We start from the raw sequence: 70,307 nt of genomic DNA on the forward strand, positions 1-70,307 counted from the left end.
TGCCCTGGCACACATATGAAGGTCAGAGGACAATTAGCATGAGTCAGTTCTCTCCTTCCATCCTGTGGGGCCCAAGAATTTAACTCAGGTTGTCAGGTCTGGCCACAAGCCCCTCTAAGCCATCCCACTGGCCCCTCTTTTGTCTTCTTACTATGCTATAATTTTTGTTTTTATATAAATAGGGTTTCCTTGTATAGCCCAGCTTACCCTCTGCTTTAATTTTACAAGTGGTAAGACTATAGGTGTGTGCCACCACATTTGACCACCCTACCAAAAATGTCTTGGGAATTCTTTCATTCGTGACCTATGTGGTAAGTCTCAGTTTCTGTCTGGAAATGTTTCAATTACACCTACAAACTCATGCTATTTTAGCTGGGTTTATCTATATTCTCTCATTACTTTGAGATGGTATTCCTTCCTGCTGTTCACTGAGGAAGACAAGAAGTCTCTCTGTTTGTACTGCCATGTCTTTGTAACTAATCTGCTCACTTTAGCTTCACATTGATACGTTTAGTCACAGAAATTTGTCATCTGGGACTCAGTGAACTACATCTTCAGGTTAATTTCTTCTTAAAGTCTCAATTTCTAAAATGGCTCGTCAGGCTAGGGAATGGGCTCAGGAATAAGAATGCCCAGGTCTCTGTACAAAAGAAGAAGAAGAAGGGGGGGGGAGGAGGAGAGGAAGACGGAAAGGGGGAGGGGGAGGGGAGGGGGAGGAGGAGGAAAATAAACCACTCATCTTTCGGGCCTCTGAACCTCTCTACAATAGGAAAACGGTTCCTGTTTACTGAGGTTCTCGTCTGTGTCTCCTGCTGTTTGTATTTCCATTGCCTTAATTGCAATGTATTTTCTCTCTTGCAGTTAGCTCATCCTTCATCCTCTTCAAATTCTGCTCCCTTTTCTTACATATTCACTTCACTAAATCCTATTCACCAATATTCATTTCAAAACTTCTAATTAAATGTTCTCTAAAATCAACTTGCTTTGGCGGCTGCAGGAATGGCTCGGGGGTTAAGAGCTTCTCTTCCAGGTCCACTCTTAGCACCTACATATCATCTCACTATCTGTAACTCCAGTTCCAAAGGATTCAGTGCCCTTTTTGGACACTGGGCATACATGTTGTGCAGTGACATGCATACAGTCAAAACAACAACAACATACACACAAACTCACACACATATACACTCAGTTTCAGGTACCACAAAAGGCCAACTTCCAATGTTCACACAATAGTGATGATGGGATAGAATATCTATATTTCTATACCACATTAATCAACAATCAAGAAAATGTCCCCATACATATGCCCAAAGATCAATTGAGGTCCTCCCCCCTTGTGTCAAGCTGACAAAAACTAACCATTTACAACAGCTCAGTTGACTTAACTGATCTCCAGGAATTAATCTCAGTCTCTGAGGCAGTCTGCTCCCATTACTAATCACGATCTACAGAACCTGCCTTATATTCTAAACCAAGTCTGGATGCCCAGTTCTAAAGCACCCACTGTGTTGGCTTGAGGCCTTTGTTCCAGTTGCCTCCCAGGTCAACTCTTCCATCTCCCACTCATATTTCTGTGTGTAAATCTCCATATCAAAGTCTTCACACACTGACTGAAGACAGATATTGCCAAGGGTTGTCATGTAATAGAGTCACTAAGATGTGTTCACAGTGTTAAATCATGCCACTTGTGTCGTATGTGGCACGCTACAGCAACACAAAAGATGTTCGTGGATGCTCTTACTGAGAAACAAATTCAAGGAACATACCTGGCAGTGTCTTGACCATTTGAGAAACTGGAACACAGAGTAGTTACATGAGGCATAACTTTCCCACACATAGTGGTTATTACTTACAAATCCAGCACTTAGAATGTTGAGGCAGAGTGGCCAGGAATTCAAGGACACCAAAGGTGACATAGTAAGTCCAAGGACACACTCAGGCTACATGGGGGAAAACATATAGTTACAAACTGTGGAACTGAATGCCGGCTTCTGGGACTGTATATCTGATAAAGAGAAGGAAACTGGTTACTTAATGATAATAATCTAATACGGTATCCAAACAACCAGTCTGATAGTATCCAAACTGTTGTTGTCGCCTAGAACTAAAGGTGGAGGGAAACTGAATACCTGGCTAAAAATTTACTGTAGGGATGGAAGAGTAAGGTGAACATTTCCATGCAAACTAGGTGCATCTACAACAACAATTTCATGGCACTGATCAGACACTTAAATATTGGATGAAAATACCGGGCACACCTTGAAATCCCAGGCCCCTCTTCATTTTCTTTGCCTGCAAAAATAGCCTGTTCCTCCCTGCTACAATTTGGCATTCTGTCTCTACTTTGAATTGACACAGATGACTCAGCTTGCCAAGGAAACACACTTCATCAAGATCTACTCTTGCCTCCTCTCCATCACAAGTAACCACATCTAACACAATGTAACCCAGTCAGAGAAATGCTAAGAGTATAAGTAATGAAGGAAACTATGTACACTACGAGAGCTGTAGGTCTCACCCAACATTAAACAATAAGAGGTTAGGTGTAGGACAGAGGTGATAGAGGAAAACGAGGAAGAGTTTATCTACTTAGAAGCATCCTTCCATGATATAGGACTTAGTACATGGACCCTCTAAGACAGCGCTAACATTCTGCTCTAGGAAGCCCTGGATATCCAACTCTCAGTTAAGTAAAAACGTTGTGAATGTATAGACAGATAGCAGAAGAGATCCAAAAGTTAGAGGGACATAGTCAGGATACTATGGATCTACGCAGGGCTGTAATACATCAGACATTATATCATACAGAGGAGCCTCCATGGAGACCACAGAACAAAACAGTAAGGAGTGTACAGAGGTCATGATTTCATCAAGAAGCTCAGAAGAGAGCTGGGCAGAGCCGGGTACTGCTGGTGCACAATTATCGAACCCTGGAGGAAGAGGCAGGCAGATCTCTGTGAGTTTGAGGCCAGTCTGGTCTACAGAGTTAAGTTCCAGGATGGCCAGGGCTACACAGAGAAACCTGAACTCGGAAAACAAACAAGCAAGCAAACAAACAAGAAAAAGCTCGGAAAAGGCCCAGGTGATGGAAGCATGTGACATTGTAAAGGCAGATCTTTCGTTAGCCTTTACAGGACAAAAGCATGTGAAAAACTAAAGTTATAAACAAGTAATGGTAGATCTTACATGGCAATACAACTCAAACCCACAACCTCTCCAGCCACAGTTCCAGAAGTTGAACCATTGTCTCTGCTATAACTGACGCCAAATTGATCATAATTTGGTCAATAGCTGTAGATTTCCTAATATCCTCTCTCAGTGACTACACATGATCAACTGGAGAAGGCCATTCCCAAGAGAATCACAAGCTGTACCGATCATATAGGATGTGCCGCTGCAAATCAACCCACTCCCAACTACCTCGCACTACCAGATTCCCAGCATACTTGCTGACTTCTCGGTTTTCACGACAAACATTTCTCATTTTCTTTACCATCGAATGCAAGCGATGGGCTAATGTCTCCACGGCAGAACACTCTGCAGCCTCTGTGTTTTCTCACTGGCTAGATCTCCTTTAGTTTTTCTGACGGTCCTCATAGCCCAGTGTGAACCTCAAGCATGTAGTCTGAACTCTTTGAGTTCTTTGAATATTTATTCTAGGGTTTTATTATCACTTTGATCTGATCACCATCCTTGGTGGAATCCTTTTCTTTCTTTTTTTTTTTTTTGTTTGTTTTTGTTTTTTTATTGTTGTTGTTTTTTGTTTTTTGAGACAGGGTTTCTCTGTGTAGCCCTGGCTGTCCTGGAACTCAGAAATCTGCCTGCCTCTGCCTCCCAAGTGCTGGGATTAAAGGCGTGTGCCACCACTGGGAATCCTTTTCTTTCATCTTTTGCTCCTTCTCATGTTTCATTTTGTTGTACTATCTAAAAGTGTGTCCAAAGAAAGAAAAGCACAGGGTTTTGAACTTGCAGACCCTCCCTTGTATGTCCACTGTCTAAGCCAGTCTCACAGTCGGACAATTTGACAGTTTACACCAGGTACACCATCCACATGGATCACCAAGTGGGTCACCAATAAAACCAGATGAATTTCCTGCTTCCATTTCCGTTTCGGCTTCTATTCCATTGAGTGCCCTTCCTGGTATTCTAAAGGCAAACTATTCATATCAGAGGCCACCGCCTGTCCTGGGCCTCTAATACACTTTACTGCCATTGCTAGCCATTATAAAGTCCCTTGTTCCAACAAGCTCTCCTCTTTCAGGAACAGTGCCTGCTGCCCATCCATATTCTCACTGCATTCGTGATCTTGGGTCCCTTTCTGAATGGCGAAGCTTCACCAAGAATAATGTGGGCTCTTGGGGGTTGCGGTTTAGAGCTCTGAGCTTTGAAAATCTTGGGTAAGTGCCTTAGAAAAGGATGGGAATGAGCCTTTACAGGTTCAAAGGTGGCCATTTTAGATTGAGTACTCACAGGCCTCCAAAAGTTTCTGAATCAAAAACATCTTCAAAGGCACAAGCCTTTAATCCCAGCACTCAGGAGGCAGAGGTAGGTGGATCTCTGAGTTCAAAGCCAACCTGAGAAACCATGTCTCAAAAAAAAAAAAAAAAAATGAGAGAGAGTGGGGGGAGAGAGAGAGAGAGAGAGAGAGAGAGAGAGAGAGAGAGAGAGAGAACAAAATAAAAAACCTCCATTAAAAGAGATTCTAGGCAAAGACAATAACAAACTTGTCCAGATTCTCTAATAAGGTTCCCATCCTTGCTCTCCCTCCAGCAGATTTCCCTCACCTGTTATACTTGCAGTCTCTCCTTCCACACCTTATCAACTCTCCCTTCTCTGTCTTCTCTTTGTCTGGACCTTGAACCACTTATCACCAAACTCTCCCAGGGATCTTAAATGTCTGCAGCCTCTGGAGACTCCCTGACCCCATGAGTCAGGAAAGTGTGCAGTTTATTCTTTGTACTTGAGCTAAATTTAAAACTAAACTTTCCTAAGCACAGACCAAATGGCCAATATTCATAGCAGGGTTTTCTTAATCTGGGATGGTCTTGTACTTGGCATGCATATTTAATTACTAAAACATTCCCTGCCTTCAGTTCCAAAGTGCTACATACTGCAAACATGTGCTACCATATCGCAATAAGAGTTTACCCTTTTTTTTAATTGGGGGAGGGGCCACAAATGAGCCAGTGCTGTGATGCCTCTCTCAGTGAAGTGAAGATCAGCTGAGACATGAGATCAATGAAGAGTTGCGCAGCTCACTATGCAAGCGCCCCATCACTGTCCATTGAGTGCCACTTACACTCTCTCCAAACATCATGTGTCCTCTCACAAGTCTTGCCTCAGCAAAATACCTCATGAGTCTACATCACATGACACAACCAGAAACTTCCATTTCACCTCTTTGCTGGAGGAAAAAAAAAAACTGTACAGGTGTAAGACAGTCCAAATAATTCACATATTTTCCCCAATGTCTCAGTTTTTTACTCTATACCCTGCTCCCTTGACAGATAATACTCCTCAAGCTCTGTGATGGACTCCTAAGATTTTAAAAGGGGGCAGCCAAGTTGCATATAGACTTGAATGCTTAAGTGTACGTTATGCTAGGCGTAGTAGCTCACACCTGTAATCCCAGATGTAGGCAGCTGAGAAGAGGAGGATTGCACATTGGAGGCCAACCTCAGCTATAGAGGGAGACACTAACTCAAAAAACTGTCATTCTCAGTCTATTTCTAAGCCAGAATAGGCACTATCCTTTTACCTTTACCCAGGGAGGGTAGTTATGTCTCTAAGGAGGTCACTGGTACCCCCTCAAATTTTCCAAGTTCCCTGAACAAGGCTTAAACGAGTCAAAATTCGCCTTGTGATTAGATCATTGTGGGCAATCTAAATGATTGATCTCCTACCATGTTCACAGAATGAGAAGCTGATAGACAGAACCTGATTTACTTATTCCCAGCCCCTAAAAGAGACCATAAAGTTTCAAAAGATGCTACAATTCCTTCAAATCACAGTTCCACCATGGTTATTATTTACAATGTAACAGGTTTCTTTGTAGTATTTTCAAGCATAGCAACTTGTGGTTGGCCTTCTCCCAAGGCCTCCTCTCCCTCCTCTCCCTGCTCCAGTCATGGTTTAAAAGCATCTAAGCACCCAAAGCATTCCCTCTCCGGTTTTTGTATCCTATGTGTTCTGTTACCCTCCCTCCCGGCCCTCTTTTTCTTATTTCTCCTCCCATGGGTCCCTTTCTTGTTCTATGACCTCCATACAACTTACTTCCGAAAAATATGCATGTAAAATTTAGAAGCTAAGATCTCCATATGAGAAAGAACATGGGTTGCTTGTTTATAAGCCTAGGTTAGCTCACTTAATGTGGATATTTTCTTAGTTTTGTAAATTTTCTTCAAATTTCATAACTTCATTTTTCTTTATGACTGAATAAAATTCCACTGTGTATATATGCCGCATCTGGACTCTCCATTCATCAGTTAGCGGACCTCGCAATGGTTGGTGTCAACTGTCAACCTGATGAGATCCAGAATCACCTGAAAAAGGCATGTCTGAACATGCCTGTGGGAGACCACCTTGATTATGTTAAGTGGGAAGATGTGGCCACCTTAGGTGGTGCCATTTCTTAGGATGAAATTCCTAAGACACATTGAAAAAAAAAAAAAAAAAAAGGAGAAAGTAAGCTGGGCACTAGCACATGGCTCTCTTCTTTCTGATTGGATGCAGTGTAATTGGCAGCTTCAAGCACCAGTGGCCTCACTATTCCCACAATTCACCATTGATCTGTGAGCCAGAATAAACCTTTTCTCCCTTAAATTGCTTTTGTCAGGGTATTTGATCACAGAGACAGAAAAGTACAGACCACTGTATTTTTGTTGATTTCATTTTGTTTTCTAACATTTTTTTATTCCATTCCCTTGCTATTATTAGGAATAAATAAGCAGTAAACATAGCTGTGCAAGTGTCTTAAACCGTAGCCTATTATTTAGAGTATGGCCTACACTGGGACTGAAAAAACTCCCCCCTCTATAGTGTAAAGACCACCCCAAAATAGTCCAGACTCTTTGCCAAAGATAAATGAAAGTAACTGAATATTTTTCCACTTAAGACTGAAATGTCTTTTCTGAATAAAATCCTCACACTGTTAAGAGATTCTATCCTCAAGAAAGCAAATGGCAGCGTGGACAGGCCAGTGATTGCAACAACTAACTACTCATGGGATCAAACTCTCAGGTAGAGAAGGAGTAAAGAGCTGGTGGTATCATTGTTAATGAAAAGAAATGGGAAAACCACAAGCTACTCATGGTCGGTCTGTCACAGAGCGTGAAACACTGGTGATAGACCTCTTACATTTAAGAAACTGAGTTGGGAACTTATAAGAGCATACTCTGAGACTAAGATGTTTGAAACTGTGATTATGGAAGAATTTCAAGTTGGGATAATACCAGAGTCGACAGCCAATGAAGAAGGAGGGGGATAACACTGATGAGAGCCAAGGAGGCCTGGTGGCGGAGTCCTGTAATAGCGGCTGCCCGGGAAGCTGAGGCCAGAGACTCACAAGACCAATCTTTCTACAGAGCAATTTCAAGGCCGGCCCGATCATTTATCTGGACCTTGTCTCAAAAGGAAAAGCTTTTTAAAGGGGAATGGAGCTGAAGGTACAGCAGTGAAATGGAAACATACGCAGCCGGCAAGGGTGTTAACTGGAAAAAAAAAAAAACTATTTGAAAAGTGGGGTAAAGAGGCTGGAGATGTGGCTCAGTGGTAGATCAGTTGTCTGGGATGTGAAAGGCTGTAAGTTTGATCCCTGGTACTGAATAAGAGAGGCAAAGGAGAAAGAAGGGAAGAGAAGATGGGGGAGACATTTGGAAGGCACACAAAATGCCAGTGAGCACCACACAGGAGTTTATCAGATGTACATAATGTGTCTTTAGATTAAATGAATATTATATGTTCTAATTATATTCCCACAGTAACTAAAACTAGATATTTAACTTTGAATTTCTTTTCGCCATTCAGAGCTTTAGGTATTTTGAGGATTGAAATGTATATTTAAAAAACAAAAGCTTCAGTTAGGGATGGAGATTTACTTTAGCTGTAGAACACTCGCCTAGCCTACAATAAACTCTAGGTTCACTCACCAGTACAAAGGAAACTGGATAGGTTGGGACACCCCTGTGATCCCAACACTCTAGAGGTAGAGGCAGGAGGATTAGAAGTTCAAGGCCATTCTCCTCCACATACCCAATTTGGTAAAATTCTGCTTCAAAAGCAAACAAACAGACAAACAAATAATAAATAGAAATAAAAATAGAATGTAGAACATATAGAATATTAAAATTTTACTAATATTGTTTCCATTTTTAATGCTCTCAGTGATAATCTCTTCTTTCTTTCTTTTTGTTGTTTGGTTGTTGTTTTGAGACAGGGTCTTTCTGTGTAGTCCTGGAACGAACTGTTTCAGCCAGGCTTACCTCAGATTCACAGACATGCTCTTGCTTCTGCTTTTCAAGTGTTGGGATTAAAAGCATTTGGGGCATTCGACACCACCACATGGCTTCTTCTTCTTCTTCTTCTTTTAATTTTTTTCATGTGCATCAATATTTTGCCTGTATGTTGTCTGTGTGAGGGGGTTGGATCACCTGGAACCAGAGTTTCAGACAGTTGTGAACTGCCATGTGGGTCCCGGAAAGTGAATTAACGTCCTCTGGAAGAGCAGCCAGGCTCTTAACCATGGAGCCATCTCTCCAGCTCCCTTTTTCTTTTATTTTTTCTTTCTTTCTTTCTTTCTTTCTTTTTTTTTAATAAACAGAACCTCATTCAACTCAGACTGACCTCTAGCTCTCTGTGGAAGCAAGGCAGGATGAGACCCCTGCCTGTACCTCCACAGTGCTGGGATTACTGGTGATCATCCCTACACTAGGCCTAAGTTTTAATTCAGCCCTAAATCTTCAGAAAATGTCTACCTGCATGTTTCACTCTGGCATCTTAAATGCAGAATTCCTAGAACTGGAGAAAAACCCTGTGCATTTCACTATCCTTGGAGCAGAAGATGTGTTTGAGGTGATGTTTAGAACCCATGCAAGAAGTACTGGGTTCAATCCACAGCAAGCTCTAAGTAGAGTCTAGGGGTATACTCATGAAATTCGAGTGCTCAGAAAATTACTTCATCACTTATTCATTTTGGTTGGGTTTTTTTAAGGGTTTATTTTTTATTTTATATGTATGGATTTTTACCTGCATGTATGACTACTTGCCGGTTGCCAGTAGAGCAATCTGTCCAGCCCATGCTTGCTTGTTATTTAAAATGGTGTCTCACTACGTGACCCAAGCTTGACTGAAACTTGAGATTCGCCTCCATTACCTCTCATAATGCTGGGATCCCGTTTGTCCTGTCGCCGCAAGGATACATGTACACAGTGACATTATCTCCTTGCTTTGGTGATCTTTCGAATCTTGAAAACAGAAATTCTAAGATCTAAAGTTCCGCCATCTTCAAATTCCTAGTCTATCATTAAAAAACAAAACATGGAAGTTATTCTGCCCCCTATAGGCCAAAGAAGTGTTTCTCAAGCATAGCCTGGGCTATTGGGAAGCCTAGTCCGCCACTCCTGGGTGGAGCCTCCGAAATGGAGGCGAGAGGGGCGGAGCTTAGTGTGACATTTCACGACTTTACTTTCCGGTGCATCTCTTGAAGTCTAATTGACGTCCAGGGTGTATCCGGCGTGAGGAAAGCGCGGGGCTCCAGAGCACGAGACTGCAGCCGCTCCGCCCGCGCCGTCGCACCTGCCCGCGCTGCACCCCGCATCCGCGCCTCTCCAGCCCCGCAGCGCCGTCCACATGATGCGCCTAAGGCCCCGCAGCCCCAGCGCCGACCCCGCGCCCTCCTGGTCACCGCAGCCACCACCAGCACCCAGCCCTGCCAAGCGCCGCCGCCTCCACCAGGAGCCCGCGCGCCCCGAGCCCCTGGCTCAGCCCGAGCTGGAAGCTCCCGGCGAACCCGCCAGCAGCGCGCTCACCTCCGTGGTGTTCCTGGCCCCGGGCAGCGCCCTTCAGCTGCCCCTGGACGGCGTCGACCTGCTGCTCGAGCCAGAGCCCTCCTCGGTCCTGCAAGTGTCGCTCCAAGGACACACCATTCTCCTGGTCCCCGAGGGACTCCTGACAGGACCCCAGCCCGGACAATCTGGATTCGTGGCCTCCAGCCCGCAGGGAGCCGGTACCCCGGACATGCCCCAGGATCACCTCGATGGCCTGCAGCAAGAAACCTTCTGTGAGTACTTCTACCAAGAGGATGTCTGTGATGAAGATGCAGACTTGGACTTCCTAGCGCCCTGGGATAGGCCTCCAGAGGGTCAGGCCTCTGAGAGCCTTTCCTCCATCACAGGGTTGCCCAGCCCTAGGTCTCAGGACCGTGTCCTAGAGCCATATCTTCTGGTGCCTTCCACTGGAGCAGAGCGATATTCTCCGAGGTCCATTTATGAACTGGACAGCAACCTGCTGGGACCTTTCCCTAGCTCACCACTGCAGCCTCTGCCTCCATCTCCTCCGCGGAGTCCCCAAGAGGAGCATCCGCCACGCCCTCCATGCTCTCCAAGGGCCCCTTGCAAGGCCCGGAAGCGACTGTTCTGTGAATGAACTGCCCTGCACAAATCCTTGATGCCCTGAACAGAACTGTTTCCCAAAGCCGTTGTGTGTCTTTACAGAGCCTACAAGGTTAAGATGGCTCTCGTGGTTTTGAAGTGGGCAGAATGCAGAATATTGGATCGGTGGTTGGCTAGAAGAACGTCTGAATGAAAAATCATGGCCATGCTGTTTTCAAACATGCTGTTTGAAAATCACCTACTTTTGGTCTTTGAATTGACCGCATATGGTCTTTTCTATACAGAAGTCACTGTCCCGTAACTGCACATCCCAAATAGTGCCTCAAATTTTAGCTCCAACAATTTTCCTTAAAACTTCACCCTTCCGTTCATCCCTCTGAGATTAATTAGCTATATCAATGTGCAGCGTGTGGCCGTAATCTTCCTGCTTTGTGCCTGTCCTTGTCCTAGAGAGCGTTTCCTTATCAAGGCTCTAACTCACTTGAGCTGACTCTAGTTGATAGGTTTACCATATGAATTTTGGGTTTGGTTTGGTTTGGTTTGGGGTTTTTTGTTTGTTTTGTTTTGTTTTGTTTTGTTTGCTTTTATAAAGTGCTGTCCTTTTTTCTATTAATTGTTAAGTGATTAAATAACTTATATTTTCACCATTTTGTGGTTTGGGAGCTTGCTTTTGTTTTCAATTTTGATGGTGGTGATCGTAGTTGGTTTTGTTTTCTTTTGTTTTGTTGGGGGTACTGGTGTTCCATAAGAACCAAGTATTTAATTGGTTTAAGGGTTTCATTTCTTTTAGTATGTCTTTAATGTCCCGTTTATTTTTATGTCATGTGTGCGAGTTTCTGCCTGCATGTGTGTTTGCTGCTCCTATCTGTGTTTGGTGCCCTACAGAGGAAGAAAAAAAAAAAAAAAAAGTCAGATTCTGCATAGACAGAGATCTGTGATCCTCCGTGTTGGCACTGAGAGCCAAACTCCAGGGGAAAACAGCAAGTGCTTTTAACTGCTGAGCCATCTCTCTAGCCTTCTTGAATATTTTTTAATTTATCATATTGTGAAGAATTGTATACTTCTCAGGCTATGATAACTGTAAGATTAGTATATTTTATAGGAATAATTACAATATCTTGATTTATTTTGTTTATTGTTCCTAATGTATAAAATAGTTCATATTTTATCTGACATCCAACAAAATATTAATTTCTTTAATAATCTCTGCCTGGGTTTTTCCATAGTCGATGATACTTCTAATGAGGAAACTGGCACAGGCCAGTTCTGAGAAGCTTAATTCTCCTTAATGATCTGCATTAGATATGTCCAGGCAGAGCCAAGTGTTTGGGAAGGGCAGCCCTGTCTTAAGAGATCTGATAAGTTATGGTTGGCCAGTAGTCCTTTTCCTGTTTAAGAAGTTACTTGCTGATGTTTCTTATCATAAAAGGGGGTTTCTGTGTCGGTTTGGTTGCATAACTAAAAAGACTTCACCAAACTAATTAAAATATTTGACTTGAGCTGCAGAGATGGCTCAACGGTGAAGAGTACTGGCTGCTCTTCCAGAGGTCCTGAGTTCAGTTCCCAGAAACCACGTGGTGGCTCACAACCATCTAAAATGTGATCCAATGCCCTCTTCTGGCACACAGGTGTCCATGCAGATAGAGCACTCATACATAAAATAAATAAATCTTAAAAAAAAAAAAAAGTCTGACTTAATAAATGAACTAACATTTTAAACTTAATTATTTAGATGTCTTCACATGAGAGCTCTGTGGAACCCTGAGCCACTGATGTTATTACAAAACTAGGAAGATATAACAAATGAAAGCAGGGTTGAGGCTTCTGGCCTTTGTAAATTTTACATGGTCTTCCGGAGAGTCGGAAGCAGATGGGTGGGAGGAGAAAATGAGTAAAGAGGCAGTTTGAGGCTTTAAATATTAAATTTTACATGTATTTTCTGTGTGCGAGGCTTTCTATGATGTCTTTTTCTGGGTGTTTTATTTTGTTTGATTTTTCTTTTTTAAAGATTGATTTATTTATGTGAGTACTGTTGCTGTCTTCAGACATACCAGAAGAGGGCATCAGATCTCATCACAGATGGTTGTGAGCCACCATGTGGTTGCTGGGAATTGAACTCAGGACCTCTGAAAGAGCAGCCAGTGCTCTTAATCTCTGAGCCATCTCTGTAGCCCTAGGTTTTATTTTTATTTTATGTGTGTGAGTGTTTGCCTGAAGTTTATGTACCACATGTGTATAGTGTCTATGGAGTCCAGAAGACAGTATCAGATCCCTTAAAACTACATACGGTTGTAAGCTACCATGTGTGTGGTGAAAATTGAACAGAGGTCCTCTGGCAAAAGAGCCAGTGCTCTTAACTGCTGAGCCATATCTCCAGAACCTGTGCTGTCTTTTTTCTGTAGTGACTTTCAGTGGCAAGACTAAGGTTCTTTACATTTCTGCTATTCCAAAGGATTTTTTTCTGTAATTCCATACAAGACTGTTCCGTCCTGTAGTGTTTTTGTAGGGAGGGGCTGTGTATTATTTGGGGTTGGTTTTTCTTTATTTGTTTGCTGTTTGGATTTATTTTACTCCTAATGTTTAAATGTCTATTGTTGACAGGTTTGCCTATGTTTTTATAATGAAATAAATCGTTATTGCTAAAGCTAAAAATCAACAAGATGCTAGCCTTTTTTTCCCCTGTTGAACATTAATATTTATTACTTAAATCTGAACATGCTTTGCCAGTTTCTCTCCTGGTTTTCATCCCTGCTCTCCATTCTACCATCCTGTCCATCCTCGGGTGGCTTCTTGCTGTAGTACAATCTTCTTTTTCTTTTCTGTTTTCTTGGCAGGCTTGCTTTAAACTTGCAGTCCTCCTGTATTATTAGCTTCCTGAGTATTTCTGTTATAACCAGGCTTTACCTATCACCTGGAGCCCACAGTACTTCCTAAGGATCCTTCCCTCCGTGACCTCTATGGTGCAATCAGTCTTAAGTTTGTGTCTGGAAATGTCTCAGTTACATCTACACCTGTGTGTGCTTTAGCTGGGATTATCATTATGAAATAACGTCTGCACCTCTCACTTCATTCAAAGTGTTATTTGTCATACAGTTCATGGCTGCAGATGAGAAGCCTGCTCCCAGGCTGCACAGGCATTCATTTGTACTGAATGGGGCTCCTCATTTGGGTATTTTTATTGCCTTTGACAACCTATATCTTCAGGTTGGTATGTTTAATCATAGGAGATGTATCTGTTACATCCCACTGAATTAAGGTATAATTAATTAAATTAATATTTTCTCAAAGTTTCAGTTTTTAAAAATGAGTCATTGGGCTTGGTATATAGTTCAGTAGTAAAAAGTGTTCTCCTAGCACGTATGAGGTTGGCCCAATCCACAGAAAATATCATTTAAAAAAAAAAAAGAGTGGGTTTCTCTTGGATCTTTGGATTCCTCCTCAGTCTCTGTAACACCTGACAGGAAAATGTTGAGCCTCTGTCATCAGTGCTTTCTACTGATTTCTTTCTGAACAAAAAAAAAAAAAAAAAAAAAAAAAAAAAAAAAAAAAACCTGGGGCTTAAAGGAAGATTAGCTTTCTGCTCCATATGTGAATTTTACATTTACCCCTTCCTGGTTTCCAAAGATCCAAACACAAGTAAGAGCCAAACTGTAGGGAATACATACTGTCTGACACTCAGGACATACTTCTAATATTCAAACTTCACAAGTGGTCCAATTCCAGGACTGATACAACAGGGATGCTGGGATGCAATGTCCATATCCCTGTCCTCTTTGATGGATGGGAGAATTAACAACTAAACCTGCTGCTCTCCAGGAATTGTCCCCAGGGTTCTATGGTTACTCTGTTCCAATTACTATTCAAGTAAAGTATATGTTAATTTCTTTTTACTTTTTTAATACAATATATTTTGATCATATCCTTTCCCCTCCACAATCTCCATATATATGTGACTGAATATATAAACCCAATGTGCCCAGTCTTTTTAGTGTTACTTGTATATGTCTGACCTCAGGGTTGATCACTTGGTATTGGATAACCAGTTAAGTGGCTCATCCACAGAGAAGACTTTCTCCCACTCTCAGCATTCCTTGGTTGCTCTAATTTTTGTTGCCTACGGATGGGAGACCTTATTCCATGTTAGCGTACCCACTGGCAGCAAGCTTCTAGTGTACCCATTGGCAGCGTGCTTCTTCCGGTCTTGTTTAGGCAGCCATGTTGTGGCGGTATCACAGCTGCGGCTTCCCTGTGATTGCTAGGAGACTCGTTCTCACAGCAGGTTTCCTGGTCCTCTGACTGTTACAATCTTTCCACCTCCTGCTGTAGGTGCAGGAGCTGGGTGGGTTGTAGATGTATCCTTTGTGTGGGCTCCTCAGGATTACTCCTCTGCTTTTTGTGTGGCTTTGTTTTTCTGTAACAATCTCCATCAGTTGCCAAGAGAAGTTTCTTTGTTGAGTGGCTGCACTTATCTGTGAGTATAAGGGTAAATATTTAGAATGCAGTTAGGAATTGCACTGGTTTAGTAGAGTGGAGGCAGTCGGTTCTCGGTTCTCTAAGAGCCATGACCTCACTACCCTCCCCCACCCCATCATTCCTCCCTTCAGTTCTCTGTGTCCTGCCTTTCCCCCAACAATTCTGCCAGGGATCTAACTACGGTGTCAATTGCCTCTAAAGATGCCTAGACCCCATAGAGTCCAGGCAATCAGGAAACTGGAATTTAAACTTTTGACTTAAGCTACATTAAAAACTAAATTTTCTCTAACCAAAGACAAGACCAATCAATATTCATAAAATTTTCTTAGCTTACACTGGCCTTAGAGTTGATAGTCTAATAACTGTCTAATAAATCTTCTGCCAACGGCCTTCCACCTGCTGGGATTCTAGGTGTGAGCTACTAATTGGCTAAGAATTTACATTTCTTTGGGTCTGAATGAGCAGTCTCATGCACGTATTGGTCAGAATATCCTAAATCCTGAATAGCAAAAATTGATCAAATCAGGCCAGAAGAAGACCTACAGATAGCCATAGACTAACCCCAGCACCAAGCATAGGAAACCTCCCTTCATATTGTTGATGAGGGGAATGGAGGACACTTTTTTTTTTTTTTTTTTTTTTTTTTTTTTGGTTTTTCGAGACATGGTTTCTCTGTGTGTTTCTGTCCTGGAACTCACTTTGTAGACCAGGCTGGCCTCGAACTCAGAAATCCGCCTGCCTCTGCCTCCCAAGTGCTGGGATTAAAGGTGTGGGCCACCACTGCCGGGCGAGGACACTCTCAAAATAACAAAGGTTATTGCTCCTGCCCTGGGTTACCTCCCAGAACCTGAAGGTGAGATGTGATTGCTAAAAAAGGCCCACACACTTTAGACATAGGAATCAAGCTGGAACTCACCTGGAAATGTCCTCCTTAAGGACTGGATTTCATAGCAGCCAAAAGTGCTGTGCAAGATGCCAATGCAAGACAGCAGTCAGTAGTTCTAACCAGCCGTAAAGCTTATGAGCCATAACGAAGACCAATATGGCAAGGTAGCCCCAGTGGGTATAATAATGGCATTTGTATCTTGGGAGCAATCAACAGCGGTCTAATTGCACTTAAAACATGCTTGATGTGAGGAAATTCAGGCCCAGTATTGTAAACCTTACCAACTAACCATGGCTAACAGACCCAGGAAGACAGCCTAGAGGACAGTCACTTTCCTCAAGCAGTACAGCTTCTGGCTGCATTCTAAATATGTACCCTTTAACCCACAGATAAATGTAGCTCTCACCCCTCATCAAAGAAGCATCTTGCAGCAGAGATACACAGCACAACTCCTACAACAAAAGCTCAGGGGACACCAGGGAAGAGGGTACAGAAAGATTCTAAGAGCGGGGTGGATCTGGTGGTCCATACTTTAATCCCAGCACTGTGGATTCAGAGGTAGACAGATCTCTGTGGGTGGCTGCTGTGGCTCTGTGGATGCTGAGGCCAGACAGAATGATCTATAGAATGAGTTCCAGGCCAGCCAGTAATACATGGCGAAACGCTGCCTAGCCTAAAATAAACAGATAGATAGATAGATAGATAGATAGATAGATAGATAGATAAGAATGAGCCAGAGAACTGGGTCATCTGCTACGAGATAGTGTCTTCTATTATTGACTCTACACCAATGAAATCTCAAAAAAATATGGTCACCTAAACAAAGCCTGCACAGTGAAAACACCAGTTGCCATGCCAATGTGGGTGAGAGATGAAAGGGATGAAGAACTGTAGGCAAGAACTAGCTGGTGAGAGAGAATCAGTCTTCAGGTATGAGCCCCATAGGTAGTTTATCTAAACACAAGGGGTCAGCCCTAAACAAATAAGCATAGAAGCAACACTAAATAGAATCGGCAGACTGCATTTATACATACATATAAAGATACATCTGCAACAATTAAAGAAGAGGTCATAAATTTGAGAAAGACAAGGGAGAAAGGGGGTAGAAATGATGCAAAAAAATTCACACACACACACGCACACACAAATAATAATAATACAGTTTTTAAAGGGGGAAGGAGGGAGGCTGGAGAGACGCCTCAGCCATGAAGAGTACTTGTTGATATTTCAGCCGACTCAGGTTTGATTCCCAACACCCTCACCTTGGCTCACAACTATCTATAGCTTCAGTTGCAGGGGATCCATAAGCAGAGCATGCAAGTGGTACAAGAAAGTCCGGCTGCATTCAAGTCTAAAGTATGGCGTAATTTGTGGTGCATGACTACGATCTCAGTACTGGGAGTCCCGAGGCAGAAGGTTAAAAGTTCAAAGTCACAGTGTTCTAGATAAGAAGTCGAGGAAGCATAGCATACAAAAGACAGAGCATGCAAGTGGTACAAGAAAGTCCGGCTGCATTCAAGTCTAAAGTATGGCGTAATTTGTGGTGCATGACTACGATCTCAGTACTGGGAGTCCCGAGGCAGAAGGTTAAAAGTTCAAAGTCACAGTGTTCTAGATAAGAAGTCGAGGAAGCATAGCATACAAAAGACCCTTTCTCCCACCCCCCCCCCCCAAAAAGGTATTTTTTGGTTTTGATTTTTTTTTTAATTTTTATTACACTTATATTCTATGTGAATGCGTGTGCCACAGCATGTCACCATGTAAGACTGAGATCGAACTCAGTTCATCAGGCTAGGCAATGAGAGTTCTGTTGAGCCCTCTCTGGACCAGATTTGTTTTGTTTTTGAGCCCATGTGTCACTTTGCAGCTCATCTTTGCCTCAAACACAGATTTCCTTTACCTACGCCTCCAGCTCCAGTGATTTATTGGCGGGACAAAGATAATTTCAGCTGTGAGTACTTCACATCTCACATCCGCCCCGGCTACCAGAGTAACCCATTCTTTAAACGGCGGTAAAGCAATTTCACGTGGCATTTAACTAAGAGGGGTTTGGTGGGATGGGAGCAAGTTTCTTAGTGATTTTTTTAGAATGCCCGAAACCATAGAAGTTCTAATCTTGAGCCATCTTGAAATTCTATTCCGGGTGAGACTAACTGCGCAACCAGTTCTGCCTCCTATAGGTCAAAAAATGTATTTCCCAACTACAACCAAGTCTATTGGTCAGCCTGACACTCCTGGGCGGAGCCTCCAGGACTCAGGCTTCCAAAGGTGCAGCCTAGCCTGACCTTTTCCGTCTTAACTTGGGTTCCGGTTCATCTTTTGAAAATTGATTGGCATCTAGTGAGTAACCCACCGTGCGTGCGCAATATCCACTAGGCCAAGCGCCGGGCTCCAGAGCACGAGACTGCAGCCTCTCCGCCCGCGCCGTCGCACCTGCCCGCGCTGCACCCCGCATCCGCGCCTCTCCAGCCCCGCAGCGCCGTCCACATGATGCGCCTAAGGCCCCGCAGCCCCAGCGCCGACCCCGCGCCCTCCTGGTCACCGCAGCCACCAGCACCCAGCCCTGCCAAGCGCCGCCGCCTCCACCAGGAGCCCGCGCGCCCCGAGCCCCTGGCTCAGCCCGAGCTGGAAGCGCCCGGCGAACCCGCCAGCAGCGCGCTCACCTCCGTGGTGTTCCTGGCCCCGGGCAGCGCCCTGCAGCTGCCCCTGGACGGCGTCGACCTGCTGCTCGAGCCAGAGCCCTCCTCGGTCCTGCAAGTGTCGCTCCAAGGACACACCATTCTCCTGGTCCCCGAGGGACTCCAAGCCTCCACCCATTTTGGACAATCTGGATTCGTGGCCTCCAGCCCGCAGGGAGCCGGTACCCCGGACATGCCCCAGGATCACCTCGATGGCCTGCAGCAAGAAACCTTCTGTGAGTACTTCTACCAAGAGGATGTCTGTGATGAAGATGCAGACTTGGACTTCCTGGCGCCCTGGGATAGGCCTCCAGAGGGTCAGGCCTCTGAGAGCCTTTCCTCCATCACAGGGGTGCCCAGTCCTTGGTCTCAGGACCGCGTCCCAGAGCCATATCTTCTGGTACCTTCCACTGGAGCAGAGCGATATTCTCCGAGGTCCATTTATGAACTGGACAGCAACCTGCTGGGACCTTTCCCTAGCTCACCACTGCAGCCTCTGCCTCCATCTCCTCCGCGGAGTCCCCAAGAGGAGCATCCGCCACGCCCTCCATGCTCTCCAAGGGCCCCTTGCAAGGCCCGGAAGCGACTGTTCTATGAATGAACTGCCCTGCACAAATCCTTAATGTCCTAGGAGTGAGGGGCTTCTCTACCACTAAATGCAAGGCACTTAGTCGCCTGTTGTCGGAATAAAGTCTTGCTGACCTAAAGGACTCTTCCCGAGGGCCCTAAAGATTCCTAGAAATCCAAGTGGTAAATTCTCGACACCCTCTGTTTCGTCTATAACCAAGAAATTAGTAGGTGTCCTATGCTCTTGGTGTCCTTGAGTGTTTTCCCATGATTTTTTAAGAATTTGGACACGACTTATCTACCTCCTTGTTGTTTTGGGCTACTCTCCTGGAAAACTACCCAATACCATGACGAACTATAACGGTTCACTTGAATGTACAGGGTTCAAAGCCATCTCCAAAGCTACTGGAATAGTCTTATATTCAGTGCCTTCTTATATTATAAATGAGATTTATGGTGAATTTTACCGGCTGTTTTCAGCATGCATTGGGATATGCATTTGTTTTGTTTTGTTTGTTTTTTTTTTATCTTTGTTTTGTTTGTTTTTAATCAAGATCTCCTTATAAATCTATGGCTTTCTTAGAACTATGTAGTAGAGGCTGGGCTTGAACTCACAGAGATCTACCTGCCTCTGCCTCCCAAGTGCTGGAATCAAATGCTTGTGCCACTCTGCCACGCTTGGGTTTCTCTTTTATATCAAGGTTTCACCTAAACTGGTGGAAAAGGTTTACATTACTATTATTCCACGGTTTTTTGTTTTGTTTTGTTTTGTTTTAAATTCTGAGCCGATTTTTTTCTCTTATAAACCTAATTTGTAATGTTTTGTATGCAATTGTCATATTTATCTCGTTTTACAAATAAAATGTCACTGGTAAAGGTGAGTCAAAAGTCATGGCTGTTCAGATTTACCAACTTACTTTACCAAATTCCCTCTTTGTTCTCGGGCTAACCTCAATTTTTATCTTGCTAGAGGCCACTTATCTGCTTTTAATTTCTTTGTTGCATTAATGCAGATTTAACCTAGGGTCTCACACTTACTGGGCAAGCCCTCCCTCTAATCCAAATACATCCCTAGCTCTCCCCTTCCTCTTTATTTTGAGACAGGGTCTCACTAAGTTACCCGGGCTAGCTTTAAACTCTTTCTGTAGCCCAGACCTACCTTGAAAATGAAATCCTCCTCATGAACTACCCTAGGAGCTAAGGTTATTGGCCAGAGTGTAGCTCTTACATACAGCTTCCTTTTAATTGTTTAATTTATCATTGATGTATATTTGAGTGAGTGTGTGTGAGTTGAGTGTGAGCATAGGACTTTGTGTGCCATCGAGTGTCTGCCACAACACACCTGTGAAAAATCACAGGACAACTTGGGGAGTCAGTTCTCTCCCTTTACCACAGACTCAGGGGATCAATTCTGGATCAGGCTTGTACAGTGAATACGTCTACCTGATGATCCCACCCCACCTGCCCCAGAAATACACTTTAACAGTTATATCTCCATTATGTCTGTCCTGCCTTGGTTCTGTAAGCCCGAACATTCTTAGGAATTTATGCTTGAAAATGTTTCATTTTATATTCATTACCTGAAATAGGAATGACTGAGTGGAAATCAATAGACAATAAACCACTGTATAATTCTTAAATGTACAGTAGACTCCAACACAGTGTTGCATTCCAGGTACTGGTGGAAGAAGAAAAAAAAAGAAAGAAAAAAGACTGGGAATCCAGAAATTTAAAGAAAAGCAGGCTGAATGGAAGGTCATCAGTATATAGACCAAAAAAATCAGTTTTTAAAACCAGTCTTCTTAGTTCCACCTGTGGCCAAGGGCCTTTCCCTGCAGGCTTGCCTTTTAGATTCTGGCACTTTCTTCTCCCTTTTCATATGCTTCTGTCTGAAACTTCATTATCTCCTAAGCATGTTCCTTGGACTGACGAGGTTTCTAGCCTCGGCTGTGGTGTCTCTTCCCCATCTCTCCCCTAGGCCTTGAATCCTACATGTAGTTATTCTAGCATAATATTTGACTACTTTAAATTTATTAATCCAGTGTTTCATCATTTTTTGTCTGGTTGTCTAACCAAAACATCACTATTTTTTACATGGGGGTGTTGCACATCTTAGTTTTGAGGGTTTGAAGTGTTTTATTCTTGGCCTGTTTTTGTTTTGTGATAGGTTCTGTGTAGCCCAGGCCGGTCCTGAACTCTCTTCATCCTCCTGCCTCAGCCTCCCAAGTCCCAGGATTCTAGGTGTGTAAAATCTGAAAAAGCCACATCTGGCTTCATTTTACTTCAAATATTTGTTGGGTTTTCATGTCACATAGTGTGATTGTAATGTGCCTATGAGGATATTATTTCTTTTTGGCTTGGCTGAATGTAGTTGACTGTGGTTATTGAAAATTATCTCTTACCTGAAATCCTACAAAAGAGACTCCGTCTCAGAGTATCTCATCTGGCCTCATGTTGAAAATCCAACCAAATATACGATGGCAGTGCTCAGTTTACCTCTTATGACTTCAGTGTATCAGTTACCTTTCCCTTGCTGTGATAAAATACCATGACCCAAAGCAACATAAGAGAGAAGGAATTTATTTTAACTTAACTTTAACATCCACAACCAGGAAGCAGAGAGAGGACAGAAGGCTATAAAAATCCCCAAAGCCACACCCAGTGACTCCCCTCCAGTGAGATTCCACTTCCTAAGGATTCCAGAACCTCCTCAAATAGTGCCACCCACTGGGAACCAAATGTGCAAATGCATGAACATACAAGGGCACACTTCTCATCCACGTTACCCTGCTCATAATAACACTATAAGACGTAGTTGTGACATAATTAATTCCTCCCAGAATGCTATTGATAATGTTTCTGTGAGAAAAAAAAAATTCTCATTTCAAGATTGTATTCATTTTCCAGGATGTTTGCTTTCTTATTTTAAAACTTCCACTTAGCAGGGCAGTGGTGGCACATGCCACCCATCTCTGCGCTCAGAGGAGGCAGAGGCAGGTGGATCTCTGAGAGTTTGATGCCAGCTGAGTCTACAGACCAAATTCCAGGACAGCCAGGGCTACACAAAGAAACCCTGTTTTGAAAAAAAACAAAACAAAAAAAAACAAAAAAAAACACTTTCCTTTAAAGTCCCAAGCTTGGGCTTGTTGGTGGATGCTACTTTAGCACATTTTATCTTTTTGTAAAATATTTGTTCTTCATTGTATTGGATTACCTCATTGCTTACAAGGGTTTTTGTTTGGATTTTGGTTAGTTTTTTTTGTTGTTGTTGTTTCTTTGGTTGGTTTGGTTTGGGGTTGTTGTTTTGTTCGTTTTGGGGTTTGTTTGTTTTTGTTTGATTTGGTTTGGGTTTTTTTTTTTTTTTTTTGGTTTAGATTTTTTTGGTTTTTGCTTTCGGTTTGATTTGGTTTGGTTTGGTTTTTTAGTTTTGGGTTGGTTTTTGGTTTTTTGTTTTGTTTTTATTTTTGTTTTGTTTTGGTTTTTTAGTTTTGGGGTTGATTTTTTTGTTGTTTTGTCTTTTAAAGCTTTTGGTTTGGTTTGGTTTTTGGGTTTGGGGGTTTATTTGTTTTGGGTTTTGTTTTGGTTTGTCTTGGTTTTGTTTGGTTTGTCTTGGTTTGGTTTGGTTTGTCTTGGTTTGTCTTGATTTGTTTTTGGTTTGGTTTGGTTTGGTTTGGTTTGGTTTGGTTTGGTTTGTCTTGGTTTGTCTTGGTTTGTCTTGATTTGTTTTTGGTTTGGTTTGTCTTGGTTTGGTTTGGTTTGTCCTGGTTTGTCTTGATTTGTTTTTGGTTTGGTTTGGTTTGGTTTGGTTTGGTTTGGTTTGGTTTGGTTTGGTTTGTCTTGGTTTGTCTTGATTTGGTTTTGGTTTGGTTTGGTTTGTCTTGGTTTGGTTTGTCTTGGTTTGGTTTGGTTTGGTTTGGTTTGTCTTGGTTTGGTTTGGTTTGGTTTGGTTTGGTGGACACAGTGTGAAAATAGGAATTCATCTTTTTCCTCCTACATTTATAATTCTTACACTTGCACAGAAACAACGCCCTGGCACATATACAAAACTCTCCCTTTAGAAGGTTTGCAGCTTCTCTCTCTAAAAGAATATAGATCTAACACTGAAGCAGTGCCACAGTTGCTCATTCACAGTTTAACAGCTGGTAAATGTTCAGCTCCTCATAGGAATGGGAATCTCAATCACCACATCTTTTATTCTCAGTACAACAAATGCCAGCCAGTTAGCCAACAACCGGATTTACTACTCCCTTTCTGGCCCCTAATTGGGGTAGATGTTGGGTATAAAAGCAATGCATGCTGTAAGCCAGTTGGAAACTTTACATGCTACAGTACTAACCTGCCAGGCAAGATATGCCCTCTGGTGCAATAGTGCTTAGGAGGGTATGGGGGTAAACAACTGATTTCATATTGCCTTTGAGACTTTTTCCACTGGAGGGAACTCATGCATTGAGGACACATAAAGGTGATCAAAATCAATGGCTTGGAAGTCAAAGGTCCTAGAGTCGAACCTAACACTGCTGTATTGGTAACTAGGCATGTTGTCATATGTATATGTATAAATATACATGTGTATTTAAACATATAGACTAGTGCTACCTTCAACTTTAGCCACGGAAACGTCTCTCTGCCATGGTTAGCAGTTAATACAAAAGCCAACACCTGTTAAAAGTGCTAAGAATAAGTGGCTACCAAGTGTTCAGCCCTAATGGCACATCTGTATCAGCTATCTGGACACACACCATGATAAAAGCCTAGAGAACATCACGGAAGAGAGGGTGGAAAGAAAGACAATAAAAACCTGGAGTGGGAGGAGGAAGAGGAGGAAGAGAAGAAGTGTTATAAAATGCTGAGTTAATAGATCCAATGTGGCCACTGCATCATAAACCATCGTAGCTATTGCTACCTGCACAAGACATGTGCAAGATCAAGCCAATGAGATCAGTCTCCATTACAACAGGCAGCATCAAATGAACTCCGTGGGTTATAGAAAGAAGGGGAAGGGGAGGCCGAGAAGACATAAAGTAGGAAAGGGGACATGTTAGAGGTGCTGGGGATGACAAGGAAGATTGGGAGGTGGATGTGAACAAGATACATTGTTTATCAAAGAATAATCGACACTGTTAAAATGAATAACAAAGGGCTGGTGAGATGGCTCAGTGGTTAAGAGCACTGAGTGTTCTTCTGGAGGTCATGAGTTCAAATCCCAGCACCCACAGGGTGGCTCACAACCATCCATAATGAGATCTGATGCCCTCTTGTGGGGTGTCTGAAGACAGCTACCGTTATACTTACATATAATAAATAAATAAAAACCTTTGGGCCGGAGCGGGGCCAGAGCAAGTGGGGCCAGAGCAAGAGGGAGAAGGTAAAGGGAAAAAAATAAATAATAAATAAATAAAATGAATAACAAAGCAATATGGACACTGGCATATCATGTGTTGCAGTTGCATGAAAAGCTTTGGGGAGGAGGGTTAGCACACTCTGGGCATGTGGGAGGCAGGGCTACAGGCAAACTAGTCTTCTCCAGGGAGAATACACTATACCCAGGACTAACTTTCTTGCTGGAAATAATAGTCCAGAGGCTTTAAGCTCTTAATCAAAAAATCAAAGACCACATAAGAAAGCGCTAGAAGAGAAAAATAGGAGAGAGGAGAAGCAGTCCTTCAGGTGGTAGAAAAAGTATCCATTACAAACATGGCTGATAGATAAGATTTGGTGGAGGCCATAAAAGAGAAAAGATAAACCATGGAAATACCAAACCTCTACGAAGCTTCTAAACATTTAATACATAAACACTGAAATACAACAGTGATGAAGACATTTAACAACAAATTAGGGAAAAATTAATGGAAGTACTGCAGAACTGGGGAAATCCCTCATAAACCTACAACCCATGAGATAAGTCAGAGATAGAAAACTGAGAAAGGCCAGTGGAGAGCAACAGCTGTTCTAGCAGATGCTTATGGACAGTGAGAGTGGGCACTGAGAGGATGGAGGGGCAGCGTTACCACAGAGAGAAGGAAGGAGAGTTCTCATTAAAAAAAAAAAAAATCATAGAGACTGAGGAGGCAGCGGTTGGTGGAGTGCTCCGACATGCACAAAGCCCTGGATCCAAACACCAGTACAATATGAACCACACACGCCTATAATCCTAGCACTTGGCAAGTTGGAAAAGGAGATTCAGAAGCTCAAGGTCATCCTCTGATACATATGGAGATCAAGACCAGCCTTGGGTATGTAAGACTATCACACACGGGGGGGGGGGGGGGGGGGGGGAGGACTAATAATGACAATAATAATGGGAAAAGATGGGAAAACAGGATTTCTTGGAGTGAAAGATGAAAGACTTGGGTTGGGTTGAATGAAATTGGTACAAAATGGATATAAAAAATACCTATTTTTAGAAGAATAATCATATTTTGAAATCATCTATAGTAATGACTACATAGAAGAACGAAAGCCGGCGGATGCTCACAACTAACCATTGAACTGATCAAGGGGTTCCCAATGGAGAAGTCAGAGAGAAGACTGAAGGAGCTGAAAGGGTTTGCAACCCCATGGGGAGAGCAACAATACCAACCAACCAGAGCTCCCAGGGTCTAAACCACCAGCCTGGGAGCACATAGGGAGGGACCCATGGCCCCAGCTGTATATGTAGGGGAGGATGACAGTATCAGGCATAGGTGGGGGAGGAAGTCCTTGGTCCAGTGAAGGCTGGATGCTCCAGTGTGGGGGAATTCGAGGGAGGGGAGGTGGGAGTGGGTGGGTGGATGGGGGCATATCCTCATAGAAACAGGATAGGAGAGGGGATGGGATAGGGGGTTTCTGAGTGGGAGGAAAATGGGGAAAGAGGATAACATCTGAAATGTAAATAAAATATTCAATAATTTCAAAAATAATAAAATAAATAATGAAAAAAGAAGAAGAACAACAAAAGCCACAAGTAATCAAGGAACTGGCTGAGGGGTAGGGGTACTGAAAAGAAGGCAGAGGTTGCACCAGGAAAGACCACCTAAAAGTAACAGTGTTGTGGAAGACAACACAAGGCCCAGCGTGAACACCTGAAGGGAAACAGAAAGACTCAGAGGAAGCAGCTTCAACAATAGAGAAAGATAAAGGTGCAAAGGTTGAAGGTGCTTGGGTTCCCTGGCTAGAACTCCAGAATGCTAAATATCAGAGGTGGAGAGGGGACTTACGGGGGTGCATTTATATAAAGTCTAAAGTTTTTAATATAGGAAAAGAGAAGTGATCAGATTCCTACCTGGAACACGGATAAAAGGCATGATGAGATTAGAGATGCTTAGAACCCTTCAGAAGACAGAGGTAAGTCAGCAGCCCTCAGTGCTGCACAGAGACTGTGTATCCGTTGTTCTGGTCTGACTGTCCTAAATGAGACAACTCAGCGATGAGGAGGATAAACGGGCACACATCTAGGCGGACAGTATTGTAAACACATAGTGGGTTAGGAGGAAAATGATGGATCAAAGGACTGATTCCATCAGAGTCCAGCTGGGTGAACCCAGGAGTAGACTGGAGTCACTTACAAGAACATGGCTGACTCAGGCGGCTGCACCACGGAGTGTCCTGCATCAGTGTTCCAACAGTGACACCAGCATCTCCTGTCCTGGGCACCTGTCTGGGAACAGCCTTGTAAGGACACTGGTGACCCATCCCCATCTCTTCAACCTTCTCAGTCTCCTCTATGCCTGGGGGGAATGTTTTAATCTGTAAGAAATGGCTACACATTAATGATTATACAGTGAACGCTTCAAAATTACTAAAGAGATTGTTTCTTTGAGTATTGTGTTCTGTTATGTTTGATTGAGATAAAAGGTTTCTCTGTGTAGACCAGGCTAGCCCCAACTTCACAAGGCTCCTCCTGCTTCTACACCCCAAGCACTGAGTTTAATGGCATGCTCCACCACAACTGGAGTGAAGGGATATTTTCAAGGTTTTTCACAACAAAAAGATTTGAATGTGAGGTAGTAAGTGGACCTACGAGCTTGATTTAATCATTTCATATTGCCTATATCTACCCAAGCATCACACGGTACCAATAAATGTACACAATCACTAGTTTACAATTGGGAGAGACTTTAAGGGACTATAAATCAAAGATCTGGAGACAAAAATTGACCCAAAAAAATGCACTAATTTAATTACAACTGTTTGTATCAATTTTCTGTGTCAATGTTTTAGTAAATGTAGCATATTAAAAATATAAATTGTAGAAGAGGGAAAGATCAGAGGAACCATGGGGTCAGGGGCATCATGAGACATGGCCCACAGAATCAACTGACTGAGACTCATAAGAGCTGGCAGAGATGAGGGAGACTGTAGGGGTGTGACCTAGGTTCTCTATGAATATGATATGGCTGAGTAGCTTGGGGTCCTTGTAGGAATCCTAAAGGTAGGAATGAGAGCTGTGCCTGACTCTTTATCTGCTTGTGGGGCCCTTTCCCTCCTACTGGTTTGCCTTGATGAGATGTGATGACACGTGCCTGGTCTTACTACACACCTTCTCATGCAATGTTTGGCTGATGTCCCTGAGAGGCTTGCTCTTTTCTGTAGCGAGGTGGTGGAGGGGAGCTGAGAGAAAAGGGAGGTTGGGGGAGAGACTGTGGGGTGGGGAGAAAAGGGAAACTGCAGTTGAGCTATGGTCTCTAAAAGAAGAATAAAAATAAGCAAACAAAAGCGAACAAAATATACACTGTGTGAAATTGCCCCTGACTCCACAAATCAGGGCAGCAGACTAGAGAGGCCAAAGAAATTCTCACACAGCAGAAAATATCAGCCTACATAATGCTGGAAATAATGGCATTTAGTCGGAAAGGATTAAGTTTTCAATACACTATGATAGGACTATTAATTGGTTATGCATATTAACTACGCTGAAATGGGTCAGTGTTGTCAAACTAAACCTTTATGTCCGGTACACTTAAAAAGCTTAAGTGTACTGGGATTTACCTAAATTTTCAGGTTAAGGGAGAAGGAGCAGAAGTTAAAACACAGTCTCAACTACATAGCAAGTTCAAAGCCAACTTGGTCTCCATGGGAACATGTGAAAGGAATGCACTTGCACACACAGGTGAACACACACACACACACATCTCCACTGAAGGTGACTGAGTTCAGCGGCAAAGGCAAGTTTTGAATAACATAGAACAAGACCATGGTTTGTACATGAAAACTGACATTGGATCACAGTCTCTTAGCTTTACATAATCCATTACATCCGGATCAGGAGGTTAAGTTGTGCTGGGTGCGGGGGAGCATGCTTTACCAGGAGCACTGAAGGCACAAAGGAAGAGAACCAAGGTTCAAGGCTGCACTGTCTACAGGGACCCTTCCTAAGTAGACCAAAGAGTTGAACTGTGTGTAAAAGGTAACATGTGAAAACCTGAGGAAAAGCCCAGCATTGTAGTGCATGCCTGAGATCCCACTTAAAGGCCCATTGCTGAAGGCCCATGGGTCAGGAGTTTGCACACACTTAGGTACAAAGAACATTCATAGACAACCAGGGCTACATGAGACACTGTGTCAGAGAAATAAAAACAAAGACTGAGGGACTGGAGAGATGACTCAGCACTTAGAGGAATGGATCTCAACCAGTGGCTCTCAGCCCTTCTGAGGGTTTGAGTGACTCTTGCCTGGTGATCACCTATCAGATATTCTGGATATCCGATTCTTACACACTATAATACAGTAGCAAAATTACATTTATAAAGTCTCAATAAAAATACTTTTATGTTGGAGGTGTCACCACAACATGAGGAACTGTATTAATGGGTCAGAGCACTAGGAAGGTTGAGAACCACTACCTTAAAAAGACTTACTAAGTTTGCAGCATTCACATGACTCTTAGCCACTTGTGATTCCAAGTTCAGATCATCTGACACCCTCTTCTCTCCAAGTTCTTGCATGCCTACAGGATATATGAACTAACAGGGGTATATTACCAGGGCCATGAACAAATAAATACATGGGTTTTTGGGTTTTTTTTTTTTTTTCTTTCTTTTTTTTGGTTTTTTGAGACAGGGTTTCTCTGTGTAGCCCTGGCTGTCCTGGAACTCACTCTGTAGACCAGGCTGGCCTCGAACTCAGAAATCCACCTGTCTCTGCCTCCCAAGTGCTGGGATTAAAGGCGTGTGCCACCACCACCTGGCCATATTTTTTTGTTTGTTTGTTTGTTTGTTTTGGGGGGGTTGGGGGGAGGGGTTTGTTTTGGTGTGTGTGTGTGTGTGTGTGTGTGTGTATGCATGTGTATTTTTTTAATTTTATTTTATATTTTATTTACATTTAAGATGCCATCCCCTTTCCCCATTTCCCCTCCCTAGAAAACCCCTGTCCCGTGCCCCCCCTTTCCTTTTTGCTTTTATACAATTTTTTAAAATGTTAATCAAAGGATTTATAAGTTTGGTAATGCTCAATCAGAAGCGTAACCCAATACCCAACCTAGATATAAAAACTATCTTTGACTGGTGGAGACATGTGAACATCTGCCTCCATGCCCCCTCTCTCTTTCTCTCTCTCATCACCTAGCTTCTCCTCTCCTTCATCTTCTCTCCTTACTCCATCTCTTCCTCTCAGTACTCCTTCCCACTTAGCTCCTCCTACATATCACCCTTCCTGTTAAAGTAAAACTTTTCTCTCAAAATACAATTAGAGCATAATTATTCCTATTTGTACCAGTGAGGTACAAGATAGTCCTAATACCCAGTCCATCATTTTGTTGACTAACCAGAACCTCTGTTATCTCTTCTAATTAAAACACTTACTTTTGATCCTGGCTTTTTTTTTTTTTTTTTTTTTTTTTTTTTTTTTTTTTTTTTTTTTTGGCTTTAGAATGAATGCCAGCTGAAAACTATCTACTCAGATCTTTTCTCTCAAAGTAAATAGCCAGGATTGGCTATGAGACTATAGGTCTTCAACCCTGTCAGAAATCCAGAATGACTGAGTTAACTGAAGTTATGGGAAGCACTAAACATAGCTTCTAAAACTTAGCCAATTTATAGAGACCGCTGAACACCTGAAAAGCCCCTATACTACCAAACGTTAGAGCATCAAATCTTCAGCCTTCTGGCCCAGAGTCATCTGACAGACCTTAGTGGTGCAGGATTATTAAGGGCTGATTACTCTGTCTAGGCAGATATAATCAGTCGACTATTCTGCATGTGTGTCCTTTTCTGGACAGTAATTTGTCTGTAGATGGAAAGAGGCAATTCTTGCCTAGTGGCTGTCACCACACAACTGGAGTAACTCCAAGGATGCTCAATTTCTTCTTAGAATTCACGACAGGAAGCTGTCAGGAGCAGACAGGTCTCTAATCAGAATGGACATTAATATATAAATTTTTGTAACGTCAATTCTATGGACTTCTGACGTTTTGAAAACCAACTATCCATGTAAGGTAACCTGGACTGTTGTCTGTTCACTCCTCTCAGCTATTTCTAAATAAAATATGGGAAACCTCCTAACAATAAACTCAAAGCCATGAATTTGCTATAGTCCCTTAACTCACAGATTAACCGTCCCAAATCAGTTAAAAAAGTTAAAGAAGGACTGGGTCAAGGCCTTGTATTCCTAAATGTGTTATACAGCCGGCCATGTTTTTTAAAAAAGAATGAGAAAATGAGTAAAAACTTTTGACACAGGAAGTGCCTGTTGGCTGTTTTTGGTTATGAACTTGTCTCCATCTGGGACTGACAAACACACAAGGCTGTCTAGTACAACTATGAGGAACTTTTCTTGATTGAATTGTTTGAAGTGGGAAGGCCCAACCTTAATCCACTTCTTTAGAGGTAGAAATATCTTGACACAAGTAAACCAGATCTTGGGAGCTGAAGAGAAGTCACCCAGAAGTTTGAGATTATCCTCAGCTACACAGTGTGTTTTAGAACAATTGGGTTGGATACTTGACACTCTTTCTGAAAAAGAAATACTGAAAATATTTTCAATGTCACAGAAATATAGTGGCACATAATTAGGAAAATGGACAGAGCCAGTAAAGAGGACAGACAGGGCAATGGGGCATGAGTCATGCCAAAGTCTATCTTATACATGTAGGAGACTGTCATTACTCAGCAGGGCAGACAGAATCCTCACAGGACTGTCCTCCTGTCACTGAACATTATTCACCAATGGATATCAGTATATTCATGTAGTAATTGCATTGATAACATTTAAATGGTTAGAAAAAAACTCAATGAAGATACAAATGAAATGTGTGGTACACTCTCAGGGCTACATAGCAACTCTCAGCAAGTGCACCAGAAACCACACTGACTTACCAGAGGCCTCTTAAATATAGTCAATAAATAAATAAATAAATAAATAAGAAACATAGCAAAAGAAGGGGCTAGGCTGTGTCCCTGAGCTGTAGTGTTTGTCTGGTATGTGTGAGAATGAGCTCTAACAGGGGACTGAAGAGAGAGAGAGGAGAGAGAGCCTAAAAAATGGTATCCAGTCTCAGGCACATAAATATAATAAAAGCTCAAAAATGCCACTTAGAAATCTAGCAGATCTGAGCATAATTATCAATCATTTTCAACACAAACAAAGGATTTAATTTTGAAACTTCCCCCCCCCCCACTGGTGGACGAACTAATTTTCTCAGACATGATTCAATTAGTCCAGGCTAGTCTTGAGTTTACTATGTATCCAGACTGACCTAGTAGTCACCGTGTAGCAAGCAGGCTGCCCTTGAACTCATAATCTTGCTGATATCACCTCCCAGCTTCTGGGGCTGTGGATGTTCTAAAGTATTCACATGAATCCTTTTGGGATCTGTTTCAGGGGATCAAATCCAGTAGCCTCAATGTTAGGTAAATACTCAATCACTGATGGATTTTCCCAGATCAATTATATACTTCAGTATAATACAAATTTGAGATAGATTTTGTAATTGAAAAACAGTCACATAAAAATATCGTTACTGGTGTTAAGTACCAAGCTTGACCTCCAAGGAACAAGTGAAGTTTCCCTTTGGTAATTTCCATTTTCGTTTTATTTTGCGAATGAAGAAAATTTCTAGGTCCCCTCCTACAAATTAGGGATGGTACAAAGAGTTCATGACAACCTGGTAGGGGCTGGCAAAACCATTTTCCTGTGTGTGATGCCACAATAAAGGCAATTCAAACCATAGGGACATCCAAGAGCAGATTCCTCCTCTAAAACCCAGAAACGCCCAACATTCCCCTACCACACCCTATGCACATGTCCAGAAACACAGAGAGAGAAAGAGAGAAAGAGAGAGGGGAGTGGAAGAGGGAGAGGGAGAGGGAGAGGGAGAGGGAGAGGGAGAGGGAGAGGGAGAGGGAGAGGGAGAGGGAGAGGGAGAGAGAGACGGGAGGGGGAGAGGGAGAGGGAGGGGGAGGGAGAGGGAGAGGGAGAGAGAGAGAAAGGGAGGGAGGGAGGGAGGGAGAGAGAGGGAGGGAGGGAAGGAGGAAAGGAGGGAAGGAGGGGGAGAGAGAGAGAGAAAGGGAGGGAGGGAGGGAAGGAGGGGGGAGAGAGAGACAGAGAGAGACAGAGAGAGAGGGAGGGAGGGAGGGGGAGAGAGACAGAGACAGAGAGAGAGACAGAGAGAGAGAATTCTAGGTAGGGGTGAGACAAAAAGTTCATGACAATGTGGCAGGGGGTGGAAAAATAATGTTCCTGTGTGTGATGCCACAAATAAAGGCAAGGTAAATCATAAGGACGCTCAAGGAGTGATTCTGTTTTCCTTCTCTGGAATCCAGAAATTCCCAACAATCCTTCTCCCCACCCCCACACCCTCTGCAAGCCTGGTTTCTAGGTCCCGCCCTGCCTGGGCGGAGCTTCCTTGGAAGCCAGGCATATATAAAGACAACCAGGTTCTCTCCAGGCCAACACTCCTGATCAGCTAATCCTGATCACATCTGCTATCTCCTAGAGAGACAACAGATTGTCTTCCAAAAGCCAGCCAGACAACAGTTGTGCTTGCAAGAAGAACAGATCGAAGGTCTATCACCTGCATCACACCTCGTTGGGCACCAGCCACCAACTGCCCACATCACCACAACATGTTTGGAGTGAGGCCCCGCAGCACCAGCGCTGACACTGGATCCAATCCTGCCAAGCGTCCTCGCCTCCAAATACACCAGCCTGTTCAGCCCTTGACCTGGCAAGAACAGCATGAGATCTCGACCACCAGCCCACTTGGGTCTACTCTCCTGGACATGCACCAGGAGCTCATACACGTCCAGCCAGCATACTTCAGTGCTTCCATAAAAGACATCGAGACCTTGGGAAATACCTCTGACCCAGGAATGCCATGGATGAAGGCTCCAGCTGGCCTGCTCCCAGGGCTTCATCTCTCATCTTCTTCATTTCAGGGTCAAGTCCCAGATGGCCTGAGTCCTTCAGTCTCTCCTAGTGCAGAGGGATATGATCCATGGTCCAACTGGAGCCTCCAAAGAAGCATGCTGGAGCCTCTTCCAGACTCACCACTGCAGCCTCTTTCTCCATCTCCTCCAAGTCACCAAGAACAGCGCCCTCCGAGTCCTGTGAGACCTGCTCGCCCTCCATGCAAGGCCAGGAGGCGCCTCTTCTAGGAAAAATGGACTGTTCCAGCAACATGCAGAGACTTTGACACTTATCTGGATTCCCAGAGCTCCTGTGGATACCCAACAACCTGACATTGAGTCTGTGTGCACACAGTGCTTTCTGCTGCACAGGAGAGACAGAAGATACAGACTTCAAGAAGAGGAGAGACACCACATCAGACCTTGGAAGTTTAAAAAAAAAAAAAATCTGCCTTTAAAAACCAGAAGATGAATTGTCAGACTTCAGGCTTTATCTGAAAACCTTCCAGTTCCCCAGCAATGGTGGTTCCTGGAAAGAACCCTGTCATCCTCTCCTGTTTCTCCAAAACCAAGAAACCACTGGGATGCTCTGCTGCCAGTGTCTGTCCCTTCTGTTTTCCCCTGACTGAATGAAGACTAGTCTGGGTTGGTTCAAGCTGTTCTCTGCAGAAACTGACAAATACTATAGAAGGAGAAGGTAGTTTGAGCCCTAAATTTCTGATGCTTCTTTGCTTCTTCTGAGCCACCCCTTCACCTGATGGAGTAGTCTTCACTTGTCAGTCTCCTGTGAGTGAGACTTGATGCAAATTGTCAACCAGCTGTTTTCAGCACGCACTGGATGGACCTTCCCTTTTGACTGAAGTTCCCATACTGACTTTAGCATTAGACTCATGGAAAGTGTTGGTGTTACTGTTGTTCCACATTCATTTATACTTTTAACTTAATAACAATTTTTTCTCCTGTAAACCAAACTTGTACGAAATGTTCATTCATTATAGAATGTGCCTCATTATATTTGGAAATAAAATATTACTTGTAAAGTTTTAGCCTAAATTTTATTTTCTTGAAGCTTTTATCTTGAAGACATCATGGGTTAAAGCTTCCAGGTGCCCATAGTCAAAAAAAAAAAAAAAAAAAAAAAAAAAAACACGGAAACATGGAAGCACCAATTTCTAAAGTTGAAGCTGAAATTTAGGAAGCTGACATGGTATGGAGGCTGAAAATTGTGTTGGGACTGGGGCAGGTGGCACATGCACTTAGTCACAGCTCTGGGGAAGCAGAGGCAGGCAGATCTCTGAGTTTGTGGCCACCCTGGACTACAGAAACCCTCTCTTTTAAAAACAATTCTGGGGAGAGAGAGAGAGAGAGAGAGAGAGAGAGAGAGAGAGAGAGAGAGAGAGAGAGAGAGAGAGAGAGAGAGAATGAAAGGGGATGACACTTAAGGGTTCTTTGGAAAGTTAGTTGGTTGGGTTGGATGGGTTTTGCTAAAGCAGACTCATGAAGGAACAATTCCCTGAAACATACAAAGAAAAAACAATATTCTCCTAAAGCAATCAGGAAACAGAACATGTGATAAAGGATCTTCCACTAACAACAAGAAGGTATCAGTCCACCTTGTATTGCATAGTTGAGCCAATTAGTAGGGACTCCATAGAGAAAAATGCACAAAAAAATATGTCTAGTGGTATGTTGCAGTTTCTTGTCACTTCCACAGACTCAGGCTGATTGACAGAGTGATATCAGCTGAGACAGTGTCACCTGCTGAGGCAAGACACATGCTAAGGCCAGGCAAGACTTCTGCTTAGGCAAGACCCATGCAGGACATCTGATGTTTGGAGGCAGTGTAAAAAGGACTGGACAGACAGCAGAAGAGGTTGAGCTTGGCTTGCTTGCACAGCAAAACACTTGTTGGTCTCTCCTCTTCCCTGATCTTCGCTCTGTCATGAGAGGCATAGCTTTTGATATCCCTGCTGGTCCAAATCCCTCCTGCCTGCTTCTTCCTGCTAAGTCCTACCACCTGCTGCTACACTGTCTCTACCAACCTGGACTGATAGCATATTTGGGAAGTCTTTGCCAGTGGATCAAGTTGCTGGGGCTGACCTGTGAACTAATCTGCTTATTTCCAAACTACACAGCGGGCAGTTTCTCCAAAAAACGTTTCTAAACAGGTCCACTTCCCCAGTATCCTGTCTTTTCCACTACCTCTGGTGGGTGGTGGGCTACAATAAAGGTTAACTCGTTTAAGAACCATCATTAAAACAGGCATTGAAATAAGTAAAGTTAGAGAAAAAGAGAGAGAGAAAAGAATGGATTGGTATTTCTGTTTTCCTTCTTCTCTCTCTCTGTTGGGAGCCAACTTTTAGCAGAAAGCGGCTATCAGCTTTGCAGCCATCTTGAGCGATATACCCTGACATGAGACTTGTTTTACAATAGCCTACAACAGCTGAGCACACTCTGATAATATCTTGCTTTAGATACCCAGGATTTTCCTTGGGTGTGTGAAGTTAAAGGTGTGTGAGATTAAAGGTGTGTAACTTAAAGGTGTGATTTAGAGATCAGATTTAGAGACAAGACCTAAGGGCAGGACTTAAAGGCGTGACCAAAAGGCATGGTTTAGAAGTGAGACATATAAAGGCAAGAGGCAGACAGAAGAGAGAACAGAGAATCAGACACTTTAGAGAGAACAACTTGGAGAACAATTTGGAGCAACAGAGATACAGACACTAGGAGTAGGAGTAGACATTAGACACTCGGAAGAGAACAAGAGGAGTACAACTAGGAACTAGGAACTAGGAACTCAAGACTTGGGACTTGGTCTAGGAAGAGAGACTAAAGAATAAACGGGATTGAATCACACTCTGTCTGGTCTCCATTCTTCGAGTCCATCCTCACTCTTTCTCTTGCTGAACCCTGACCCGCAGACCAGAGCAGCATCTTGGGACGGGAAACAATGGCCGCCAAGCTCGGAGTGGAGAGGGCCTCAACATTTTAGGCCACCCAAAGTGGGCCAGCTTAGGCCTCAACATTTTTTGGCGCCCGAACAGGGACTCAAGCTTAGGCCTCAACACCTCTCCTTTTATAGAATTCACACTGACCTCATAATCCTTGTATAGGGAAACACAGCAAAAGATAGGAGACTATGTAATGTTATATTTAATGACATTTAGTAGGAGAGGTTAAAGTTTTCAATAAAAGGTGATAGGACAATTAATTGGTTCTGCATATGAAAAAAAATGAAATGGATCACTATCTGTGCTCTCAAACTAATCCTTTATGTCTAGAACACATAAAAAGCTTAACTGTACTGGTTGAGGTGGTATTTACATATAATTTCAGGGTAAGGCAGAAGGAGGAGAAGTTAAACCACAGTCTCAACTACAGAGCAAGTTTAAGGCCAGCCTGGTCTCCAGGAGAACCTTGTTAAAAAAGAGGGGAGAAAAAATAAACACAGGAGGCACCATCTTTACCAGCAGATGGATATGTGTTCAGGAATCCTACTCACTAAGTGCTATAAGAAGGAAGCTTTACACCATTTAGGACCTACTCACATACTATTAGGATACCTACTTATGAAGCCTTTGGTGGGAGCTGAAGAGATGGCTAAGCCGTTAAGAGCATGGACTAATATTCCAGAGGTCCTGAGTTCAAATCCCAATAACCACATGTTGGCTCACAAAAATCTGCAATAGGATTCAATGCCCTCTTCTGGTGTGTCCAAAGACAGCTACAGTGCTCATAGAAAAATATGAATAAAATATAAATAAGAATACATATAAATATAAACAATATAAATTAACAAAGGAAGGAGAAATCTTCAGTGCAGATTTCTGTTGAGTCCAGCCTGGTGTACAGATCAAATTCCAGGACAGGCAGGGCTACACAGAGAAACACTGCCTCAAAAACAAACAAAAAACAGCAAAGAAACAAAAAGAAAATCTACTTAAGAAGGAAATGTGGGCCAGGTAGCCTGGCATGAGCCATTTGTTCCCAGCACTTGAGAGGCAGAAGGGAGCAATTTCTGTGTGTTCAAGCTTACACTCCAACAAATATCAACAGTTCCATTTATTACATTTGAAAGGACTATAGGAAAGCAAAGCTTGCACTACCAACATCATTCATAAATTAATAGATAAATTTATAGACCAAAAGAGATGAGGATGAGAAAAGGAGCTTAAGAGAAAGAGAGAGAAGAAAATATCCACACAGTAGGAATTTCTTAGTGTACAGAGAATGACAATGCTGCCTTTACTCTCAGCTCTCACAGAGGCAGATACCGTACAGCAGATTGTGAGTGAGTTCAAGGACATTGGGTCGGTTTAGTCAGTTCAGGCTGGCCAGAGCAACATAATGACACCCAGTTTAAGGAAAATAAAACTGTGCCTTATATTTCAGATTTACTAAAAGAAATTTTAAATGTTTTCACCACAACAATGATTTGGCTGTGAGGTGATAAGCAGGCTGATTACCTTTGTAACAGGGCCCCAGACCTAAGCACAGCTGACTTCATGATGGAAGCACCACCATTCAAGTGTTAAAAGTCAACAAGTAGATAGCAACTCCAGCCAAAACAGAGACCTAATCCTTCAAAGTCTATTGTTCTGGGAAAGGCTCTAAATGTGCTTTAGACAGACCAGATCTTTTAGGTTCATATTCCATCTTAGAGAACCTGACCAATCAACAGGCCCATACCTGGCACCAGTTTCCAGGCTAACCCCAACAAGACCTGTGTCTAGCACCAGTTTCCAGGTTATTCCCCAACAAATCTGTACCTCTAGGTTACAAGCCTGTCCCTGACACTTCACTTCCTAACAACCACCAATCAGGAGGATAGAAAAAGAAAAGTTTACGATGTCTGTAGTTCAGCTTCTAGCTAAATATTCTTGTTAACTGAACTATCTGAAAGCAAGATGCACTTTTTGTCCTTAAAAGCTCTTCCTGAGAAAGGCTAGGAGCTATAGTGAGATGCTAGTATGCAGGGTAGTCTTGGGCTGGCTGATAAAGACCTTCTAGTAACATAAACCCATGTATGGGCAGCTTCTCTCATAAATATCACACAACAGCTTTATTTAATCATTCATGATCTATACATTACAGCACCACCTCGTACTCTCCATATGAGTGAATAAGAACAATCACTACTTACAACTGAGAAATGAAGTCACTAGGAAAATGAGGAAGTGAGAGAGAGCAGAGATCTTAAGGGCACTGACTGCTCTTCAAGAACTGCCTGCTACCCCAGCTCCAGGGCATCCAAGCCCTCCTCAGGCCTCCAAGTGCACAAACCCCAAACAAAACACACCAGTGTTGCCAGTGTAGCCAGTGTCGCCAGTGTAGCCTGGACTCTTGGTTTTTCTCTCAAGAAACGTTAAAATAGAAAGGAGCCAATGTTAATTGAAAGTCAAATAAAATCTCAGAGGCAAGAACTAGTAAATTTACATTAATTTAGATTTTATCATTTGGCATCAATTCCCATATCAAATAAATAGGGATAAGTATTAAACATCCTGAAAATGTCAATTGTATGAAATTGTCTCTGCTTACCCACATAACTGCAAACAGTATTTCTTTTAAAAAAAGGAATGCACTTGTATACAAAGGTGGACACACACACACACATACACACATACACACACACACACACACACACACACACACACACACTCACACACACACATCTCCACTGAAGGTGACTGAGTTCAGCGGCAAAGGCAAGTTTTGAATAACATAGAACAAGACCATGGTTTGTACATGAAAACTGACATTGGATCACAATCTCTTGGCTTTACATAATTCATTACATCCGGATCAGGAGGTTAAGTTGTGCTGGGTGTGGTGGAGCATGCTTTACCAGGAGCACTGAAGGCACAAAGGAAGAGAACCAAGGTTCAAGGCTACACTGTCTACAGGGACCCTTCCTAAGTGGACCAAAGAGCTGACCTGTGAAAGGTAACATGTGAAAACCTGAGGAAAAGCCCAGCATTGTAGTGCACGCCTGAGATCCCACTTAAAGGCCCATCGCTGAAGGCCCATGGGTCAGGAGTTTGCACACACTTAGGTACAAAGAACATTCATAGACAACCAGGGCTACAGGAGACACTGTGTCAGAGAAATAAAAACAAAGACTGAGGGACTGGAGAGATGACTCAGCACTTAGAGGAATGGATCTCAACCAGTGGCTCTCAGCCCTTCTGAGGGTTTGAGTGACTCTAGCATGGGGATCAGATATCCTGGATATCAAGTACTCACATTACTATAATAACAGTAGCAAAATTACATTATGAAGAAGCAATGAAAATAGTTTTATGTCTGGGGGTAGGGGTCACCACAGCATGAGAAACTATACCAATGGGGTGTAGCATTGAAAACCACTGCCTTAAAAGGACTTACTAAGTTTGCAGCACTCACATGACTCTTAGCTACCTGTGACTCCAAGACCATCTGACACCCTTTTCTCTCCAAGATCTTACATTCCTACAGGGCATATGAATGAACAAAGGCATACTAACAGGCATAAGAACCAATCAATATATGTTCTTTTTTTTTTTTTTTTCAAAAAAGAATGAGAAAATTTGAAGGTAAAAACTTTTGACACAGGGAGTGGGTGGGGTCTGTCTGTTGTTGGTTATCAGCTTCTCTCCATGTGGGAATGACAAACACCCAAGGGGTCTAGTACACTTGTCAATAATATCTCTTGATTGAATTGCTTCAACAGGACTTTCTTCCTGTCATGGAATATAATTCACGAATCAGTATTAATATATTCACACAGTAAATGCATTGATCTAACATTTAAATGCTTAGAAAACACAATGACGATGCAAATGAAATGTGTGGTACACTCACACATCAGAGCTCAGGGCTACATAGCAAGTGCACTGAAAGGGTTAAAATTTTTCAAAAACTCCTAACAGGCTGAGCAGAACCAAGAGTGCAGGTCAGCTTGGTCCTGAGCTCTGTGTTTCAGGAACTTGTCTGACCACAAGATAGATGGTTGGTTAAGAATAGGCTCTTAGAGAATAACCTATACAAAATGTTCCCCATGACTGTTCCTTGGACCCTGTCACAAACTGAATAATGGGCTGGGACTTTCCACAGGTACTCTCCAATAACCCCCCTTCACTCCCCCCTGGGTTGAGGTTTCCCCCTGGGTTGTGTCTTTTTCCGTGTGGTTTTTGCCTTTAAATTCTTTCTGCCTCCAAAGCCCCAGGGTCAGACCCCACTGCTCCTGTGAGGGTCATGGGTCTTGACCTCAACATGCTGATCGAAATATACCTCTTGCTGATTGCATCAAGTCAGTGTCTTGTGAGATATTGGGTAGCCCTGAATTCCTGAGGCTTGGGTGAGGTCCTCCCTTCATGGTGGCTTTACAGCACCAGACACCAGACTGATTTAGCTCATGCCTCTTAAAGGTAGTCAGTAAATAAATAAATATAAATAATAAATAAATAAATAAGAAACACAACCAAACAAGGGGCTGGTCTGTGTCCCAGAGCTGTAGTGTTTTCCAGTTTAGAGAATGAACTCTAACAGGGAACTGAGGAGAGAAAAGAGAAAGAATAAAAAATATTTTCCAGTCTCAGATACAAATATAAATATGACAAATGCTCAGAAATGCCACTTAGGTATCAAGCAATAGTGAAAGTATTTTCAAAGTCACAAAAATACAGTGGCAAATGATTAGGAAAATGAACTGAGCCAGTAAACACAAAGGATTTAATTCTGAAAGGTTTTTTTTTTTTTTCCCACTTGTGATGGCTTCTAAGGATGAACTAACTTTCTCAGACATGATTCAATTAGTCCAGCCTAGCCTTGAGTTCACTATGTATCCAGACTGGTCTAGTAGTCACCATGTAGCAAGCAGGCTGCCCTTGAACTCATAATCTTGGTGGTATCACCTCCCAACTTCTGGGGTTGTGGATGTTCTAAAGTATTCACACTAACACTTTTTTTATCTGTTCTGAGGTAACACATCCATTGGCCTCCAGCATGTTAGACAAATACTCAATTACCAATGCATTTTCCCAGATCAATTATGGACTTCAGTATAATACAAATTTCAGGTGGATTTTCTCATGGCAAAAATAATCACATAAAAGTATCATAGTTAACGGCCTTAGTACCAAGCTTGACTTCCAAGAAAAAACTGAAGTTTTACTTTGCTAATTTCCATTTCCAGTTTTTGACAATGAAGAGAATTTCATTTCTGGGGATGGCACAAAGAATTCACGAAAACCAGGCTAGGAATGGAAAAAAATGATTTTACTGTGTGTGATGCAACAAGTAAAGGCGATGAAAACCATTGGGATACCCAAAGGTAAATTCCTTCTCTAGACCCCTGAAACACCCAATATTCCCTGCCACACACCATGTGCACATGCAGAAACACACACACACACACACACACACACACACACACACATCTAGGTGGGGGTGAGACAAAAAGTTCATGACAACATGGCAGGGCTTGGGAAAATAATGTTCCTGTGTGTAATGCCACAAATAAAGGCAATGCACACCATAAAGACACTCAAAGACTGATTTCATTCTCTGGAACCCAGAAATTCCCAACAATACTTCTCCCTGCCACACCCTCTACAAGCCTGGTTCTTAGGCCCCGCCCTGCCTGGGCGGAGCTTCCTTGGAAGCCTGGCATATATAAAGACCTCAGGTTCTCTCCCAGCCAACACTCCTGATCAGCTAGTCTTTCTGATCACAACTGTTCGCTCCCGGATAGTACACACAATCTCTAGCAAAAGCCAGCCAGACAACAGCTGTACCTGCAAAAAGTAGAGCTAATAGGTCCATCACCTGCATCACACCTCGTTGGGCACCAGCCACCAAGTGCCCACATCACCACAACATGTTTGGAGTGAGGCCCAACAGCACCAACGCCAACCCTGGACCCAATCCTGCCATGCACCCTCAACTTCAACTAGACCAGCCTGCTGAACCCATCATGGAATGTCCTATCCAGCCTTCCAGCGACTGTCCTACCACTTTTGTGTTCCTGGCCTCTGACTCTGCCCTGCAGCTGCACCTGGATAACTTCGACCTGCTGCTCAAGCCCCAGCCCACCTCCATCCTGCAAGTGTCCCTCCAAGGACACACCATCCTCTTGGTCCCCGAGGGCCTCCAAGCCTCCACAAGGCCAGGACATCCTGAGTTTTCACCCACCAGCCTGCTTGGCTCCCCTCTCCTGGACATGCCCCGGGACCTGGTAGTCATCGAGCCTGGATGCTTCAGTGCTTCGGTAAGAGACAGGGAGAGCTTGCAAAATGCCTCTCACTCAGGGATGCCATGGATGAAGGCTCCAGCTGGCCTGCTCCCAGGGCTTCATCTCTCATCTTCTTCATTTCAGGGTCAAGTCCCAGATGGCCTGAGTCCTTCAGTCTCTCCTAGTGCAGAGGGATATGATCCATGGTCCAACTGGAGCCTCCAAAGAAGCATGCTGGAGCCTCTTCCAGACTCACCACTGCAGCCTCTTTTTCCATTTCCTCCAAGTCACCAAGAACAGTGCCCTCCGAGTCCTGTGAGACCTGCTTGCCCTCTATGCAAGGCCAGGAGGCGCCTCTTCTAGGAAAAATGGACTGTTCCAGCAATGCACAGTGCCTGGGACACTTACCTGGTTATGGAATAGGATTCCCAGAGCTGGAGATACCCAACAACCTGACATTGAGTCTGTGTGCACACAGTGCTTTCTGCTGCACAGGAGAGACAGAAGATACAGACTTCAAGAAGAGGGGAGACACTGCATCACACCTTGGAAGTTTAAAGAAACCTGCCTTTGAAAATTAGAAGATGGATTTTCAGACATCAGGCTTTATGTCAAGCCATCCACAGTCCCCTCATGTGTATTGATGGATACCTGTAAGAACCTGTCATCCTCTCCTGTTTCTCCCAACCCAAGAAACCACTGAGGATGCTCTGCTGCCAGCATCTGTTCCTTCTATTTTTCCATGACTGAATGAAGACTTATCTGCTTGGTTCAAACTGCCCTCTGCAGAAACTGACAAATACCATAGTAGGAGAAGATGGTTTGAGGGCTGAGTTTTTGATGTTTCTTTGCTTCTTCTCAGCCACCTGATGGAGTAGTCTTCACTTGTCAGTCTCCTGTGAGTGAGACTTGATGCAGATTGTCACCAGCCATTTTCAGCACACACTGGATGGACCTTTCTTTTTGACCTAAGTTCTCACAGTGACTTTAGCATTAGACTCATGGAAAGTGTTTGGGTTTCTGTTCTTCCAAATTGTTTTATACTTTTAACTCAATACTTTTTTTCTCTTGTAAACTTGTATGAAATGTTCAGTCATTATTGAATTTGCCTCATCATGTTTGGAAATAAAACATTACCTGTAAAGTTTTAGCCTATGAGATAATTTTGTTTTCTTAAAGATTTACTGTTAAGACACCTTGGGGAACAGCTTACAGGTGCACATAATCACCACATGAAAATAACACAGAAGCACCAAGGTCTGTCAGCTGATGCTGATGCCAAAAAGATATAGTAGCTGAAAGAATGGGTTGGGCCTGGCAGTGATGGCACATGCCCTTGGTCCCAAAAGTAGGGAAAAGAGGCAGCCAGATCTCTGAGTTCAAAGACAGTCTGGAGTACAGGTTTAGTTCCAGAATAACCAAGGCATCACACAAAGAAACGCTGTCTTGAAAGAAAAAAATAGAAGAGAAGAATGTAAAGTATTCTTTGGAAAGTTAGTTGGGTTGGATGGTGTTTAGCTAAGGCAGACTCCTGAAGGAACGATTCCCTGAAGCAGAGGAGAAAGGATGTTCTGCTAAAGCAAGCAGGAGAAAGAACATGTGATGAAGGATTCTTCACTAACTACATACATGTATCAGTCTGCTTTACAGTGCTTAGTTGAGGTCAGTTAGTAGGGACTACATAGAAAGAAATGCACACAAAAACATCTGGTGGTGTGCCGCAGTTTCTTGGCACTTCCACAGACTCAGGCTGATTGACAGAGTGACATCAGCTGAGACAGGGTCACCTGCTGAGGCAAGACACAAGCTAAGGCTAGGCAAGACTTGTGCTTAGGCAAGAGCCATGGAGGACATCTGATGTTTGGAGGGCATGTAAAAAAGACTGGACAGACAGCAGAAGAGGTTGAGCTTGGTTTGTTTGCAGAGCAAAACACTTGTTGGTCTCTCCTCTTCCCTGATCTTTGCTCTGTCATGAGAGGCATAGTTTTTGATATCCCTGCTGGTCCAACTCCCTCCTGCCTTCTTCTTCCTGCTAAGTCCTACCACCTGCTGCTACACTGTCTCTACCAACCTGGACTGATGGCATATTTGGGAAGTCTTTGCCAGTGGATCAAGTTGCTGGGGCTGACCTGTGAACTAATCTGCTTATTTCCAAACTACACAGCGGGCAGTTTCTCCAAAAACCATTTCTAAACAGGTCCACTTCCCCAGTATCCTGTCTTTTCCACTATCTCTGCTTGGTGGTGAGCTAAAAGGGAGGTTAAAAAGTTTAAGAAACATTATAATAGGCATTGAAATAACTAAAGGTAGAGAGGAAGAGAGATAGATTAGTGGATTGATATTCCTCTTTTCCTTCTTCTCCCTCTCCTTTTACAAAATTCACACCAAATTCCTCCTAATAATCTATCTAGAGGGAAACACAGCAAAACAGAAGACTCCATAATGTTGGAAATAATGACATTTAGTAGGAAAGGTTAAAGTTTTTAATAACTGTGATAGGACAATTGATTGGTTCTACTTAGGAAAAATCTGACATGGATCACTATCACTGTTCTCAAACTAATCCTTTATGTCTGGTGCACTTAAGCAGCATACGTGTACTGACAGTGGTGCTATTTACCTGTAATTTCAGGGTAAGGTAGAAGGAGGAGAAGTTAAAACACAGTCTCAACTACATAACAAGTTGAAGACTGACCTGGACTCCATGGGACCATGGGAAAAGTGGAGGGGAGGAAATACAAACATAGAAGGCCCCATTTATATCTCCAGATGGATAAGGGCTCAGAAATCCAACTCACTAAGTGCAGTAAGAAGGAAGGAGCAAGTCACATAGTATTAGGACAGCTACTTCAGAAGCCTTTGGTGAAGGCTGGAGAGATGGCTCAGTGGTTAAAAGGATAGACTGATCTTCCAGAGGTCCTGAGTTCAATTCCCAACAACCACATGGTGGGTCATAACCATCTGTAATGGGATCTAATGCCATCTCTAGTGTGTCTGAAGACAGCTACAGTGTATTCATATCCATAAAATAAATAAATCTAAAACAAAGGAAGAAAAAGCCTTCAGTGCAGTGAGAAGGCATAGGCAGTCAGATCTCTGCTGAGTCCAGCCTGGTCTACACATTGAATTCCAGGATAGGCAGGACTACACAGAGAAACCCTACCTCAAAAATGAACAAACAAACATAAAAGCTATTTAAGAAATAAATGGAGGCCAGGCAGGAGGGCAGGTGTCATTTGTTCCCTGCACCTGAGAGGCAGAAGGGAGCAATTTCTGTGATCAAGCTTGCTCTCCATCAAAAAACTTAACAATTCTATTTCTTACTTTTAAAATAACTATACCAAAGCAAAGTTTGCATTTCCTACTTCACTCATAAGTTAATGAAATTTATACACCAAAATAGATGAGGGTGCGAAAAGGAGCTTAAGAGAGAGAGGTGAAGAAAACATCCACACACTAGTAATTTCTTAGTGTACAGGTGTTGGGAGCCGACTCCTAGCAGAAAGTGGGTATCATCTTTGCAAACATCTGGAGTCATATACCCTGACAAGAGACTTGTTTTTCAACAGCCTACAACAGCTGAGCACACTCTGATAAACATCTTGTTTATCCCACATATCTTGTTTTGCTGTTTAATGCCCCCAGCTGCAAGGCTCACATGGTAAAGAGTCTTCACCTGTGTTCCCCTGCGTGTGCTTATACACAGCCAGGATTTCCTTGTAATAAATGAGACTAGAGACTTGGCCACACACCCTGTCTTGTCTCCATTCTTCGTGTCTCTTGCCCCTCCATCCCCACTCTCTCTCTCTCTTGCTAGACTCTGTTGTCTGATCCCCTCGGACCAGCGCACTTAGCCCCAAAGGATGGAGCAGTGTGGTCCTCAACATACAGGGAATGACAGCGATGGCTTTCCTCCCAGCACTCACAGAGGCAGATGTTGAAAAGCAGATTGTGAATAACTTCAGGGCCATTGGGTCTGCATAGTCAGTTCAGGCTGGCCAGAGCAACATGAGACCCAGTTTAAGGAAAACAAAACTGAGCTGGATGGTGGTGGCACATGCCAGTAATCCCAGTACTTGGGAGGCAGAGGCAGGCATATTTCTGAGTTTGAGGCCAGCCTGGTCTACAGAGTGAGTTCCAGGACAGCCAGGGCTACACAGAGAAACCCTGTCTCGAAAAACCAAACCAAAACAAAACAAAACAAAACAAAACAAAAAGGAAAATAAAACTGTGCCTTATATTTCAGAATTACTAAAAGAAATTTAAATGTTTTCACCACAAACATGATTTGGCTGTGAGGTGATAAGCAGGCTGATTACCTTTGTAACAGGGCCCCAGACCTAAGCACAGCTGACTCCATGATGGAAGCACCACCATTCAAGTGTTAAAAGTCAACAAGTTGATAGCAACTCCAGCCAAAACAGAGACCTAATTCTTCAAAGTCTATTGTTCTGGGAAAGGCTCTAAATGTGCTTTAGACAGACCAGATCTTTGGGGTTCATATTCCATCTTAGAGAACCTGACCTAATCAACAGGCCCATCCCTGGCACCAGTTTCCAGGTTATCCTCCAAAGAAACCTTCATCTAGCAGCAGATTCCAGATTATTCCCCCAACAAATCTGCACCTCCAGGTTACAAAACTAACAACCACAAATCAGGAGGAAAACAGAAGATAAGTATATGGTTTGGCTCCCAGCACCAGCCAAGTATGGTAAAGGCCATAATGGCCCCAAACCAGATGTATACCAGGATAGATACCCCATCTTCCTCTATAAATGCTGCCTGAAACTGGATCACAGCAGCCTTCTCCAGGTCTGCTCCATCAGAGATGGTGGTGTGGACCAAGCTTGAATTTGACTATAGAGGCCCTGAAGCAACTGCATTGGAACAGGCTCCATGGTGGTCTTGGGGAGGTTCACGTACATAGCCCAGCATAATGTTTTTGGTATTTGTAGCTCAGCTTCTAGCTAAATGTTCTTGTTAACTGAAGTATGTCAAAGCAAGATGCAGGTTTTGTGCTTAAAAGCTTTTCCTGAGAAAGGCTTGGAGCTATAGTGGAATGCTAGTATGCAGGGTAGTCTTGGGCTGGCTGAAGACCTTCTAGTAACATAAACCCATGTATAGGCGGCTTCTGTCATAAATATCACACAACAGCTTTATTTAATCATTCATGATCTATACATTACAGCACCACCTCGTAGTCTCCATATGAGTGAATACAGACAATCACTATTTAAAACTGAGAATTGAAGTCACTAGGAAAATGAGGAAGTGGGAGAGAGCAGAGATCTTAAGGGCACTGACTGCTCTTCAAGACCTGCCTGCTACCCCAGCTCCAGGGCATCCAGAGCCCTCCTCAGGCCTCCAAGTGCACAAACCCCCAAACAAAACACACCAGTGTAGCCAGTGTAGCCAGTGTCGCCAGTGTAGCCAGTGTAGCCAGTGTAGCCAGTGTCACCAGTGTAGCCAGTGTAGCCAGTGTAGCCAGTGTAGCCAGTGTAGCCAGTGTAGCCTGGACTCTTGGTCCTTCTCTCAAGAAACGTTAAAATAGAAAGGAGCCAATGTTAATTGAAAGTCAAATAAAATCTCAGAGGCAAGAACTAGTAAAAATACATCAACTTAGATTGTCATTTGGCATCAATTCCCATATCAAATAAGTAGTGATAAGTATTAAACATCCTGAAAAATGTCAATTGTGTGAAATTACCTCTGCTTACCCACATAACTGCAAACAGTATTTCTTTTAAAAAAGGAATGCACTTGTATACAAAGGTGGACACACACACACATACACACATACACACACACACACACACTCACACACACACATCTCCACTGAAGGTGACTGAGTTCAGCGGCAAAGGCAAGTTTTGAATAACATAGAACAAGACCATGGTTTGTACATGAAAACTGACATTGGATCACAATCTCTTGGCTTTACATAATTCATTACATCCGGATCAGGAGGTTAAGTTGTGCTGGGTGTGGTGGAGCATGCTTTACCAGGAGCACTGAAGGCACAAAGGAAGAGAACCAAGGTTCAAGGCTGCACTGTCTACAGGGACCCTTCCTAAGTGGACCAAAGAGTTGAACTGTGTATAAAAGGTAACATGTGAAAACCTGAGGAAAAGCCCAGCATTGTAGTGCATACCTGAGATTCCCACTTAAAGGCCCATTGCTGAAGGTCCATGGGTCAGGAGTTTGCACACACTTAGGTACAAAGAACATTCATAGACAACCAGGGCTACATGAGACACTGTGTCAGAGAAATAAAAACAAAGACTGAGGGACTGGAGAGATGACGCAGCACTTAGAGGAATGGATCTCTGTGGAGAGCCAACAGAATGTGGCTATCCTATCATCCTTGCAGCCATCTTGAGCCATATACCCTGACCAGAGACTTGATTACATCAGCCTACAATAGTTGAGCATACTGATAACATCTGGTTTTAGATACCCAGGATTTCCCTTGGGTGTGTGAGACTTAAAGGTGTGTGACTTGAGGGTGTGACTTAGAGATCAGATTTAGAGATAAGACCTAAGGGTATGACTTAAGGTTGTGACTTAGAAGTGAGACTTTTAAAAGGAAAGAGGCAGACAGAAGAAGGAACAGAGAATTAGACATTAGTTATTAGACACTCTAGACTTGGAAAGAGAACTTGAGATTAGGCACTTGGATGAGACTTGAGACTAGAACCAAGAACTTGGAATTAGACATTAGACATTAGGCACTTAGCACTTGGAAAAAGAACCTCGAACTAGGAAAGAGACTAGCAACTGGAACTAGGATTAGGTGCTAGGAACTAGGGACTTGGAACTAGGGACTTGGAGAGAAGAAGAGAGACTGGAGAACAAATGGGATTGAATCACACTCTGTCTGGTCTCCATTCCTCATGTCCATCCTCACTCTCTCTTGCTGAACCCAAACCTGCAGACCTGAGCAGCTTGGGGCAGTGCAGGCTCTAACAGTTTAGCCCCCAAGGCTTTTGGCACTGTGGGTTCCAACACCGATAGAGGGGTCCACAACATTTTGGCCCCCAAACGTGGGGTAGAGCAGCTTGGGCTGCAACAGATCTCAACCAGTGGCTCTCAGCCCTTCTGAGGGTTTGAGTGACTCTAGCATGGGGATCAGATATCCTGGATATCAAGTACTCACATTACTATAATAACAGTAGCAAAATTACATTATGAAGAAGCAATGAAAATAGTTTTATGTCTGGGGGTAGGGGTCACCACAGCATGAGAAACTATACCAGTGGGGTGTAGCATTGAAAACCACTGCCTTAAAAGGACTTACTACTTTTGCAGCATTCACATGACTCTCAGCTACCTGTGTCACCAAGACCATCTGACACCCTTTTCTCTCCAAGATCTTACATTCCTGCAGGGCATATGAATGAACAAAGGCATACTAACAGGCACATAAACAAATAAATACAAGGTTTTTCTTTTAATAATATAAAAGAATGAGAAAATGAGAAAGTAAAAACTTTGACACAGGAAACAACTGGTGACTGCTGTTGGTTACCAGCTTGTCTCCTTCTGACAAATACCCAATGGGTCTAGTACATCTGTGAGGGATCTTCTTGATGGAATCTTTAAAGTGGGAAAACCCAACCTGAACCCAGTTTTTTGAAGGTGGAAAAACCTTGGCACAGGTAATCCAACCCTTGGGAAGTGGAGAGAAGTCACCCAGAAGTTCTAGGTTATCCTCAACTACACAGTGTGTTTTAGGTCGATTGGGCTGATTACATGGCACACTTTGTGAAGAAAAAAAATACTGAAAGTATTTTCAAAGTCACAAAAGTACAGTGGCACATAATTAGGAAAGTGAACAGAGCCAGTAAAGAGGACAGACAGGACAATGGGGCATGAGTCATGCCAAAGTCTATCTTATACATGTAGGAGACTGTCATCACAAAACCAAAAGAGAAATGAACATATTTGGGGAGGACTTTGGGAGAAATTTTCCAAAATGCTTACTCAGCAGGGCAGAAAGAATCATGGCAAGACTGTTCTCCTCTCCCTTAACTTACATCACCAATGGATATTAATATATTCCTGTAGCAATTGCATTGATCTAACATTTAAATGGTTAGAAAAACTCAATGAAGTTGCAAATGAAGTAGTGTGGTACACTTACCCTTCAGGTTGCAGGGCTACAAAGTAAGTGCACCAGACATCACACTGACTTACCAGAGGCCTCTTAAATATAGTCAATAAATAAATGAATGAATGAATGAATAATTAAATAAATAAGAAACATAGCAAAAGAAGGGGCCAGGCTGTGTCCCTCAGCTGTAGTGTTTGTCTGGTGTGTGTGAGGATGAGCTCTAACAGGAGACTGAAGAGAGAGAGAGGAGAGAGAACCTAAAAAAATAGTATCCAGTCTCAGACACATATAAATATAACAAAAGCTCAAAACTGCCACTTAGAAATCAAGCAGAGATATGCTTCTTATCATTTTCAACACAAAGGATTTAATTCTGAAAGTTCCCCCTACCCCACCGGTGATGACTTCTGTGGATGAACTAATTTTCTCAGACATGATTCAATTAGTCCAGGCTAGCCTTGAGTTCACTGTGTATCTAGACTGCCTAGTTGTCATTGGGTAGCAGGTTCACCTTGAACTTATACTCTTGCTGTTATTGTCTTCCAACCTTTGGGGTTGTGGATGCTCTAAAGTATTCACAGGAATACTTTTTTTGATCTGTTTCTGGGGGTCAAATCCATTGGCCTCCAACATGCTAGGCAAACACCCAATCACCGATGGATTTTCCCAGATCAATTATGTACTTCAGTATAATAGAAATTTGTGGTCAGTTATCTAATGGAAAAAAATAGTCACATAAAAATATCTTAGTTACTGGCTTTAAATATCAAGCTTGGCCTCCAAGAAACAACTGAAGTCTCACTTTGTTAATTTCTATTTCCACTTTATTTTGTGAATGGAGAGGATTTTGTTTGTAGGACAATCGAAAATCGATGGGACAAAGAATTCACAAAAACCTGGCTAGAAATGGGAAAATGATTTCTGTGTGTGATGCCACAACAAGGCAATGCAAACCATAAGGGCATCCCAGTACTGATTCCTTCTCTAAACACCCAGAACGTCCAAAATTCTTCTGCCAATCCCCCTGCATGCCTCCAGAAAAACACGCGCACTCGCGCGCACACACACAGACAAGCAAACATTTCTAGGTGGGAGTGGGACAAAGTGTTAGTGACAACATGGCAGAGGGTGGGAAAATAATATTCCTGGGTGTAATGCCACAAATAAAGGCAATGCACACCAGAAAGACACTCAAGGACTGATTTCCTTCTCTGGAACCCAGAAATTCCCAACAATACTTCTCCCTGCCACACCCTCTACAAGCCTGGTTCCTAGGCCCCGCCCTGCCTGGGCGGAGCTTCCTTGGAAGCCAGGCATATATAAAGACCTCAGGTTCTCTCCCAGCCAACAATCCTGATCAGCTAGTGTTTCTGATCACAACTGTTCGCTCCCGGATAGTACACACAATCTCTAGCAAAAGCCAGCCAGACAACAGCTGTACCTGCAAAAAGTAGAGCTAATAGGTCCATCACCTGCATCACACCTCGTTGGGCACCAGCCACCAAGTGCCCACATCACCACAACATGTTTGGAGTGAGGCCCAACAGCACCAACGCCAACCCTGAACCCAATCCTGCCATGCACCCTCAACTTCAACTAGACCAGCCTGCTGAACCCATCATGGAATGTCCTATCCAGCCTTCCAGCGACTGTCCTACCACTTTTGTGTTCCTGGCCTCTGACTCTGCCCTGCAGCTGCACCTGGATAACTTCGACCTGCTGCTCGAGCCCCAGCCCACCTCCATCCTGCAAGTGTCCCTCCAAGGACACACCATCCTCTTGGTCCCCGAGGGCCTCCAAGCCTCCACAAGGCCAGGACATCCTGAGTTTTCACCCACCAGCCTGCTTGGCTCCCCTCTCCTGGACATGCCCCGGGACCTGGTAGTCATCGAGCCTGGATGCTTCAGTGCTTCGGTAAGAGACAGGGAGAGCTTGCAAAATGCCTCTCACTCAGGGATGCCATGGATGAAGGCTCCAGCTGGCCTGCTCCCAGGGCTTCATCTCTCATCTTCTTCATTTCAGGGTCAAGTCCCAGATGGCCTGAGTCCTTCAGTCTCTCCTAGTGCAGAGGGATATGATCCATGGTCCAACTGGAGCCTCCAAAGAAGCATGCTGGAGCCTCTTCCAGACTCACCACTGCAACCTCTTTCTCCATCTCCTCCAAGTCACCAAGAACAGTGCCCTCCGAGTCCTGTGAGACCTGCTTGCCCTCTATGCAAGGCCAGGAGGCGCCTCTTCTAGGAAAAATGGACTGTTCCAGCAATGCACAGTGCCTGGGACACTTACCTGGTTATGGAATAGGATTCCCAGAGCTGGAGATACCCAACAACCTGACATTGAGTCTGTGTGCACACAGTGCTTTCTGCTGCACAGGAGAGACAGAAGATACAGACTTCAAGAAGAGGGGAGACACTGCATCACATCTTGGAAGTTTAAAGAAACCTGCCTTTGAAAATTAGAAGATGGATTTTCAGACATCAGGCTTTATGTCAAGCCATCCACATTCCCCACATGTGTATTGATGGATCCTGGTAAGAACCTGTCATCCTCTCCTGTTTCTCCCAACCCAAGAAACCACTGAGGATGCTCTGCTGCCAGCATCTGTTCCTTCTATTTTTCCATGACTGAATGAAGACTTATCTGCTTGGTTCAAACTGCCCTCTGCAGAAACTGACAAATACCATAGTAAGAGAAGATGGTTTGAGGGCTGAATTTTTGATGTTTCTTTGCTTCTTCTCAGCCACCTGATGGAGTAGTCTTCACTTGTCAGTCTCCTGTGAGTGAGACTTGATGCAGATTGTCACCAGCCGTTTTCAGCACGCACTTGATGGACCTTTCTTTTTGACCTAAGTTCTCACAGTGACTTTAGCATTAGACTTATGGAAAGTGTTTGGGTTTCTGTTCTTCCAAATTGTTTTTATACTTTTAACTTAATAACTTTTTTTCTCTTGTAAACTTGTATGAAATGTTCAGTCATTATTGAATTTGCCTTGTCATGTTTGGAAATAAAATATTACTTGTAAAGTTTAAGTCTATGAGATAATTTGTTTTCTTAAAGCTTTTAACATCATAGGGAAAAGCTTACAGATGCACATAATCACTACCTCCTTAAAGAGGGGCTTGGGGAGAGAATAGCTAGCCAGCTGGTTCTGGATGCAGGGGCAGGGGCTGGGCTCAGAAACGTGTTATTGGAGTAGAATCTTGAATAAATGCTGTGTTCCCTGAGGCCCAAGTCATGGCTAAGGTTTGGAAGAGGGTATGGAGAAGCTGGAAAGGACAGTGGGGGAGAGAGTGGTTGGTAGTGCCTCTGCAGTTCTGCCCCATGCCAGCTCACCCTCCACCAGTCAGTCAACCCAACCATACTGCCAGCAGGAACTTCCCTGACTTGATAGGAGCTACCAAGTCCCTTGGGGATTCTCCCACTGTGGTGGTTTGAATATGAATGGTCCCCATAGGCTCTTATATTTGAATGCTTGGTTATTAGAAAGTGGTGTTACTTGAGAGGGGTTAAGTGGTGTGGCCTTGTTGAATGAAGTGTGTCACTGAGGGGTGGGCTTTGGAATTTCAAGAGCTCAAGGCAGGCCCTTGGATCCTGATGTAGAATTCTCACCTACCTCTCCAGCCAAGTGTCTTCCTGTGTGCCACCATGCTTCCCAGCATGACAATAAAGTAAGCTCTGAAAGTAAGCAAGTCTCGATTGCTTTCTTTTATAAGGGTTGCCACCATGACTTCTCTTCACAGCAACAGAACACTGACTAAGACACCTCCTTCCACCACAATAGGGCAGGGACAATTTCTGGTCACAGAGTGGGCAGTGGCAGCCCTGGGCCTGCCATATACACTTGGGAAATATTAATCAATGCAGGCATGAATGAATAATAACAGAGATGACATCCTGGAAGCCTGCCAGAGGCCAAGTACTCCTTTCATGGCCCCTTGGAGTCAACTGGCTGAGATTAGGTGGTCTGGTCCCGATTGTCTCAGTCTTCCACATTGATTTTGTAATTGGCTCCTGATCCAACTTACACATCAAGCAACAGTGACTCTTGGTGATTCTCTCTCTGGCTTTAGAGCCAAGCTGGGATTTAAAAAAAAAAAAAATCTGTGGCTAAGTGATCAGGGAGCTACCCATGGCTCATTACCCATCCCAGAAACCCAAATGAGCTGCAACCTTCTTCCAGTTCACACGTGGAGCCAAAACATCCCAGGCTTGGTTTTACTTTCCCTCCTAAGCCCTTACACTTTCCCAACTGGGGGTCTTTCTGAAATCCTAGATGTCTGTTCCCGAGTGGAAGGCTCCATACAGAGCCTGAAGTGGGATTACGGTAGAAATAAATAAAAGATTAGCTTCCGAGTTTCAGGACTAAATAAAGGATTGGGTTCTTGGTGATTGGGAGATAAAAGAAATTTGAGGGTTTGTTCTTGGATGAACCCATTCGGAAGCAGTTTGGGGCAGTGGTCGGATCAGAAGCTCAGCTTTCCCTGGGTCACTCCAAGCCACACTCATGGCCCACCCCAGCCATCTGGTTTCGCTTGTGAGAAAGGAAACACAGGCTAAGGCAGCAAGGAGCCCGAAAGAAGTCTGGCTGGAGTGTGGGGGAGGCTAGGTAGTGACTGTAGGAGGGACTTCCATGTGTGACATCCCCGTAACCCTTCACTTCACAAGAACACTCTCCAGAACATCCGTAGCCACCTAAGACCAAGCAAAAGCAGTCATGTGACACAGGCTAGGCTTACTCTAACCCAAATTCAATAGTGTCCTATTTGTCCAAGGTCCTGGTAGACTTATTACAGCTCAGAAGAGTCTCTGAAGCTGATGCAGTGGAGTTCCTGGACTAGCAGAGGGAACACAATAGGGAGAGAAAGAACCCAAGATACTCTCACTGGGGATGGAAGAAAAGTCATGTGGCCATCTGACAAGTCTGTGTTCAATGTCAGGAGACCAGAGGAATAGCAGGCTGTGCCCACCAAGGCCTGTTTCCAAAAGCAGAGAGTTGATGTGGGTCCCTTCGATGGAAGCTATCCCCACACAAACTGCAATACCATGCCCTGAAGCACAAGGGTGAGAAGAGACTTCCATTTCTAACACATGAGGCTTTGCAAAAATCTCTGTGTTCATTGAATGAAGAGAGGGGAGGAAAAAAAGTCCAAACATTACATTTGCTTTTTACTGTCTACTTCTTGTTTTAGGAACCATATAGATAACACACACACACACACACACACACACACACACACACACACACCAGTTTCTTGTATTTATTGCCTCTTCTCAAGGAATATGATTTAGGCTCAAGTGGGGTAGAACTAAGTCAGATCCTCACAAGGACAGCTTAGACCCTAACATACCCTAACCTTTCTGAGCCTGCCTTACAACTCAAAGTGTAACAGCTAAGAGCATCTGTCAGCTCGGGACCTGTGACTCGGGTTGCCAGCAGGGTGTGGGAATCGGGTTCAGCCACCCTTCCCTGTACCTCCCTCCCTGGTCCAGAGGCACTCAGAACTCCAAAACATTGCCTGATCTGACTCCTGGAGAGCAGTGGGCACAAAGAGGAGCCTCAGGGTGTTAATTTCCACCTAATCCCGAGCCACGCTTCCCACAGAGTAGATAACAGACAGCCTGCAGCAGGATTCCCAGGATGGCCTGCAGTAAAGGGGATCCCCAGGCCCCACGTCAGCCATCTGGTCGAGCTCCTTAGAGCCTTGGAATGTACACAGTCGCTTATAATCCATAAGGACTGAGGACCACTTCTCTAGACATTCTGCACGGGTTTGTAGTTCTTCTGTTTCTACAGATTTAAACATTCTACCGGGTTGTTCAGGGCCAGGCGCTGTTCTAAACGCAGAGGGTGTAGCTGTGTTGGAACCCAGGCCCCGCCTACAAGAAAGCCGCAGTGATTTCAGTCTCACAGCAATGCCGAGAAAGAAAGTATGGGTTGAAACTCCCATTCTACGAATTAAAAAAAAAAAAAAAAAAAAATAGAGCCACTTGGGGTCACAGAGCCAGTAGAGACACCTGTGGCTGGGATCAGACCTAAGCTCCTTGGCCTGCCCTCAGAACACCACGGGGTCTGGTTATAGAGCCACAGTGGCCAAGCTAAAAGGGTTGTTAGACAGCAAATAGCTCCAGAAATATCTAAGAGGATAACTGTCATTTCAACTCTAGGCAGTTGACAGTGATTGCCTCCATGTGTGAGGGAGGACTCTGTGCCACATTCAGGATCACGGACGAAGATGCTGCAATTGATTAATCATGGTCTACGGTGGATGTAAAACCAGGAAGTGGCTGCATGTGCACCACATGTGCACATTAGCCTTGTGTCTGGGCAGTTCTCTGGTCTCACTGGAGAGGAAACTGAGGACTAGGGCAAGGCCTCCTAAATTCTAGAGCAAGGCTCTTATCCTAGAGAGCACTGCCTTTTCTGCACAGCCTAGCTGATTAAACAAAGAAATGAACCACCAGGATCAAGGAACTCCCAGTGTTAACACAAAAAGTGTTAGTGGGGCGGGGCGGGGGGGGGAGGAGCTGAAAGGAGGAAGAAGAGGCTTTAAAAGTAGAGGGAGTAGCCAGAAAGGTGATCCTTCCCATTTTCTCCCTTCTAAACCAAAGCAGGAGACCCACATCCCGAGCTGTCACCTGTCTCGGGCACTGTACTAAATATACCGACATTCTCATTCGATCTTTTCCACTGTCCGGTGATGCAGCTCTGCTCTGCAGATAAGAAAACGGGGTTGAAGACGCGTAGAGACTGAGTATGGCTAAGCTGGGCTCCCAGATCTGTGCCTCCAAAGCTTGTCCTCCAGGGCTGTACAGGGCCAGTAGGGGGTGGTAGAACACGGGCTTTAAAGTCCAACTTTAAAGACCTTATTTTTGAATTCCAACTCTACCAAAAACAAACAAACAAACAAACAAAAACAAAAAACCAACAACAACAAAAAACTGCTTCAAGCTTTTGAGCTTTAATGTTTTCTATGCCTTGGTTTCTTCATCTATAAATGGGGGGTGAAAGGCCAGGTGTAGAGGCACACACCTTTAATCCAAGCACCTGGGAGACAGAAACAGGCAGATGTTCCTGAGTTCAAGGCCAGCCTGGTGTACATATCAAGTTCTAAGTTACCTAAGGCTTAGGTAGCTAGTGCGCTAAGAGCCTGTTAAAGAGGGGAGGGGTGTCAAAGAGTTGAGTATAGCTTAGTAGGTTGCTGTTAGGTTTAAATAGAGTCATATATGGAAAGTGTTCAGCCACATACATAAGTGGTAGCCCTCACTCACTGCCTCAGACACACCACCCAGTCACCCTGCAACTCCTGCTGGCCTGAACGACCTGTGCAGAGGAGCACACGGGAGCACACGGGAGCACACAAGAGAACACGGGAGCACATGGGAGCACATGGGAGCACACGGGAGCACTACCCTGGAGTTGTCTTGTCCATTCTTCTTTCCCTTCAGAGGAGGTTAAGACCCCAAGCCCCACATGTCAAAATATATGCGTGCTGTGTAAGACACCAAGGAGGAGTGTCTTCAAATACTGGCAGGCAACTGGACTGGGAGCACCTAAGGAGGCCTAGGGCACCAAATCGGCCAGGCTCCCTTAATTGAGGCCCACCAGGGCTTCCTGATCAGTCTGTATCTCCTTAGTCATGTTCATGCCAGCCATAGACCTGGCTGGGCAAGCAACCCTTCAGAGCACAGTGCTGCCTCTGCTCTACTGACCTCATTAGGAGTCATCTGTGATTGGAGTTTCAGCCCAAGAATATGCAAGGCTCCCAGTTCTGCCTCTTCTTTGATGGCCAAGAACAATCGACAAGCCCCCATTGATATGCATCTTTGATGGAGTCCCAAAGAAAGTAGGTATGGTGGTGTACAAAATTGCAGGCTGAGACAGGCAGATCATGAGTTCCAAGACACTTGGGGTAATTTAATAATTCTCTGCCTCGGAAGAAAGAAAAACCAGGGAGCTGGGATGTAGTACAGTGGTAGAGAACTTGCCTAGCATGGTAAGGTCCTAGTTTTATATATATATATATATATATATATATATATATATATATATATATATATTATTAGTATATATAGTATATATATACTATATATATACTATATATATACTATATATAAAGTATATATATTATAATATATAATAGTGTATATATACACACTATAATATATATACACTATATATTATAATATATAATATAATACACTATATATATATTATAGTGTATATATAGTATACATATACACTATAATATATATATACTATATATAATATATACACTATTATATATATATATATATATACTTAAAGAGTTAGTAAAGGAGATGAATAAGATTAAGTGCTGTGACCTACACATACACACAAATAGGGGGCTGCTGGCTAGGGGTGCTGGGCTCTGGCTCATGTCTCCTGATGACATTTAATCTGCAAATGTATGCGTTCTAAACTGAGGCCTTGTTTCATAAGATGGCAGGACAGGATAATTAGTCTCTGTTTTCTATTGTTGAGCTTGATGAGCTGTGAACTTGGAAGGCCTGAGAACTTACTTCCAGTGGATTCCGGTAAGCACAAGCATCTCTCCTGACCCTGAATCCAAGGAGGAGGACCCCAGCCATGCATTCTACAACTAGACATTGCTGGCATGTCTCCTGTTGCTGGGTCCAGCTCAGCAAACCTTATATAACAGCATTACTAACATGACATAACTTCTCACAGGTGAATAAAACAAGCTAAATGTTATTAAGGAAGTTGCCCCAAATTCTCATCTGGGAGATGACAGATCCATGAAGTAAACTCAAGTTTCTCTAACCCCAGACTTAATTCCTAAAAACCTCTTGGCCATATTCTCTTCCCTCACTAAGCACGTCTGAGCACCCTACAGGCCAGGCAGATAACAGGCATGGAAAGCCCAGGTTTCTGCCTTAGGGAAACTTGGCTTCTCCTTGATGGCAGGAAAAGCAATCTGTTGCCACCATGAAGCTGAGGAGTTTCCTTGGAGATGCATCTTAAGCTAGGAAGATCTGAAAGAGGGCCTGGTGTCAAGAGCCCTTCCCTCCAAGTCTTTCTTATCACCCACTCCACCGGAATCCCAGAAAGGACCCCTTCTGATGACTTTTCCCTGTTAGAGAGTATGTGCCGAGACTGGTCTGTTCTGATGGCAGAGACAGCACACTGTAACATTGACTTGACCTTGATGGCTACCCACAATGTCCTGGTCCAGAGGAAACACAACCTGTCACCTCCAGCAGGCGCCAATACCAATTAAGTTTAGAATCATCAGGTGTCTCCCTGTGAACCACCCTGACCAAGAGAAGCACTTTCAAAGGGCAGTTGATAAAAAGGCTATTTTTTTTTTTTATTTTCCTTTTGCCAGAAAGCCAGACTTCGTCAAATTGGTTTTCTTTTTGGTTCGCCCCATTATTGCAGAAATAGTGGGGGGCTGGTTTTATTACCAATCCCCGAAACAAAGATGCCTACCAAATAGGTAAACAAGCTCTTCCCAGATACACACAAGTGTGTGCGCACTGCTGTAGGACTGGGTCTCATCTCAGAGCATCTGGTCCCCTCACACACCTTTGTTCAGCCTTAATAGACAAATGCCTAGACCACGGGGGACACCCTGACTCTTGAGCATTGCCTCCAATTTCAGCTTGAAAAGCAGCAGTCCGTATTGGAGGAATTATCATGTCAATGACCCTCAACTCAAAGTGTAAAGTGGAGTCATGTCATCAGTACATATTTACTAAGTATGAGGTAAGATGGTGAGAATGCAAAACTGCTGGCCCCTGCCCTTACACAGGACATAAACTAATGGAGTGACAGACATAAGTCATCATGTAAGCATGGATGAACTCCCCAAAATATAAATAAATAAATAAATTACCAAAGATGGGACCCCTTTAGGGGTCAAATGACACTCTCCTGAGGGTCGAATATCAGATATGTGTCACATAGATATTTACATTATGATTCATAACAGTAGCAAAATTAGTTATGAAGTGGCAACAAAAATAATTTTATGATTGGGTGTCACTACAACATGAGGGACTGTATTAAAGTCAGAGCAGAATCTTTCCAGAAAGGCATTCATGTTCCAAAAGCTTAGGAGAAGGACATCTCTTGCTTCAGGACTGGAGATCTGTGAGGGGCCGAGAGCCAGGCCGTAGCATCAAGCAACCTCAACCTCATCTTGGGTTTGAGCCATTGCTGAAACTCCCTGATCACCATTTCCCTTCTTTATGGTGTGTAGTGTGGAACTGTCACAGGGGGTACTTGCTGCAATCTCCGCACACACTACCTCCTGTTCATAGGAAACCACCAATAAATTGTTACAAGTAGAAGAGGTTTTTTTAAAGATTTATTTTTATTTTATGTGTACGGATTTTTCACCTACATATGTTTGTGTACCGCATACCTGCAGTGCTTACAAAGGCCAGCAGAGGGCATCAGATTACCTGGAATAGAAATTTCAGCAGGTTGTTAGCTACCATATGGATGGGTGCTGGAAGCTGAACCCTGATCTGCAAGAGCAATGCGTACTCTTAACTGCAGAACTATCTCTCTGGGCCCACAAATAGAATTTTTATCAACATCAAGGTTCCCCCTACCTGCTATGGGATCCCTTTTCTTCCATTCTTCCTTTCTTCTCTGGACACTCCTTGTCCGCGCCCCCCCTCCCCCCACACACACACCAAATGTTGAATAAGAAGCAAAAATGTAGACATGCTCAATGGTAAAAGTAACAGTAGGGCCAGCAATATGGCTCAACGGGAAAAGGTGCTTGCTGCCAAGCCTAACAACCTGAACTGCCTAGAGTTTGATCTCACGGGGGTGGGAGTGGGGGTGGGAGGGGGGGAATCAACTTCAAACTGTCTGGCCTCTACATATATGCTGTGACATAGACACCTTCACACATGGACACACGGAAAATAATAAATATTTTAAGTGGGGGAAAAAAGGTAATAATAATGGTACCCATGTGTCGCAGTCTTTGCTAAGCTTTGGATCGTGGTACAGATCCTCACAACAAAGGGAGGAGGAGTTTCTGCCCGTGAAGTGATAAAATTTTAGGAAATGGAGATTCCCAAAAATGCCGCAAGAGGCGGTGGCAACCACAGATGTTTGAGATAGAATTTTTTTTCTCTCCCCTTTGTGGACTTACCAGTCCACTTGTGCACTCAGACTATGTGACAATCTGAGTCTTGGCTCACGTCACAGGAGAAAAATGCATCATGCCCTGAAGGACCCCGGGATCCATAGGGGTACCTGTTTACTTTGCAGATGAAGTATCCCACTTCCCAAATGGTGACATCATTTTGGAAGGTTCTAGCAACTTTGGAAAATGGGACCCCGCTGAAGAAAGCAAATCACTGGGGAAAGGCGCTTGGGGTCCGTGGCCACTTCCGGTCTTCCTTCCTGTTTCCTGTTTGGCCAAGTAGTGAAGAGCTCCCCTCAGCCATGCACTCCTGCATCCCTGAAGTCCTTCTCAAGTGCTGGTAGCCAGGCAACCAAGGACGACGGTCTCTGAAACCATGAACTAAAATGAACTGTTTCTCCCCTAAATTGAGAAAAGTAACAAGCACAAGTGCTCAAAATATGCTTTGGGGGTCCCTGTGAGGCAGCCTCTGAGAATCCCAACCAACCCCAGCTAGAGAACGCTCATGCCCATCTACCGAAACCAGAAAAAAAAAATCACCAGTTTCACAGATGAAAAACATTCCAGTTAGTTAGAAGCAAACCTCTCCCCTCCTCTCAGAATGCAGAAAAGACCCATGGCCTTTCCAATTAAGAGCTCACTCCACTACAGCAAACCACCATTTCTACAACCACAGGGGTGCTTCCTCTGCCTGGTGGGCCACTATTAGGGCACAAAGCGGAGGTTCAAACCCCACGGACCAAGAGGTCTCAATGCCCTGTGTGCGCTCCGTTCCTGGGTCATTCGTATCGACCCCACTAGCTGCAGTGTCTCAGAGAGCATGCTCGCCCCGAGAGCCGGGTCACCCCGAGCTGCCTGTTTATTTTCCTTCCTGGACACATTGGTGACTTGGTATTTGAAAAGCTCCAACGAGGTTGGAATGAGAGCACACAAGAGAACGGACAGTCACCTCGAGGAGGCCTGCTGGTGATTTGGAATGTCCCTTTAGAGGGCTTTTTAATAAACTTTGTTTGTATCTGCCTTGATGAGGAACACATTTGCCTGGGACCGTGCAGAGATGTTTGGCTTCGAGGCTTCCCTTTCTTGGCCTTAGAAGTTCTTGGTGGCAGTGGCTGCCTGCAGGCTCCTGGGACTCCCCTGTGGAGCACTGACCTGCCTACAGCTTTGTCCCAGTAACTTAGTCCCTCTACACTCCTAGACCCGATGTCTCTGATAAACTCCAGAGGGGGAAAAAAAAAAAAAAAAAAAAAAAAAAAAAAACCAAACCACAGGGTCAGATGGTTTGAGACTTCAACAGGAAAAGGGGGGTCCATTACCTTTTTAAGAAGCTTCCAGACTCAACACAGGGATTTGTTTTTCTCAATTCATCCAGCAATGTATTTGACTCCCGTTTCTCCCAGTCCTCCCTTGTCCAGACTGGAACAACTCTGAGCATTAATTACAGTATCTTATACACATACGCCAGGCAGTTCCTGGCTACAGACGCTTGTTAGAAGGCAGAAGATGGGAACTAGACTGAGCATACCTGTAAGCTTAGCACACAGCAGGCTGAAGTAGGACTGTGAGACTGAGGAGAGAGAGAGAGATCGACTATCTTTTCAGACTCTCCTCTTGAGATAGTTGCCCCTCAGTGTCCGCTGCTGTTCATAATATCCTATTTGGAAAAAAATAATAATAATACGAATGGACACTCAGCCCCAGGTACTCACGGCCCAGAGAACGAAACTAGTGACCAACTGTGCTCTGGTGAAAGGGTGGCAAACTCCTCTGCTGACTCATTCCCATCTGGCTCTGGGGTGCCCAAGGCAGAGCGTGGTGTAAGTAAAACAGTTCAGCTGGCGGCGTCTGCCGTCAGGAAAGGGCAGAGGCAGCCAGGCACAGCTCCAGGACCTTTATTCACAGTGACATCCATTGGTTCAAATGTATTGAGTGTCCACCTCGGCTGACACATTTGATATAAATAATTGCACCTGTAGAAGGGTGACAGGAGGGGCGGCATAGGTAAGAAGCATGTGACCTTGGTCTTGTTCAGTAAGACCAAAGTCTGAGCCTGGCTGGGATCAGGAAAGTTCCAGAAAGGCATGGTCTGCCTCACTACACTCTGCACTCAAGCCTGCAGGCTTGCATTTCACATTCAGGCTGTGTGAATGAAGGGGAAATGACCTAACCTCTCTTTGCCTCAGTTTTCCCATCTATAAATTAGAAATGCTTTTCGTGTTAACGCTAGTTCTTGCTTTTATGGTTGCAATAATATGTGATGTATCCGTGCCATGAAGAGACTCGGTGTGAACACCAGTTGTGTTCGGAGAGAAGAGGAAGGGTTGGGATGTAGGAGAGGTATGTATGCTCGCTGTTTCCAAGTATGTAAGGGTGGCAGACACACTTGGAAAAGACAGAGATGGAGAGAAGGTGGAAAAGAATAACAGGGCGCTATTGATAGACTTTTTCTTGAGACAGGGTCTTACAGTGTAGCTCAGGCTTGTGTCAAACTCATGATCCCCTCACCTCAGCCTCCCCAGTCCTGGTGTCTGCGTGCCACCACATCTGACTGCCTTTTTCCTCTAACCATCCTGGCTACCTGGGAGTATGGTTAATAGGTTGTTTCCTTTTGTTCTGAGGGAGAAAGAGAATAAAGAATTTGGGTCAAAGGATCCACAATCCTTTCTTTTGACTCAAAAGTGGCCAGAGGAGAGGAAGCTGGGTATCTGGACCCTCTGTGGTCATTCTCGTGTTATGAAACCTGAGAGAGTACTTCCTGCCATGCTGGTAGACGTGGGCCTCGCTTCAGGCTCCCCAGGAGCCCCTCCCAGGCTGCAGCCTACAACGCCTCCTTCCTAATGCCATCCTGGAGGGGCAGCCAGATATGTGGTATTAAAAACACAGCAGCAGCAGCCCATTCCAGAACATCACGTGTCCAAATAAATGAAGCTGTTGACTCAGGCTGATTAGATGAGGACCCTTTCCTAAAAAGCTATCCATGTGAGGCTAAGAAAAACAGGATTCTTGGTGGAATTAGGCCTTTAATCCCCTGCTTCCCCAGCCGCAGCCTGGTGGATCTGGGAGGGGCGAGCGCTCCAGAGATGCTGTCAAAAGCAGGCCAGAGACTGCATTCCTCTCTTGCTGCCTGCCTCCAGGCTGGTGAATCCTGCTGGACAGGAGGACTCTGATTTCTAGGCTTCAGCGAGGCCAGCAACCCTGAGCTGCAGCCAGAGTTGGTGAAGGAACCCTATACCCCCTCATCACATCAGTGAACTTTTTTTTTTTTTTAGAACCTAGAAGGTGCAAGCTATAGCCGCTCCACCCCACACTCCTGGTGAAAACTGACCAGCAACTGAGCTGGGTTTCTATAGTACTGTGTGCACCCATGACTCTGTACATCTAACAAAGCATGCAAAAGAAGGAACAGGAAAAAAAAAAAAAAACAGAAAGAGGTATATACAGTAATCCCTTCAGAGTGGCTAGCCATCAGTGAGCCACCATGTACTGCATCCACAGCTCTTACTCAGATACCTAGGAGCAAGGACCTGGCTCTAGTCACATGGATACCAGGGGGATACCAGGGATAGTAATGCTTGCCCCAGCTTCACAGATGCTAAAGATAGAGCAAGGGAGCAGAAGCAAGGCGGACTCCAGAGGGAGATCTATTCAGTGTGCGCCCCCTCTGGGCACATTGCCCAGACACCCTGAGTCCCCAGCTGCCTCAAGAGTCATCTCGTGCTTGCCTCGTGTGGGTGCTACGAAGACTGAATCAGGAAGAAGTGCAGGTGAAGCGCTAGACCCCTTGTGTTTGACCTCTCCCTCCCCACCGTTGCCCACTTGACCCCCATCATTGCCAATGATGCCTGTGGGGTTGGCCAAGAGTTGGGAGGCCTGAGGCTCCACTAGAGCAGGGGAAACATCAACTACGAGGTGAGACAGACTGTGGGAAGAGGTGCAAGTACTTTCAACTAAAAAGAAGCGCAACTGTAGTGGTCAAGGGACACGTCCAGGGGCACTGAAACTCCAGTGGACGGAAGGGATGGGCAGGATCTAGAAAGGAAGGTAGAATGGGACAGGGGGCAGGGACAGCTAAAGCAAGCTGGGAGCCAGAAAAGAACTCCGTGATAACAGGAAAAGGCAAGAAACCACAGAGAGGCTAATGACAAGGCCACTGGAGAAGACTATATCATGGTGGGGAAGGCAGGCAGGACAGACAGCTGCAGGGCCCTCAAGAGGACCAAGCAGGGTCCCTAGTACTAACTTTTCCATCTTTGACTCCAAACCCCATCAACTTGATTCAGCTCCTTGTTTGTGTCTATTCAGTTCCTACGACCTCCAGGACCGGCTAAAGCCTCCTTATCTTTTGCTCTCATCCGTACCCACCAACCAATTAACCTTCCCCTCAGAAAAACCCTCAGTGAGAAAATGGTCTCAGGGCCAGAGAGGGCTTAAGCAAGCCACTAACTTCAACTCACCTAGATATGCATATTGGCACCCGTGTAAGATGGGAAACTCCCTGCTCTCAGTGACTTGGAAGCCATGGTTCACAGAAGAGCTTTCAGTGCATCCTATGAAGTCCTAGGCCTTCCTCCTTACAGTCACAGGTGCAGATGCCCCATTGGGATAACCTCTAGCTCAACCAAAGCCCTTGAGGAGCCCCTCCTACCTGATATCACACAGCTTGATGGCATTACCAGAACCATAGGTTGCACTCTTGGAAGGCATGTCTGTCTGTCCACTCTCGGGGATGAAGAGCACACCTCCTTAACCTGCACCTGCTTTGCATATGCGGTAAGCTAGGCTCTCTGCCAGGAGCCAGTGTTCAAATACCTTCAAGGGCCCAATAGGTAATACAGATGAGGCAGGATGCTTGCTCTAACAACAGAGGATGGTACAGCCTGGGGCAAACTGGAGAACCAGGCAGCGCATTACTTGGTTTGTTGAGTGACAGAGGGAAAAGGCTTTGCAGAGACAGAAGTCCTGGATCACTCTCTCAACAGGTCACCACACACAACTGGCTCCCCCTTCTATGCACTGCAGAGGTACTGTTGAGTCCATCCAGCCTGCCCAGTGCCTGCTGAAGATCAAACAGATCAGCTCTTCCGAGAGCACTTTGAAAGCCTGAGGCTCCACAGAGACCTTGGGGACTGTGTTCAGAAGTTCTGACGTTTTCCCAAACCAGTCCCCAAATCTCAGATGATCACGAACAGGTGTATGGTGAGGGGGGCTTAAAAGGCCCCTGCTGCCCTGCTGGGAGCTGCCTCCTATCTCCTCAGGATCTCCCACGGCCCTGGCTCTGCAAAGAGATGGTAATTGGGTCCCTCTGGAAAACAGCAGAAGCGGCTTAGGGCAGCTGGAGGCGGCAGAAACTCTATCCCCTCCAAAGCCCTGACAGTCTCACATCAGCGGAGCCTGTGCCTGCAGCTTCCTAAGACCACCTGGCCTCCCTGCCCTCCCTGTTCCCATGGCTTCCTACAGCCTCCCACACACAGTAGCTGATAGACGCGGTTGGAGCCGCCATCTTCCCTCCAAGGTCCTGGTGGCAGCTGCCAAATGGCACAGTGACCTCCTCAAACCGAAGGTTCGGCGGTCACCCTCACCTTCTAGGGCCGAGGGACACTGAGCCCCAACCTGTGGTCCAACCTGACCTCAGCCAGTGAAGCCAGGTGTCCTGGTCACCAAGACCACAAGCTGCATGTGATCAGATGTGTTCACTGGCTTCACATCAAAGATAAAGTGATTGTTGTCAAGGCTCAGGCACCTGCTCCTCGTGGAAAAACCTTCCAGGATCGCCCAGCAACTCCAGGAGGCAGTGTTTTTATTCCTGCTTTTTAAATGGGAAAGTTGAAATATAGAGAGGCCACGGGACAGAAGCAGAACCCACTCCTGGTCTACATGCCTGTGCTAGCAAAATGCCTCATGCGCTAGAACTTACGTTTAAAAAATAATTTTTTTGTTTAAAAAAATTTATTTAAAGGTAGGTGTGGTGACAAGTGCTGTGGAGACAGAGACAGAATTTCTGGGACTCACTGACCAGCTACCCCCCCCCCCCATACTTACAAGCTCCAGATCAGTAAGAGACCCTGTCTCAGAAAGGAGACAGCGGAGGGTGACAAGATGGCTCAACAGGTAAAGACACTTGTTGTACAAGCCTGACAACTTTCAAAACCCACAGAAAGGGAAGAGAAGCAACTCCACGGGGTTGTCCTCTGATGGCAATGTGTGCACTAAGGCACATGACAACACGATGATGATGATTATGATGATGATAAATTTTAAAATAATAAAGAAAACTGGAGAGTTCTAAAGAACAGCATTCAGTGTTTTTCCCTGGCCTTTACATGCACACACACACATATGCACATAAAAACAGTCAAAGAAATGAGAAAAATAAATGTTTGTCAGTGCTATAAAAGAGCCGTGTCAGGAGTCATGTCATGCCTGGTACTGGTTCAGAAAAGCATTCTGGGGAAGTGTCCATTCAGCTGGCCCCTAAGATGCTGCCAGTAAGAGTCAGGGAGCAGCTTCAGGACCTAAGGTTCAGATTATCCCCGTTGGGAATATATATCACCTCTCATCATTACTAACCATCCTGTCTTTCCTGACCTTTCATCTGTTTATCTTTTTAAATAAATGTATTCTGTGTACCTCCTTCATCCCACTCAATAAACTACAGTGTGGCTGTTACATCTCTCCCCTTAACCCAATGTCAAAAATAATAAAAAATGTTTATATCAGCTTTTCGATAATATGCACCCCAAAATTGAGCAAAACTAAGATGTTCAACAACAAGACAATGGATAAACAAGATACATTGAAGCCAAACACTGGAATACCTACTTAATAATAAAAACAACCACTGATTCACACACACACACACACACACACACACACACACACAGAGCACAGAATAATCATGATTATCCAAAACCGTGCTGAAGGCAAGAAACCTTGCCTTAGAGGGTGCAGCTGCTTGGAATCCACTTATGTGATTTTCTATTTCAAGAAAGATTAATCCATGGGAGGATATCAAGAGTGATTCTCTCTGAGGAGGGACAGAGACTTGTCTACAAAATAGTGGCATTTGCACTCCACACATAGATGGGGACAAATGCTTCATAAATATATGCCTTAATCTCAACTCACAGAACAGCAGAGCTAAGATGGATCCATTTGTGCCCAGAGGACCATTACACAGATATTTACTCCAGTTAACAATACCCATGCTGAACTATTTAAGAGTACAAGGCCTGACGTTTACAGTGCAATGTATTTTGGAAAGTAGAGGGACTGGGCTGAGGCTTCACTGCACAAGCCTGCTAACTGGAATTTGGATCTCCAGAAGCCAGGTGAGAAGCTAGAGGTTGTGGGGACATCTGTAATATCAACATTCCTGCACTGAACCAAGGTAGAAACAGGAGCTGGACCCTGATGCTCACAGGCTCTCAAATCAGCTACCCCAGAGTACTCAGACCTTGAGATGGAGCAAGGGAGGCCTGACTCAAGCAAGGTGGGAGGAAAGAACCAACTCTCCAGAGTTGTCTCTGTTCTCCACATGTTTGCCAGGGAATGTATGAACACATACACAGACACACAGACACACAGACATACACACACACGGGGGTTGGGGGCAGGGAGTGAGGGGTCCATAGACTAGCAGAAGGCTAGGCAAAGGAGTATATCTATGATAAAGCAAATTTAGCAAAACGAAAATGATTAGAGATTTGATGTGTGTTTGACGTGTGATGGATTATGTCTGGGGATTTCCATGATGAAAATCTGGACCTGTCACTATTAAAGGACCCCTTCCATGCCACATTGAGGGGAGTCAGGAAAGCCTGAATCAAATTCTGATCAGACCAGCATTCCCTCCTCGTGTGCTCTGGGACAAGATTCAAACTTGTGAATACTTGGTATATGAATGCATGGGAGGAAGCTGACAAATGGTCGTTTGTGGGGATGAGGGAACAGCATATAAAACAGGTTTGCAAAAGTTCAGTGTGACCTGAAACTATAAAACAAATATCTTTCATGGTAGGCTCACAGATCATCTAAACTATTCTCTCTCTCTCTCTCTCTCTCTCTCTCTCTCTCTCTCTCTCTCTGTCTTGTGTTTGTGTGTGTGTGCATGTGTATGATGTATCAGTGTGTGTGCATGCAAATGGGCAGGTATATTTCCATATGCATAAACACGTGGAAGCCAGAGATATCTTCCTTTGTCACTCTTCGGTTTTTTTTTTTTTTTTTTTTTTTTTTGCTTTTCTGTGTCAGATGGGCTGGCTGGCCAACATGCCTGCTGGAACCCACCTACCTCCACA

The 70,307-nt window shown here is 44.1% G+C and overlaps 5 protein-coding genes across 5 annotated transcripts; all 5 read left to right on the plus strand.

Annotated features, from left to right (window-relative positions):
- The first annotated feature begins 9,846 nt into the window (after positions 1 to 9,846).
- Positions 9,847 to 10,641, plus strand: LOC117693871 (proline-rich protein 23A3-like). Its single transcript, XM_034484651.1, has one exon. It carries the CDS (start codon positions 9,847 to 9,849, stop codon positions 10,639 to 10,641), a length of 795 nt encoding a protein of 264 aa, XP_034340542.1.
- A 7,812-nt stretch (positions 10,642 to 18,453) lies between these two features.
- On the plus strand, positions 18,454 to 19,245 carry LOC117693872 (proline-rich protein 23A3-like). The gene has a single exon (XM_034484652.2). It carries the CDS (start codon positions 18,454 to 18,456, stop codon positions 19,243 to 19,245), a length of 792 nt encoding a protein of 263 aa, XP_034340543.1.
- Positions 19,246 to 33,250: 14,005 nt separating this feature from the next.
- On the plus strand, positions 33,251 to 33,781 carry LOC117693657 (proline-rich protein 23A-like). Its single transcript, XM_034484378.1, has one exon. The coding sequence runs from the start codon at positions 33,251 to 33,253 to the stop codon at positions 33,779 to 33,781; it is 531 nt and encodes a 176-aa protein (XP_034340269.1).
- Positions 33,782 to 42,392: 8,611 nt separating this feature from the next.
- LOC117693658 (proline-rich protein 23A3-like) lies at positions 42,393 to 43,109 on the plus strand. The gene has a single exon (XM_076917391.1). It carries the CDS (start codon positions 42,393 to 42,395, stop codon positions 43,107 to 43,109), a length of 717 nt encoding a protein of 238 aa, XP_076773506.1.
- A 9,274-nt stretch (positions 43,110 to 52,383) lies between these two features.
- Positions 52,384 to 53,100, plus strand: LOC117693659 (proline-rich protein 23A3-like). Its single transcript, XM_076918126.1, has one exon. It carries the CDS (start codon positions 52,384 to 52,386, stop codon positions 53,098 to 53,100), a length of 717 nt encoding a protein of 238 aa, XP_076774241.1.
- The last annotated feature ends 17,207 nt before the right edge of the window (positions 53,101 to 70,307 follow it).

The sequence above is a fragment of the Arvicanthis niloticus genome, chromosome 21, assembly GCF_011762505.2.
Source record: "Arvicanthis niloticus isolate mArvNil1 chromosome 21, mArvNil1.pat.X, whole genome shotgun sequence".
NCBI classification, from domain to species: Eukaryota; Metazoa; Chordata; class Mammalia; order Rodentia; family Muridae; genus Arvicanthis; species Arvicanthis niloticus.

What these genes read in the sequence shown, in the direction of transcription:
- LOC117693871 (XM_034484651.1), top strand. Translation starts at nt 9,847, where the DNA reads ATGATGCGCCTAAGGCCCCGCAGCCCCAGCGCCGACCCCGCGCCCTCC.
- LOC117693872 (XM_034484652.2), top strand. Translation starts at nt 18,454, where the DNA reads ATGATGCGCCTAAGGCCCCGCAGCCCCAGCGCCGACCCCGCGCCCTCC.
- LOC117693657 (XM_034484378.1), top strand. Translation starts at nt 33,251, where the DNA reads ATGTTTGGAGTGAGGCCCCGCAGCACCAGCGCTGACACTGGATCCAAT.
- LOC117693658 (XM_076917391.1), top strand. Translation starts at nt 42,393, where the DNA reads ATGTTTGGAGTGAGGCCCAACAGCACCAACGCCAACCCTGGACCCAAT.
- LOC117693659 (XM_076918126.1), top strand. Translation starts at nt 52,384, where the DNA reads ATGTTTGGAGTGAGGCCCAACAGCACCAACGCCAACCCTGAACCCAAT.